The sequence below is a fragment of the Mytilus galloprovincialis genome, unplaced genomic scaffold (genome assembly GCF_965363235.1).
Source record: "Mytilus galloprovincialis unplaced genomic scaffold, xbMytGall1.hap1.1 HAP1_SCAFFOLD_87, whole genome shotgun sequence".
NCBI lineage: Eukaryota > Metazoa > Mollusca > Bivalvia > Mytilida > Mytilidae > Mytilus > Mytilus galloprovincialis.
In genome coordinates, this window is record NW_027468026.1 from 13623 (window position 1) to 85711 (window position 72089).

Consider the following 72089-nt stretch of genomic DNA (forward strand, 5'->3'; position numbering starts at 1 on the left):
CAAACAGGAGGGGGTGGGTCACCCCATGGACTCCCCTTATATTTCATTTGATTAGTTATATGTATATAGTCCCATACATGAATGTATATGGTTGAGAGGTCATCCGATTCAAAGTTATCAAACAGAAGGGGGTAGAGTGGCCCAAAGGACGCCACCTATATATCATATGATTTGCCTACATTCAGGTAGTTATTTGTGAAAATAAAGTAGGAATCTTCCAGCTACTTTAACTGATCCTTCAAAATTGAGAAAGAAAAAAAAATACCCCTTCAAAATTGCAGTAATATGTTTACACTTTAAAAGCATCTTACATGCATTATCAACATTTATCACTGATAAAGAAAATTTAAACTGTGACCAGGAACATATATATTGTTAGATATATTGTTCCCAGCTGTCACATTGTATATGATTTTGACATTAAAATTTGTCAAAAAAAAATTTGAGTTTCTGTTTAAAATATTTTCTGCTATTTCTTTCTTTTACATATATCTTTTGATTTTCAATTCTAGTGTTTATATTCATTTATCATGCATAGATGTATTTTGTCACCTGCCTGGATTCGCCAAAAACCCGGAATTACCCTTATCCGCTTCCGGAATCGGATCCGAAATTGTAGTGTAATTGTCTTTTCATGGCAGCCATTGTCACTGTGTTCCAATGTTGTTTTTGTCAGTCAGATACAATTTTACTCGTATTAACACATTTTTTGTCGGCGATTTTCTGTATATAGCTAGCGATTGAACAAAATTGACATCGCTGTCATGAATAATAATGATTAAAATAAGTTTTGAGATCGTTGATTTGGAGACTTTGGCGAAACGGTTTGCAAAGCTATTTTTTATTCTCTTTCAAGTGGAACTGAGACTAGTATAACTGTGATATAGTTGTCTCAGAGTGGAAGCCCGTCGGGCGTGTCTAGTAACCAATTCGAAAGTGGAAGGTCGCGGACCTCGGACCACCGCTAATTTGAACCCCTGCCTCCAAATTGAAAAGATACGAATTTCGTCTTCTAATTTGAAATTGCCGCCAACAGTATGAACAGTTGAACTTATTATATAATAGACTACTGACGTAGTTGTACTACGTATTGACGACAAACAATATTCCTACGACTTTTGCCATTTGGGAAATCTTAACTATTTGTCTTAAAATATTTTCGGCGATTAAATATTTCGAACAATTGTTTTTTGACATCTTAGCCAAAAGCACAGGCGATAATAAACTACATAAGAATTCCTAATGAGCACTACTTCCTATGTGCAACTTCAAAACTTTTGGGAAAATCGACGACCATTTAACGTTTTTATGGTAATATTTTGTATATTCTAGAATAAAAAGTATAAAAAAAGTGTTCAATTAGTTATATATAACATAGTAGCCAGCTAGATAATAACAATGGCAAGTATTTCAGCATTTTTTGGGTAGACCACAAATCTAGGGTGCTCGCATAATACAGATTAACTGCATAAAAATCATAATCTTTTACTACTCATGATAATTTGTTTTTCTTATATGCAATATACAACATGATAGTAGAATTTAGCATATTTAATAATGATGTGATTAACTTGTAATTGTATTATTTAAATTTGATTCTACAAGATTTTACACGGTTTTTTTTCTACACATGTAAAAAATGATGTAAAGAAGTGCATTTATATATATGTTTATCACATACTTACATACATATGGATTCTTACATTGATAACAGTGGATTATCGGATTTATCCAATCGAGTTAGTTAAATTATAAATTTAAAGTCTGAGTCTCATCGAGGACTTTAAAATTTATAATTTAACTATCGAGATTGGATAAATCCGATAATCCACGAGTAAATATGTGAGAATCTGTTTCTCTAATGATTAAAAATAAATTTTCTTTTTTTGTAAAACGAAAATCCCCTTCGTGTACCTTTCACTATCAACGAAGTTGTCAATTTCATTAACACCTGTTATCATATTTTGATTCATCCAGTTAGCTAAAAAGGTTATGACCCTTTTGAGATCACCGGCAACCACACGTTGATTACATTTTTTTATACAATGGGTTCGGTAAGGGATCAATTTCCACAGAGTTAGAGAAACATTTAAATCAATCTTTTCATACACTGATACATAATGCACATATTTTGCTTAAATAGAATGAGATGTGATGTATCAACCAAGAAGACAGCAAGCCGACAAAACAAATACCAAAAAACTATATCCAAACAGATGAGTACACAGTTTTCAAGCATTTTATTTCATAAATGCCATCATCTACATTAGGCAACAAGCTTGGAATTGTCAACTTACATTGTTAACTGACAACACGTATCACATATGCCAACATCTACATTAGGCAACAAGCTTGGAAGTGTCAACTTACAGTGTTAACTGAAAACACGTATCACATATGCCAACATCTACATTAGGCAACAAGCTTGGAAGTGTCAACTTACAGTGTTAACTGACAACACGTATCACATATGCCAACATCTACATTAGGAAACAAGCTTGGAAGTGTCAACTTACAGTGTTAACTGACAACATGTATCACATATGCCGACATCTACATTATGCAACAAGCTTGGAAGTGTCAACTTACATTGTTAACTGACAACACGTATCACAAATGCCAACATCTACATTAGGCAACAAGCTTGGAATTGTCAACTTACAGTGTTAACTGACAACACGTATCACAAATGCCAACATCTACATTAGGCAACAAGCTTGGAATTGTCAACTTACAGTGTTAACTGACAAAACATATTACATATGCCAACATCTACATTAGGCAAAAAGCTTGGAATTGTCAACTTACAGTGTTAACTGACAACATGTATCATAAAGGCCAACATCTACATTAGGCAAAAAGCTTGGAAGTGTCAATTTACAGTGTTAACTGACAACACGTATCACATATGCCAACATCTACATTAGGCAACAAGCTTGGAAGTGTCAATTTACAGTATTAACTGACAACACGTATCACTGTCATATGCTAACATCTACATTAGGCAACAAGCTTGGAAGTGTCAACTAAAAGTGTTAACTGACAACACATATCACATATGCCAACATCTACATTAGGCAACAAGCTTGGAAGTGTCAACTTACATTGTTAACTGACAACAAATACCACATAGACAACTAAAGGCAAATGTTTTATTGAAACTGCTTTGTCCAAGTCTGTTGTGACTCTAACAATCTGTGACATATTTAAGAAATAATTCATGAGGGCTTGAATATATCGTGATTTTACCACGGGTTGGCCCTTTATGACAAATATTTTACCCCTGAGCGATAGCGAGGGGTAAAATATCGGCATAAAGGGACAACCCGTGGTAAAATCTAGATATATTCAAGCCCCCATGAATTATTTCGATTCTGATAGGACACATACGGCAATTCTTTTGGATCGAAGCGCTCTAGGTGTAGGCAAATATTTGCCGTTCCCATAAATAAACGCACTAATAAACTAGCGTAAAAGAACGGAGCAAACTGCATTAGTGACATGCTTAAACTATTTAAAATAATGTATTTAGACAGTTTTGGATGAATTTGAATGATAATTTATTTATATGATGTACAATAAAGGGCTTTTGCCACATTTTAGCATCATTTGTGTATGTTTCCTTGTGATGATTTTCGGATTCACAAGCGTGTATTTTCCCGTAAAATGCTTACATTCTAACGTCATTGTTCTATGACGTCGGGTATCTCATTCATAAAAAAGCATATGACGTGGGAGTACAATCGGAACAGCACTGGCAATATATTCATATTTTACCACGGGTGTGTACTCAAAGCGTTTGAAGGACGTCATGTTAGAATTGTGAATATCTCATTTTTATTAAGAAAAAATATCTACCTTAAGGAAGTCCATCACTTCTTTCTTCTTTCTTTTCTCTTCAGAATCATCATAATTTTCCATTGTTACCGTATCATAAGGAGTCCGACCCTGAAATACAATAAAATTATCTTTCATCAATCATAAGACAAGATGGTAGGTGTGTGGGTAAAGTAAGATAAGTTGGTATGTGTGTGGGTTAGTATGACAAGATGGTAGGTGTGTAGGTTAAGTAAGACAAGATGGTACGTGTGTGGGTAAAGTAAGATAAGATGGTAGTTGTGTGGGTAAGTATGACAAGATGGTAGGTGTGTAGGTTAAGTAAGACAAGATGGTTGTTGTGTGGGTAAAGTTAGATAAGATAGTAGGTGTTTATGTAAAGTTACATAAAATGGTAGGTATGTGGGTAAAGTAAGATAGATGAGCTATTAAGTGTGTAGGTAAAGAAAGATGAGCTGTTAAGTGTGTAGGTAAAGTAAGATAAGATAGTAGGTGTGTGGGTTAAGTATGATAATATGGTAGGGGTGTGGGTAAAGAATGATAAGATGGTAATTATGTGGGTAAAGTATAATAAGATGGTAGTTATGTGGGTAAAGTAAGATAAGATAGTAGGTGTGTGGGTAAAGTAAGATAAGATGGTAGGTGTGTGGGTAAAGTAAGATAAGATGGTAGTTGTGTGGGTAAGTATGACAAGATGGTAGTCGTGTAGATTAAGTAAGACAAGATGTTAGGTGTGTTGGTAAAGTAAGATAAGATGGTAGTTGTGTGGGCAAGTATGACAAGATGGTAGGTGTGTAGGTTAAGTAAGACAAGATGGTAGGTGTGTAGGTTAAGTAAGACAAGATGTTAGGTGTGTTGGTAAAGTAAGATAAGATGGTAGGTGTGTATGTTAAGTGAGACAAGATGGTAGGTGTGTAGGTAAAGTAAGACCAGATGGTAGGTGTGTGGGTAAAGTATGACAAGATGGTAGGTGTGTGGGTAAAGTAAGACAAGATGGTAGGTGTGTGGGTAAAGTAAGACAAGATGGTAGGTGTGTGGGTAAAGTTAGATAAGATGATAGGTGTGTAGGTAAAGTATGATAAGATGGTAGTTATGTGGGTAAAGTAAGATAAGATGGTAGTTGTGTGGTAAAGTATGAAAAAATAATAGGTGCGTAGGTAAAGTAAGACAAGATGGTAGGTGTATGGGTTAAGTAAGACAAGATGGTAGGTGTGTGGGTAACGTATGATAAGATGGTATGTGTGTGGGTAAAGTAAGACAAGATGGTAGGTGTGTGGGTAAATTAAGATAAGATGGTATGTGTGTGGGTAAAGTAAGACAAGATGGTAGGTGTGTAGGTAACGTATGATAAGATGGTATGTGTGTGGGTAAAGTAAGACAAGATGGTAGGTGTGTAGGTAACGTATGATAAGATGGTATGTGTGTGGGTAAAGTAAGACAAGATGGTAGGTGTGTGGGTAAAGTAAGATAAGATGGTAGGTGTGTGGTTAAAGTATGATAAGAAGGTAGTTGTGTGGGTAAAAGAAGATAAGATGGTAGGTGTGTGGGTAAAGTATGATAAGATAGTAGGTGTGTGGGTATAGTATGATAATATTGTAGAGGTGTGGGTAAAGAATGATAAGATGGTAATTATGTGGGTAAAGTATAATAAGATGGTAGTTATGTGGGTAAAGTAAGATAAGATAGTAGGTGTGTGGGTAAAGTAAGATAAGATGGTAGGTGTGTGGGTAAAGTAAAATAAGATGTTAGGTGTGTAGGTTAAGTAAGACAAGATGGTAGGTGTGTAGGTTAAGTAAGACAAGATGTTAGGTGTGTTGGTAAAGTAAGATAAGATGGTAGGTGTGTAGGTTAAGTAAGACAAGATGGTAGGTGTGTAGGTTAAGTAAGACAAGATGGTAGGTGTGTGGGTAAAGTATGACAAGATGGTAGGTGTGTGGGTAAAGTAAGACAAGATGGTAGGTGTGTGGGTAAAGTAAGACAAGATGGTATGTGTGTGGGTAAAGTTAGATAAGATGATAATTGGTGTGGGTAAAGTATGATAAGATGGTAGTTATGTGGGTAAAGTAAGATAAGATAGTAAATGTGTGGGTAAAGTAAGATAAGATGGTAGGTGTGTGGGTAAAGTAAGATAAGATGGTAGTTGTGTGGGTAAGTATGACAAAATAGTAGGTGTGTAGGTTAAGTAAGACAAGATGTTAGGTGTGTTGGTTAAGTAAGATAAGATGGTAGTTGTGTGGGTAAGTATGACAAGATGGTAGGTGTGTAGGTTAAGTAAGACAAGATGGTAGGTGTGTGGGTAAAGTAAGACAAGATGGTAGGTGTGTGGGTAAAGTAAGATAAGATGGTAGTTGTGTGGGTAAGTATGACAAGATGGTAGTTGTGTAGGCTAAGTAAGACAAGATGTTAGGTGTGTTGGTAAAGTAAGATAAGATAGTAGTTGTGTGGGCAAGTATGACAAGATGGTAGGGGTGTAGGTTAAGTAAGACAAGATGGTAGGTGTGTAGGTTAAGTAAGACACGATGTTAGGTGTGTTGGTAAAGTGAGATAAGATGGTAGGTGTGTAGGTTAAGTAAGACAAGATGGTAGGTGTGTAGGTTAAGTAAGACAAGATGGTAGGTGTGTGGGTAAAGTAAGACAAGATGGTAGGTGTGTGGGTTAAGTAAGATAAGATGGTAGTTGTGTGGGTAAAGTATGATAAGATGGTAGTTGTGTGGGTAAAGTAAGACAAGATGGTAGGTGTGTGGGTAAAGTATGATAAGATGGTAGTTGTGTGGGTGAAGTATAATAAGATGGTAGTTGTGTGGGTAAAGTAAGACAAGATGGTAGGTGTGTGGGTAAAGTATGATAAGATGGTATGTGTGTGGGTAAAGTAAGACAAGATGGTAGGTGTGTGGGTAAAGTAAGACAAGATGGTAGGTGTGTGGGTAAAGTATGATAAGATGGTATGTGTGTGGATAAAGTAAGACAAGATGGAAGTTGTGTGGGTAAAGTATGATAAGATGGTATATATGTGGGTAAAGTAAGATAAGATAATAGGTGTGTGGGCAAAGTATAATAAGATGGTAGGTGTGTTGGTAATAAAATTAACGGTACCAATTTTCTTGCACCAGATGCGCATTTCGACAATACATGTCTCTTCAGTGATGCTCGTGGCCAAAATATTTGAAATCCAAAGCTTATATAAAAGATGTAGAGCTATAATCCATAAGGTCTAAAAAGGTGATTTAAAGTGTGGTCTGTGGGTTGGTTTGATTAATGTTTGTAAATCAAGTGACTACACCATGTTAAAAACTTTGATTATTTGTCTATGTGTTAAGATTTGATTGGTGATTTAAAGTGTGGTCTGTGGGTTGGTATGATTAATGTTTGTAAATCAAGTGACTACACCATGTTAAATACTTTGATTATTTGTCTGTGTTGATTGGTGATTTAAAGTGTGGTCTGTGGGTTGGTATGATTAATGTCTGTAAATCAAGTGACTACACCATGTTAGATACTTTGATTATTTGTCTGTGTTGATTGGTGATTTAAAGTGTGATCTGTGGGTTTGTATGATTATTGTTTGTAAATCAAGTGACTTCACCATGTTAAATACTTTGATTATTTGTCTGTGTGGTAAGATATGATTGGTGATTTAAAGTGTGGTCTGTGGGTTGGTTTGATTAATGTTTGTAAATCAAGTGACTACACCATGTTAAATACTTTGATTATTTGTCCGTGTTGATTGGTGATTTAAAGTGTGGTCTGTGGGTTGGTATGATTAATGTTTGTAAATCTAGTGACTGCACCATGTTAAATACTTTGATTATTTGTCTGTGTTGATTGGTGATTTAAAGTGTGGTTTGTGGGTTGGTATGATTAATGTTTGTAAATCAAGTGACTACACCATGTTAAATACTTTGATTATTTGTCCGTGTTGATTGGTGATTTAAAGTGTGGTCTGTGGGTTGGTATGATTAATGTTTGTAAATCAAGTGACTACACCATGTTAAAAACTTTGATTATTTGTCTATGTGTTAAGATTTGATTGGTGATTTAAAGTGTGGTCTGTGGGTTGGTTTGATTAATGTTTGTAAATCAAGTGACTACACCATGTTAAATACTATGATTATTTGTCTGTGTTGATTGGTGATTTAAAGTGTGGTCTGTGGGTTGGTATGATTAATGTTTGTAAATCAAGTGACTACACCATGTTAAATACTTTGATTATTTGTCCATGTTGATTGGTGATTTAGAGTGTGGTCTGTGGGTTGGTCTGATTAATGTTTGTAAATCAAGCGACTACACCATGTTAAATACTTAGATTATTTGTCCGTGTGTTAAGATTTGATTGGTGATTTAAAGTGTGGTCTGTGGGTTGGTTTGATTAATGTTTGTAAATCAAGTGACTACACCATGTTAAATACTTTGATTATTTGTCTGTGTTGATTGGTGATTTAAAGTGTGATCTGTGGGTTTGTATGATTATTGTTTGTAAATCAAGTGACTTCACCATGTTAAATACTTTGATTGTTTGTCTGTGTGTTAAGATATGATTGGTGATTTAAAGTGTGGTCTGTAGGTTGGTCTGATTAATGTTTGTAAATCAAGTGAATGCACCATGTTAAATACTTTGATTATTTGTCTGTGTTGATTGGTGATTTAAAGTGTGGTCTGTGGGTTGGTTTGATTAATGTTTGTAAATCAAGTGACTACACCATGTTAAATACTTTGATTATTTGTCCGTGTTGTTTGGTGATTTAAAGTGTGGTCTGTGGGTTGGTATGATTAATGTTTGTAAATCAAGTGACTGCACCATGTTAAATACTTTGATTAGTTGTCCATGTTGATTGGTGATTTAATGTGTGGTCTGTTGGTTGGTCTGCTTAATGTTTGTAAATCAAGTGACTACACCATGTTAAATACTTTGATTATTTGTCCGTGTAGATTGGTGATTGAAAGTGTGGTCTGTGGGTTTGTCTGATTAATGTTTGTAATTCTTGTGACTACACCATGTTAAATACTTTGATTATTTGTCCATGTTGATTGGTGATTGAAAGTGTGGTCTGTAGGTTGGTTTGATTAATGTTTGTAAATCAAGTGACTACACCATGTTAAATACTTTGATTATTTGTCAGTTTGTTAAGATTTGATTGGTGATTTAAAGTGTGGTCTGTGGGTTGGTATGATTAATGTTTGTAAATCAAGTGACTACACCATGTTAAATACTTTGATTATTTGTCTGTGTTGATTGGTGATTTAAAGTGTGGTCTGTGGGTTGGTATGATTAATGTTTGTAATTCAAGTGACTACACTATGTTAAATACTTTGATTATTTGTCTGTGTTGATTAGTGATTTAAAGTGTGGTCTGTGGGTATGTCTGATTAATGTTTGTAAATCACGTGACTGTACCATGTTAAATACTTTGATTATTTGTCTGTGTTGATTAGTGATTTAAAGTGTGATCTGTGGGTTGGTCTGATTAATGTTTGTAAATCAAGTGACTGTACCATGTTAAATACATTGTTCACATAATATCAAGTGAATTTTTGTTCTATATATCAATTTAAAATGTATACATTCTTTGTTAAGAAAGATAGCGAATAAAAATGAAAATTACCTGTTTTGTTTTCACCCAAGGACTGCATCCTTGGTCTATTAACCATTTTGTTACACCAATCCGTCCAAACTGAGCAGCATAATGTAAAGCGGTTTTTCCATCCTATAACAATATAAAATATAAACATGTTAATGGTGTGTGCTAATAAATCAAGAGAGGTGTCAAACAATTTATCTTAATGTAAAAAATATAACATTGGCTAAGATAATAAACAATTATACTTGTGTATAAACTGATAAATAGTAGATTAAGATATATAAACCAAAATATATATTTTCTGATTCAGTCCTAAGAAACAGGAAAAAATAATAGCAAACCCTACTTAATATAAGTCTAACAAATATTTGTTGTCCATTTAACATGTCTGATTAACAACATGATTTTATGTTGATTCTGTCATGTCTGTAGAATAATCAAAGTTGAAAAAAAAAAAATTCAAGAAACATTGAAACAAGTTATAGTTTCTGATTCAGTACGAAGAGGCAAGAAAAATAAGACCCCACTTTATATAATTCTGTCAAATATTAGGTCTCCATTAAACCTGCCTGATTAACAATGATTCAGTAGAATAATCAAAGTGAGAAAAAAAACTTTTTTCAAGACACATAAAAACGAGTTATATTTTCTGATTCAGTACGAAGAGACAAGAAAAATAAGACCCCACTTTATATAATTCTGTCAAGTATTTGTTATTTTTAAAAGATGTTTTACATTAGATCTGTAGAATTAACATTATCTGACTAAAGATGTTAACACAACTTGTTCTCATCAACTTCTCATTAAAATCAAATGTTTACAAAATAATTTTTCGTCAGGAAACAAAATAAAACCTTTACTATCTGATTCAGTTCTGTGTAACAAATAACATGAGACCCCACTTTATATAATTCTAACAAATATTTGTTGTCCATTAAATCTGTCTGATTAACAACATGATTTTGTGTAGATTCTGTATAAAGTGTTGTTTGGTAAGAGTAAGGTGATTATATCTATCATTACCCTGTCTGTGGCCTCTAATTGACTGCCCTGACTGGCGAGGTACATCACTACCTCCAGGTGTCCTCCCCCAGCCGCCCACATTAATGGTGTCCGTCCAACCTGTAATATCAACATATAACAGACATCAAAACTTGTGTCATAAACTGGACAATGTTGTGTAATAAATATAAACAAAATATATATCACATGAATCAGTGGTCAAAACTGAATAAAATGACCAGTCACACTTGTATTTATATTCTACATAAACAACAAACAAACAACATGTTTTATTGTGAGATGTCAGAACTTCCATCAAAACTGTCAGGTTAAAAAATACTTTTTTCAAGAAACATAAAAACGAGTTATATTTTCTGATTCAGTACGAAGAGACAAGAAAAATAAGACCCCACTTTATATAATTCTGTCAAGTATTTGTTATTTTTAAAAGATGTTTTACATCAGATCTGTAGAATTAACATAATCTGACTAAAGATGTTAACACAACTCGTTCTCATCAACTTCTCATTAAAATCAGATGTTAACAAAATAATTTTTCGTCAGGAAACAAAATAAAACCTTTACTATCTGATTCAGTTCTGTGTTACGAATAAAATGAGACCCCACTGTATATAATTCTGTTAAGTTTTTTTTTTTTTTTTTTTTTTTTAAATCTGTCTGATTTTAAAACAATGATGATCAAAGTTAAAAAAAATTAATTTCAATAAAAATAAAAACAAATTATATTTTCTGATTCAGAATAATGAGACAGGAAAAATGAGACCCCACTTTATATAATTCTAACAAATATTTGTTGTCCATTAAACCTGTCTGATTAACAACATGATTTTGTGTTGATTCAGATTAATGATCAAAGCTTAAAAAGTATTCAGTTGTATTACATGTAAAATGTTTGTGTGATGTATAACAGTTGCTTCATATCATATGTGCTGTTGCTTATTATGGTAATATAGCAATGGTGTATGCTGTGTTTGAGCTGGCATGTCAGTTAACTGCTAGTAGTCTGTTGTTATTTATGTATTATTGTCATTTTGTTTATTTTCTTTGGTTACATCTTCTGACATCAGACTCAGACTTCTCTTGAACTGAATTTTAATGTGCGTATTGTTATGCGTTTACTTTTCTACATTGGCTAGAGGTATAGGGGGAGGGTTGAGATCTCACAAACATGTTTAACCCTGCCGCATTTTTGCGCCTGTCCCAAGTCAGGAGCCTCTGGCCTTTGTTAGTTTTGTATCATTTTAATTTTAGTTTCTTGTGTACAATTTGGAAATTAGTATGGCGTTCATTATCACTGAACTAGTATATATTTTTTTAGGGGCCAGTTGAAGGACGCCTCCGGGTGCGGGAATTTCTCGCTACATTGAAGACCTGTAGGTGACCTTCTGCTGGTTTTTTTTTTCTATGGTCGGGTTGTTGTCTCTTTGGCACATTCCCCATTTCTATTCTCAATTTTATTGTGTTTGTATTTTTTGTTTGCATTGCCTGTAAATGTGATATGTCACTTGTTTGTGAGCATTGTAAGAGTGTCATTGCTATGTCACATGTTGGTGTTGAGTATGTGTATGTCATATTGGTGTTGAGTATAAGAGTGCCATTGCTATGTCACATGTCGGTGTTGAGTATATGAGTGTCATTGCTATGTCACATTTTGGTGTTAAGTATACAAGTGTCATTGCTATGTCACATTTTGGTGTTGAGTATAAGAGTGTCATGGCTAGGTCATATGTTTGTGTTGAGTATATGAGTGTCATGGCTAGGTCATATGTTTGTGTTGAGTATATGAGTGTCATGGCTATGTCATATGTTTGTGTTGAGTATATGAGTGTCATGGCTAGGTCATATGTTTGTGTTGAGTATATGAGTGTCATGGCTAGGTCATATGTTTATGTTGAGTATATGAGTGTCATGGCTAGGTCATATGTTTGTGTTGAGTAAAAGTCTTTCATTGCTAGGTCACATGATGATGTTGAGTATAAGATTGTTCTGCCTAAGTCACATGTTGGTGTTGAATATAAGAGAGTCATTGCTATTTCAGATGCTGGTGTTCAGTCTAAGAATATCATGGCTATGCCACATATTTGTGTTGAGTTAAAGAGTGTCACAGCTTTGCCACCTGTTTGTGGTGAGTTAAAGCATGTCATTGCAATGTCACATGTTTGGTGTTGAGTATAATAGTGTCATTGCTATGTCACATGTTGGTGCTGACTATACTAGTGTCATTGCTATGTCACATGTTGGTGTTGAGTATAATAGTGCCATTGTAATGTCACATGTTGGTGTTGAGTATAAGAGTGTCATTGCTATGTCACATTTTGGTGTTGAGTAAAAAGATTGTCAGTTATATTTGTCACATGTTGGTGTTGAGTACAAGAGTGTCATGGCTAGGTCACTTGATGGTGTCAAAGCTTTGTCATATTATTGTGTTGAGATTAAGTGTGATTGTTATGTCACATAATGGACCTGATATGGACTGTCACTGCTATGATAGAAACAATTGTTTTGAAGTGGTTACTTTACAATCATTTTAGCTACACACTTGTTTAAAGCATAGTGTTACGTCTAAACTGGGTTTTTTAATGATGATCCAGGAAATAATACTGTTTCGAAGAAATATATTCATAAAAAAGAAAATTCTCGAATAGAATTTATTGGATATAAATCCTGTGTTCCCAGAAGTCTAAATTGATGATTTCATGATCTATATTGCAATTTTACAATATCTTTTTAATTGAAAATTGATATGTCATGTATTTTGAATTACAATAGACAACACTAAGCAAACTGATTTTTATTTTGTTAAATAAAAGGAAAATTTTGATCAAAGAAGGGGAAGATGTTAGACCATTAGAAACAATATCTGTCCAGCCGTTACACTGACAGGGAATCTCTAATTGGAGTGGTAAAATGTCATGTTCAGTACAGGAATGGTAAATGAACGTTGTATAATTAGATGTCACATGTCATGTTCAGTACAAGAGTGGTAAATGCATGTTGTTTGATCATTTGTCACATCATGCTCAGTACAGGAGTGGTAAATGCATGTTGTTTGATCAGGTGTCACATGTCATGTTCAGTACAGGAGTGGTAAATGAATGTTGTACAATGTGGTGTCACATGTCATGTTCAGTAGAGGAGTGGTGAATGAATGTTGTATGATCAGGTGTCATATGTCATGTTCAGTACAGTATTGGTGAATGAATGTTGAATGATCAGGTGTCACATGTCATGTTCAGTACAAGAGTGGTGAATGAATGTTGTATGATCAGGTGTCACATGCCTGTTCAGTACAGGAGTGGTAAATGAATGTTGTATGATCAGGGGTCACATGTCATGTTCAGTACAAGAGTGGTGAATGAATGTTGAATGATCAGGTGTCACATGTCATATTCAGTATAGAAGCGGTAAATGAATGTTGTATGATCAGGTGTCACATGTCATGTTCAGTACAGGAGATGTAAATGAATGTTGTATGATCAGGTGTCACATGTCATGTTCAGTACAGGAGTGGTAAATGAATGTTGTACAATGTGGTGTCACATGTAATGTTCAGTAGAGGAGTGGTGGATGAATGTTGTATGATCAGGTGTCACATATCATGTTCAGTACAGGATTGGTGAATGAATGTTGAATGATCAGGTGTCACATGTCATGTTCAGTAGAGGAGTGGTGGATGAATGTTGTATGATCAGGTGTCACATATCATGTTCAGTACAGGATTGGTGAATGAATGTTGAATGATCAGGTGTCACATGTCATGTTCAGTATAGAAGTGGTAAATGAATGTTGTATGATCAGGTGTCACATGTCATGTTCAGTACAGGAGATGTAAATGAATGTTGTATGATCAGGTGTCACATGTCATGTTCAGTACAGGAGTGGTAAATGAATGTTGTATGATCAGGTGTCACATGTCATGTTCAGTACAGGAGTGGTGGATGAATGTTGTATGATCAGGTGTCACATGTCATGTTCAGTACAGGAGTGGTTAATGAATGTTGTATGATCAGGTATTGCATGTCATGTTCAGTAGAGGAATGGTGGATGAATGTTGTATGATCAGGTTGTCACATGTCCTGTTCAGTAGAGGAGTGGCGGATGAATGTTGTATGATGTGGTGTCACATGTCATGTTCAGTACAGGAGTGGTAACGAAATGTTGCATGATCAGGTGTCGCATGTCATGTTCAGTACAGGAGTGTTAATTGAATGTTGTATGATGTGGTGTCACATGTCATGTTCAGTACAGGAGTGGTGGATGAATGTTGTATGATCATGTGTCACATGTCATGTTCAGTACAGGAGTGGTTAATGCATGTTGTATGATCAGGTGTCACATGTCATGTTCAGTACAGGAGTGGTAAATGAATGTTGTATGATCAGGTGTCACATGTCATGTTCAGTACAGGAGTGGTGGATGAATGTTGTATGATGTGGTGTCACATGTCATGTTCAGTACAGGAGTGGTGGATGAATGTTGTATGATCAGGTGTCACATGTCATGTTCAGTACAGGAGTGGTTAATGAATGTTGTATGATCAGGTATTGCATGTCATGTTCAGTAGAGGAATGGTGGATGAATGTTGTATGATCAGGTTGTCACATGTCCTGTTCAGTAGAGGAGTGGCGGATGAATGTTGTATGATGTGGTTTCACATGTCATGTTCAGTACAGCAGTGGTAACGAAATGTTGCATGATCAGGTGTCGCATGTCATGTTCAGTACAGGAGTGTTAATTGAATGTTGTATGATGTGGTGTCACATGTCATGTTCAGTACAGGAGTGGTGGATGAATGTTGTATGATCATGTGTCAAATGTCATGTTCAGTACAGGAGTGGTTAATGAATGTTGTATGATCAGGTGTCACATGTCATGTTCAGTACAGGAGTGGTTAATGAATGTTGTATGATCAGGTGTCGCATGTCATGTTCAGTACAGGAGTGGTGGATGAATGTTGTATGATCAGGTGGAACATATCATGTTCAGTACAGGAGTGGTAATGAATGTTGTATGATCAGGTGTTGCATGTCATGTTCAGTACAGGAGTGGTAAATGAATATTGTTTGATCATATGTCAGGTCTTGAATACCATGAAAGTGTATATTAAGTGTCATAAAGTATAATAAAATAAATCACAATATTTCAGTTGTATGTCATGTTCATTAGAGGACTGGTCAAAAAATGTTGTATGATCAGGTGTCACATGTCATGTTCAGTACAGGAGTGTTAATTGAATGTTGTATGATGTAGTGTCGCATGTCATGTTCAGTACAGGAGTGGTGGATGAATGTTGTATGATCAGGTGTCACATGTCATGTTCAGTACAGGAGTGGTTAATGAATGTTGTATGATCAGTTGTCACATGTCATGTTCAGTACAGGAGTGGTTAATGAATTTTGTATGATCAGGTGTCGCATGTCATGTTCAGTACAGGAGTGGTGGATGAATGTTGTATGATCAGGTGTCACATGTCATGTTCAGTACAGGAGTGGTAACGAATGTTGTATTATCAGGTGTCGCATGTCATGTTCAGTACAGGAGTGGTAAATGAATGTTGTTTGATCATGTCATGTCTTGAATACCATGAAAGTGTATGTTAAGTGTCATAAAGTATAATAAAATAAATCACAATATTTCAGTTGTATGTCATGTTCATTAGAGGACTGGTCAAAGAATGTTGTATGATCAGGTGTCACATGTCATGTTCAGTACAGGAGTGTTAATTGAATGTTGTATGATGTGGTGTCACATGTCATGTTCAGTACAGGAGTGGTTAATGAATGTTGTATGATCAGGTGTCACATGTCATGTTCAGTACAGGAGTGGTGAATGAATGTTGTATGATCAGGTGCCACATGTCATGTTTAATACAGAATTGGTAAATGATTGTTGTATGATCATATGTCATGTCTTGTGTCATGATGATGCAAAATTTATGTAAAACCAAAGGAATTTTTTTATAGAATACCATGAAAGAGTATGTTAAGTGTCATAAAGTATAATAAAATAAATCACAATATTTCAGTTGTATGCAGTTAAGAAGTATCAGACGGCAACCCTTTTACATACAAACATGAATGGTATTCATCAGTGTAATGAATAAATCACAATGTTTCAGTTGTTTACAGTTACGAAGTATCAGACAGCAACCCTTTGACATACAAACTGAAGTGGTATTCATCAGTGTAATGAATAAATCACAACGTTTCAGTTGTTTACAGTTACGAAGTATCAGACAGCAACCCTTTGACATACAAACTGAAGTGGTATTCATCAGTGTAATGAAGTAAATCACAATATTTCAGTTGTATACAGTTATGAAGTATCAGACAGCAACCCTTTGACAAACAAACTGGAGTGGTATTCATCAGTGTAATGAAGTATTTCAAGTTTGTTTGGGGTTGTTGTTTGGCCATGGCATTCTTTTTCTACTTCATGTACTTAATGTGTTTTTCCGCTGTTTTACTTGGGTATAGGTGTTGTATACATTGGTGGTGTGTACTGATGTTTCTCACTGTTTGTGTTGAATACAGGAGTTGTATATATTGGTGTTGTGAAATAATGATTTGCACTGTTTTTGTGGAATAAAAGAGTTCTATATACATTTGGGATGTGTAATCAAGTTTCTTAATATTTTGAAGACTATTTGCAATAACCAAAAATTAACATTGAATCACTGAACACTAACAAGAGCAATGTTTAACTGATTCATATTGTGTGTACTGCATATAATAAATATATTTTACTTCACTTACAATTGCATCTCTACATTCCAAATTAGCTCTGTTCTGTACACATGATTCTACCTCTTTTATATTTCCCTCCCTTGCAGCTTTAGGAAGTTTCTGTAAGCAAAACAAAGTTTTTACATTTTCCTCTAAAATATACAAATGTATTATACATGTAATAATTGAATTTAATAAGCTATATGTTAACAGTTTCAATAGCTTATATTAAACATTTAAATACAATGACTATGACAATGTACATGTATGAAGAGGGAATGAAATTGTCTATAATTTCAGAGTTTTTTTTAGAAGAATCTTTAGACAATTTTATTAATTATGCATCAGTTTTGAGATGAGCCTTCTGAGTTTTTGTTGGGGTTAGTATTGTAGGGTCTTGTATGTAATGTTTTGAAGAATGTTGTTTATATTTTGGTTGTTTTTCATTTTTTGCCACATTTGCCATGGTGTCGACAGTTTCTCTTTGACTTGAAAAGAGATGTAAATGTCCTTTGATATCTTATTTTTCTTTGTTTGTGTCCTGGAATTTTGTATATTGACTGTAATGATATTGTTTATCTCCTATTCTAATTCTGAGAATACTACACGCCTGTATCTTTCTGTACAGTTTATTGACAACATAGGTCACATGACCATTGACTTTTAAGGAGAAAATCTTACCGGATCCCAACTTGCCATTATATCCTACAAAAGAAAAAAGAAAACATTTTATCATGTTTGTACACAGGAGGTGTAATTTGAAGAGGAATATTGTAATTGTAATCATGATGTCATATTTAGGTTTTTCTCCGAACTATGATTAGCATCCAACCTTGTCTTATTACATACAATCATATAACATATATAAAGTTGTATTAGATAATTTTAGAACAAAATCACTTTTTTTTAAATAGATGCTGTACTTTCAGATTTTGCATACATTTTAGCGTCATTGTTAAAACAATCAAGGGCCATAACTCCTGAGCAGTATAAGTGAAAATTGGCACTTTCATAATAGAATGCAAGTTATTACACAGAAATGTCATAAACAGTTATTTTTCAATCAATCAGGACAATAGCCCTTAATCAGAAAAATGAAAATGTAAAAGTCTTTGTAGCAACCATTTGTCTAAACTGGTTCAGTCATTTTTAGTCTCTGGTGGAGAGTGGTCCCATTGGCAATCATACCACATCTCGTTATTTTTATATTGTTAAAATATTATCAGTTTCAGCATGTGTTCAGCATAAATCATTCAAAAAAACTTAAAGTTAAATAAAGCCCCTATCTTAAGCTAATTATCAATTTTATTAAATACCCAAAGTGAAATCTGTAGGTCCAAGTTCTGCAAATGTCAATAAAGGTTTACAAGTGGGCCTTCGTCAAACTATAATTTCAACTTCAGCATGTTATGTAAAGTTTGTCTTCATGGCCTTAATGCCACTTTATATTACATACCCTTTCTGCCAACAGTCAATTAGCATGATAAGAAACTGCAAATAAAGTTTTATAAAAAATGTTAAATAAATACACAGATGAAAACCTGTAAACAAAAGTGCACAATCTGTTTTGTCTGCTTTACTGATAATCATTGAATGTTGACATGTGTTGAAAGTGTAAAGTGTAACTAAGGAACATTCAATTAAAGTTTGCAGGTATTTGGCCCAGTAGTTTCAGAGGAGAAGATTTTTAAATGTTAACAAACTTGATGAACAAATTGTGTAAAATTGTCTTTAAAGGGCAATAACTCCTTAAAGGGGTCAATTGACAATTTTTGTCATATAAACTTTTTGTAGATCTTAATTTGCTGAACATTATTGCTGTTAACAAGAATGAGCAGATTTTTGTCAAAGTTAACGACGTCGGACGCCGGACGCAAAGTGATGAGAAAAGCTCACTTGGCCCTTTGGGCCAGGTGAGCTAACAAGGCAAAATTTCCTTAAAATTACCAATTCAGGGACAGCAACCCAACAACAAAGGGTTGTCAGATCCATCTGAAAATTTTAGGGCAGATAGATCTTTACCTGATAAACAATTTAAGCCCGTCAGATTTTCTGTTTATGCTTCATTATTATTGAGTTATAAGCCAAAAACTGCATTTTACCCCTATGTTCTATTTTTAACCGTGGCAGCCATCTTAGTTGGATTGCCGGGTCACTGGACACATTTTTCAAACTAGATACCCCTCTGATGATTGTGGCCAAGTTTTGTTTAATTTGGCCCAGTAGTTTCAGAGGAGAAAATTTTTGTAAAAGATTACTAAAATTTACGAAAAATGATTAAAAATTGACTATAAAGGGCAATAACTCCTAAAAGGGTCAACTGATCATTTCAGTCATGTTGATTTGTTTGTAAATCTTACTTTGCTGAACATTATTGTGGCTTACAGTTTATCTTTATTTATAATGATATTAATCCCCTGGTTAAAGATTCTTTACAAAGAAACATAAATTTACATTCTGCAGGAATTTATTCTTGGTACTCATTTAAAGATAAAATTTTTAAAGATATGAAAATAAACCCGGAAAATTACTCTTATATTAATGTAACTTTTAAGCAATCAAAAACGTGTTAAAATGTAATATTAAAAAGTGTGTTTCAGGGGAATATGAAAACACTACTTTAAATAAACTTTCAAAATTGGATTCCTCATCCAAACTTTGTCTTAATGGGAAATTAAAAACTAATTGTCAGTCTGAGGAATATTTAAATTGCAATAATTTTTATACATAGACAGTTAAATTTAGACTGAGTGATCATTCTCTAGGCATTGAATTCGGAAGGTACAGAAATATTCCAAGAGCACAGATTATGTAAGCTCACATACATGACATAGAGGTGACAATATCGTCCCAAATTATATCGGCCAAAAGTTGATCCGTCACGGTAAAGGTATTATGAAAATAAATCAAGGATGTCGCAAACAAATATTTATTAATAATATGCAGTTTTTTATTAAGTATAATAAAAATAATCTTTATTTTAAACGGAACATGGTACATGCGAATGAACAAGTGCTGAAGTGGAGTCACTATCTAGGACGGTATATTTAGGGCCGAACTGTTCAGTACAATTACGAACCAGATGCTCCGCAGGGCGCAGCTATATACGACCGCAGAGGTTGAACCCTGAACAGTTGGGATAAGTATGGACACAACATTTAAGCTGGATTCAGCTCTAAATTTGGATTGTGATTAAATAGTTGACACAGCATAGGTTTCTGACACAGAATAAATATGGTCTAATGAACTTAAAATATTTTTTTTGCCTTTGAGCAATTCACTATGCTGTTGAATATTAATCCTCTCAAAACAAATTTTGAAGAAATTTTCTTTTTATTTATGAAATCTGAAATGAGAAAAATTTACCCCCCTCCCATTTTTTTTTTCACATCCCCCTTTCCCTTTTTCCAAAACTGATCTCAGTTCAAATTCCTAATGGAGTTTGTAACAATAACTACTCATTTAAATACATCACAAAATATTAAAATGTAAAATAAAGTGCTTGTTATCACTGAATGGTAAAGATTGTTTTAATTTATCAGTTGGTAGTAAAAGTGAATATACATTGTATATTGTATAAAACAATGATTTAAGTTGATTCAACTACTATTTTGGACAAAGAAAGATAACTCCAATCAATTGAAAATTTCTTGCTATTGCACAATATTGTGCAATTAGATATTTATTGCTATTGCGCAATACTGTGCAATTGAAAATATTTGCTATTGCACAACATTTTGCAATTGAAGATTTCTTGCTATTGCACAATACTGTGCAATTGAAGATTTCTTGCTATTGCTGAATACTGTGCAATTGAAAATTTCTTGCTATTGCACAATACTTGATATAATAATTTTGGATCCTGATTTGAACCAACTTGAAAACTTGGCCCATAATCAAAAATCTAAGTATATGTTTAGATTCAGTATATCAAAAAAGCCCAAGAATTCAATTTTTGTTAAAATCAAACTTAGTTTAATTTTGGACCCTTTGGACTTTAATGTAGACCAATTTGAAAACGGGACCAAAAATTAAGAATCTACATACACAGTTAGATTTGGCATATCAAAGAACCCCAATTACTTAATTTTTGGTGAAATCAAACAAAGTTTAATTTTGGACCCTGATTTGGATCAACTTGAAAACTGGGCCAATAATAAAAAAATCTAAGTACATTTTTGGATTCAGCATATCAGAGAACCCCAAGGAGTCAATTTTTGTTAAAATCAAACTAAGTTTAATTTTGGACCCTTTGGACCTTTATGTAGACCAATTTGAAAACGGGACCAAAAATTAAGAATCTACATACACAGTTAGATTCGGCATATCAATGAACCCCAATTATTCATTTTTTGATGAAATCAAACAAAGTTCAATTTTGGACCCTTTGGGCCCCTTATTCCTAAACTGTTGGGACCAAACCTCCTAAAATCAAACCCAACCTTCCTTTTATGGTCATAAACCTTGTGTTTAAATTTCATAGATTTCTATTTACTAGTACTAAAGTTATGGTGCGAAAACCAAGAATACTGCTTATTTGGGCCCCTTTTTGGCCCCTAATTCCTAAACTGTTGGGACCAAAACTCCCAAAATCAATCCCAACCTTCCTTTTGTGTTCATAAACCTTGTGTTTAAATTTCATTGATTTCTATTTACTTATACTAAAGTTATTGTACGAAAACCAAGAATAATGCTTATTTGGGCCCTTTTTTGGCCCCTTATTCCTAAACTGTTGGAACCAAAACTCCCAAAATCAATCCCAACCTTTCTTTTGTAGTCATAAACCTTGTGTCAAAATTTCATAGATTTCAATTTACTTAAACTAAAGTTTTAGTGCGAAAACCAAGAAAATGCTTATTTGGGCCCTTTTTGGCCCCTTATTCCTAAAATGTTGGGACCAAAACTCCCAAAATCAATCCCAACCTTTCTTTTGTGGTCATAAACCTTGTGTTAAAATTTCATAGATTTTTATTCACTTTTACTAAAGTTAGAGTACGAAAACTAAAAGTATTCGGACGACGACGACGACGACGACGCCAACGTGATAGCAATATACGACGAAAAAAATACAATTTTTGCGGTCGTATAAAAACCATGAGGTCAAAATTAACGTAATAATAATTTCTTCAACAAAATACTTGAATTGAACATTAGATACAGGTATCATTGATAATTTTAGCATTTTTGAAGAAATGTAGGATGCATTATTAAATTTCCCACCTGTGCACATGCGCACACGTGTTCTAGTTCATACGACATAGTTCTGACGATTTTTTTATTTAAAACCTTAAAATTTTTCATCCAAAATCATGTTGATAAATTAATTTCTAATAATTTTAATCTTTTGAACGAAATCAATTAGATACAAACCGTTGAAATGTAAGAAAATAATTGTGATTAAACTGATCAATTTATACGATGTCCGGTACTGAACATAGTTCACCTGTCACCTGAACAGGTAGATTTCAGCTGTCCAACTACTAATTAGCCTTGATTAAAATTAGAAAGTATTGAAGTAGGTGTTGTTTTGATTGTAAACTACGAAATGAATTCGGAATTACAATACGATATTTATTTACAGGAAATATTAAAAGTTTTTACTTTTTAACTTTTAAAGTAATTCTATATTATCGTTACAATACAGCAGTACTCGAGTCATTTGCGATGAAATAATAATTACTGTTTTACGTCTTATTTTGTACTTCTTAAAAAGGGGGATGCTGATTGCGTAAGTCAAAATAAAAGCACGTGTTATACTTGTTAAACTTTGTAACTGGACTATTAATTTATTTATTTAATCTGAATTATCATAAGCATTTGCGGAAACTTACTTAAATAATTCGACAAATGAATCGTCTATCTTCAGATAATATTCTCCTGTCTGCTTTGTTGATCTACCTGTACAAGCCCAGGTACAAGTAATTAGCGATCTTAATCCGGATATCCCTCAGGCGTTAGAACTGGATTACACTATAAAGAAAGCCTGAAGGTTATGCAATTACATGCATTTGATTATAATTGCTAAAAAAAATGGCGTCAGGCTATCATGCGCGTAGCTACGTTTACGTCAAAACGCCCGGGCGTACACTTGAATTTGGTAAAAAATATATATCTAAATAATAATTAAAGAATTGGTTAACAGTACATCAACCTTCTACGTCTTTCTTCAATGGCTTGTAATTGCGAATAAAAGTGACGAAAATTAGTATCATATTACATGTATATATTTGTTCATTTTCTGTCAAAGTCTCAATTCTAATTCACGTTCCTTTTTTTTTCTGGACAAATTTTTTTTTTCGCCTGTGGCGAAAAACAATCTATTTTTTTCGCGACAAGTCGAAAACAATTTATTTCTTTCAATTTTAGCATTACATATATAGTGGCAGCTGAGGGTGAAACAAACAATTTTTTTTCTCAGAATCAAAAACAAATTATTTTTTTCTCCAAAAACTGGAAACAAACTTTTTTTCCGAAAAAAACATAGCCCCCCCCCCCCCCAGAAAATCAAATGGTTGCTGCCTTATGTGCTAAGATTCTATAACTGGTTTGAATTTTTTGTCGAGTCATTGACATTTATGTCACGAAAGAGATTTCTTTTTGCATTTACAGGTTAAAGTTAAAATTTGTTACATTATCAATTACTTTTTTTAAACGTTCGTCGAATTTAATTAAACTTTCTTGAAATTTTTTTTCATGGTTAATTTCTGAAGCAACATTTTGTTCTTTCATTTTTTAGTTTTATACCATCAGGCGGTCGTATTTTTGTGCAATTTAAATCACACGATCTGGCCACCGTTTAATAAAATATTGCACAGGTAGGCAAGCTTTCGAATACTTTCTTTCTTTGAAATTAGATTACGACTTTGGCTGAGAGGGCATGGTATATTAACAACACTTTGTACACCAAAAAAATATTCTTTTTGAAAACAAAAACAGCTAGATTAACTAAACGGAAATATCTGTCACATTGATATACGAGGGTCTGGATTGGGGGCAACAGGGAGTTTGGGGGGGGTCGTCATTTCTATATTTCTTTGTTCTGTAATTCTGTCATTCTTTTGGTCATTCTTATCTATTCGGTAAGCAATATGCTTATTCTTTAAATTATGTGTCTCTTTTGAATTTACCACTGTACTACACAAATGAAACCATTAATCAAATGTTATTAATATCTGATTGAAAACACTACACGAAAAGGCAGATTTACAACAGTTTGGGCAATCATGTAAATGTTTGACAAATGTAACTACTTTTCTGCCAGATATATTTGCGGACCTACTAATGTATATGTAAATGCATTATTCCTTTGGCATTATTTAGGACGTTCTCAAAGATATGCTAAAGATAATTATTTTATTTCCATATCTTTATTCATATTCTAAAGATATGTAAAGATAGGCCTTATATTTGCATGCACTTTCCAGGATAGGAGATGTATGCAAAGTTTAAAATTTACATAAATGTTTTACAGAGGTGTGGGCAGTTTTGAGAGACCGCGGTTTATAAAACATTTACAACCAATGTAAATGCTGTCAAATGTTTATGTTATATTTGCAAACGTTTTTTGATATCGTTTATGTATGTAAAGGAGTGCATTTTATTTACTTATACTTTCCATTATCATAAATATTTTGATAAATATCGATATTTGCAACATATCTTTACAGACGTATGCAAAGTTTTGAGAGACCGCGGTTTATAAAATATTTACAGCCAAAGTAAATGCTGTCAAATGTTTGTGTTATATTTGTAAACATTTGTCGATATAGTTTATGTATGTAAAGACATGTATTTTATTTACTAATACTTTCCACTATCATAGTTATTTTGATAAATATTAATATTTGCAACATATCTTTATAGAATAAAATAGAGAAAGGAAATGGTGAATATGTCAAAGCGACAACCACCCGACCATAGAGCAAACAACAGCCGAAGGCAACCAATGGGTCCTCAATGTAGCGAGAATTCCCGCACCCGTAGGTGTCCTTCAGCTGGCCCCTAAAATATGCATAATAGTACAGTGATAATGGACGTCATACTAAACTCCGAATTATACACAAGAAACTAAAATTTAAAATCATACAAGACTAACAAAGGCCAGAGGCTCCTGACTTGGGACAGGCGCAAAATTGCGGCGGGGTTAAACATGTTTATGAGATCTCAACCCTCCCCCTATACCTCTAGCCAATGTAGAAAAGTAAAAGAATAACAATACGCACATTAAAATTCAGTTCAAGAGAAGTCCGAGTCTGATGTCAAAAGATGTAACAAAAGAAAATAAATAAAATGACAATAATACATAAATAACAACAGACTACTAGCAGTTAACTGACATGCCAGCTCCAAACCTCAATTAAACTGATTGAAAGATTATGTCTTTATCATATGAATATCAGGTACAATCCCTCCCGTTAGGGGTTTAGTATCATACTATCATAAAATATATGAGAAGAACATAACCCGTGTCATGCCAACAACTGTTTTTTTAGAAATAAATGTGTTTAGTTCCGATGCAAAGACCCTATCAGTGAATCAATGTTAAAGCCAAAATATGCAATCTTTAATGACCTGACAACAGTATCGTAACTATATCCCCTTTTAATAAGTCTATTTAAAGGTTTTGTTAGTTTCTGAGGAGAATACTGACATTTTTGTGCTTTATAAAGAATATTTCCATAAAATTTTGGATGTGAAATACCTGAACGTATAAGATGTCTGCATGTTGAGTTATAATGACGAATTATTTCCTTATACCGGTGATAAAATTTAGTAAATGTTTTGACCAGTTTGTGATATCGAAAACCCTGGTGTAATAATTTTTCAGTAATACATAAATTTCTCTCGCTAAAATCTAATACATTGTTACATACACGAGCGAATCGTACAAGTTGAGATATATAAACACCATAAGATGGTGACAAGGGAACGTCACCATCTAAAAATGGATAATTAACAATAGGAAATGAAAAATCATCTCTTATATCATAAATTTTTGTATTAAGCTTCCCGTTTATGATATAGATATCAAGATCGAGGAAAGGGAGTATGCAAAGTTTTGAGAGACCGCGGTTTATAAAACATTTACAACCAAAGTAAATGCTGACAAGTATTTGCTTATTTTTGAAAACATTTGTCGGATGTATTTATGTATGTAAAGAAATGCATTTTATTTACTTCATAGTTATTATATGAAACATCGATACTGTTAAGTTGTCTTCACACAGGTATAGCTTTGCGAGACTGCAGTTTATATCTCGCATGCACAACAAACGTAAATGAGGGTCGTGGTTAGAGCTAAAAGAAGAAAAAAAGAAAATAATTTCCCCCCAAAAAAATTAGATAAAAAGGGTCTAATATATATACAGAATAGAAAATAGAATCATATTCAAAACAGTGTGGCTGTGGCCATTGATTGATGACCGAAATTATCCCATTGACTGGGACAGATTAGGTGAACGTTTGTCTGTAACGACCACTGCTCACTACTTACTTATTATAGAATTTAAACTGTGGGGTCACCAAAGGTTCTTAAAGCCTTTAATATTAAAATAATTTGAAAAATTAATCAGGAATAACTTTATGTTTTGATTTATATTATTGATATAAATCAAAACATCGTGTTATTCTTGATTAGTTTTTCTAATTACTTTATTTAGGTGTTGAGAACCTTTTGTGACCCCACAGTTTAAGTGTCTTTAACAAGTACATAGTGAGCAGCGGTCGTTACAGACAAACGTTCACATAATCTGTCCCAGTCAATGGGATAATTTAGGTCGTCAATCAATGACCACAGCCACACTGTTTTGAATATGATTCTAATCATGACAATGGGCATAAAATATAAAACAAATAGAGAAATATGATCTAAATTATCATAGAATACAGATATGAAAGACCCCATCCAGACCCTAGTAAATGCTGTAAGATGTGTCGATTATTTCGCATTTACGGAAAAAATAAATATTTTTTTTTAAATCTTATAGCCACATAATAAATGGGTAGATGGATTGATTTGTGTAAACGTCCAGTTGCAAATACTACATGAATCTCAGGTGTAGGGAGAAATGCACTATTATAATAACACTGTTCTAAATTGTAAGCAGGTTTTCCTTTTGTACTTCAAAATATGAAAACAACGATGTCATTAAGAATGAACTCTAAACTAGAATAAATAAGATCAAATCCATAAACACGGTACGTTTTCTCAACCCAAGCTTAAGTCTACCAATCTTGATGTGGACTTGGAAAAAAGTTAGTTTAGCTTCTGCTTATTTGTGATCTTTTTTTCATTTTAAACAAGAGAAAACAAAATCATTATTTCAATATAACTTGAGCCAAGGCGTGTGTTTTGCATGATCCTATAAATTGAAAATACACGAGTATGCACATACATGTATTTTATCAGAATGTTGTCAGAATGTTTATGTTTACAATTGAAAATGTCTAATAATACAATGAAGAAAGAGATAATGATGATGGGAGTTTTTAACGACCTCGACTGGCTATACTGCGAAGAAAGAGCATGAATTACATTATGTAACTATCCCTTAAAAGGTGGTAAATTATAATTTATATAATTTTATGTGTCACTTGTATGTAAATGAAGGGATTTTCCTGACTGTGAAATGGTTCATCTTTTAACACTACAGGGTACTTTAAAAGGGAAACCGTATGTGTGAATTACCAAAATTGATCAAATACAATGTAACGCTAATTGTGTATAATTAAATCCAGACGTTGTAAACAGATTATACCAATTACACGGCCGACACTCGGCTAACCGAGAGTTTGGTCGGTTAATCTATATTGAGTATGCGGCTATATCGGCGGTTGGTCTGTTAATCGGGTTGGCTAAAGTCTGTTAATCAGGTGTTATCGAGAAAATCATTGCAAGATCAGTATGTTTCATTGTATAACTTTTTAATTATATTTATATCATAAAAACTATTCATGTCTGACAAAACGATTTGGAGTACTGAATCCAGTGGTGTAATTAATTTTTTTCTAGCTTCAATAAACGATCTATAAAATGAAAAGGCGAGTTACTCATCAGTAAATTTGTACACATTTTACACACACAAAATGTACACAAAAATGACAAGTTGGTTGAGTTTACTTGCATGCAATATTTTAAACATTGAAAAAAGACAGGCATTATGTTTGTTTACCATATTAACATCAATATGTAAAAAATCTACACATGAATAAAGGGATAGACTCAAGATTAGTGGCTAGAATATATGGAAACAACACATGAAAAATGAAACATAAGTTTAGACAATGGAATCTGAAAATTGATAGAAATGGTTTCAAAAAGTGTAATATCAAAGTAATATTAATTTCAAAAGACAATACATACCGGAAATAAACTCCTCATAGATACCAGGATTGAAATTTTATATTTACGCCTTATATTTACGCCAGACACGCGTTTCGTCTACGAAAAACTCATCAGTGACGAAAAAAATGTTTAAAAGGCCAAATAAAATACGAAGTTGAAAAGCATTGAGGAAACACAACTAATACCGGCGTCACTCATCAACGTATAGCACTGGCGTGTTTAAAATCATTTACGCTGCCAATACGCTAGTAATTTTGGATGCATTTAACCTGTCAATCATATTTGTAACGTGTGCAAAACGAGCTTTAAGCGTGTATTGGGCGTACTAGAAACGTATGTTGGCGTATGTTGTATGTTTTTTATGCTGCATAAAAATTTCCTGTGATTGTAGCGTTCATCAAGCGTATTTACTTTCCTTCATTGGCTAGAGGAATAGGGGGAGGGTTGATATCTCATAAACATGTTTATCCCCGCCGCAATTTTGCGCCTGTCCCAAGTCAGGAGCCTCTGGCCTTTGTTAGTCTTGTGTAATCTAGTATACATATCTTTTAAGGGGCCAGCTGAAGGACGCCTACGGGTGCGGGAGTTTCTCTCTACATTGAAGACCCATTGGTGGCCTTGGCCTGCTCTATGGTCGGGTTGTTGTCGCTTTGAAACATTCCCCATTTCCTTTCTCAATTTTACCTTTGTATTTCGACGTACTAAAAACTTATGCAACGCGCTTTGAACTATTGCTTAGCGTTCCTGTGGCATGCAACTAACGTATACCGACTTTGTCAATTTTCTCTGTACGTTTGGTGCACGCCGGTCTATACGCCAATGTATGACGCCGGCATAAGGTAATCTATTCCTAAGGTAGAAAAGCCTTAATATTTCAAAGAAAACGCATGGAATTTAACCAGCTGCATTGCAACACATGACAGATTCATAGATGTTACAGACTTTGAACAAACAAAAAAAATAAGGCTGATTGATAACTTGGCGTAAATAATAAATTCGTGCGAATTCGAGCGGCCAATCAGTCCATATAACGCTATATTGAAGTGACACACCCTTCAATGAAATGCAAAGAAATAAAATTAAAATAAAAGTTCTCTTTCTATAAGGATACTGTTGCACCGTATTGTAATTTTTTCGTCACAAGTACATCTCATTTTTTTCAATGTGAAAATATAAACTAAAGGTAGTAAGACTATTGTCGTGGCTAAATAACTCTTAACTGACACGATTTAAATTGTCCAACCCATTAACAGACTGTATTCCCCTAATATTCATTAAAATGTGGTATTACTCAACTTATATAACAATTATGAAATATTTATCAATGACAATTATTTTTTAGAACCAAAGTACTATTTTGCGTCTTTTAAATCATATATAAAAATGTTTTTTAGCCTTTTATCCAAAATATTGCTATGCGTACAAGCATAAAAACCACATACTTGCGAGACGCCTTTTCGTTTTACTTAAAACTGCGCAGGCTATGCATTTTTTTTACTGGTGGAAAATGTTCTATGATAGATATCATTTTGTCAGACACTTTTCTTTTTTTGATGTGGTTCTCATAATATGGCAAAAATCTGTATATTTAACAGAGTTTAACATTAAATTGTTAGTTTTACTCTTAACCCTCTTGCTGCCAAAGGGACATTTATGGCTTCTACACACAAATCTTGTTGATTGTGTAGAACGTCAAAGGTCCATGGTAACGTCACAATACTTAGGGGCACTGACAACGTCAAAAGACGGCGAAAAAAAGGACGATTTTGGCGGGAATGAAGCAAACTGAATAAATTGCTTTAAAAGTATACTTAAAACGGATGTCAAGAAATGATACATCATCATAAGCTTGTTAGTACTATAATACCAACTTTTTTAACGTGTTTACTAATTATCTAGTTCGTCATTTTCATGTAAAATGTTGCATTCTTTTGAGAAATTTGTTTTACGTTTTTTTTCGTACATCTATCAATCAGAATATCTCATATAATAATCGTATTCCTAATAAATAATCATAAAAAAAGGTAACTGTTATACTTGATTACTCGAAATATTAATATTCAGTCACAATACACGCTTTATTTAAGAGATTTGGATAATATATTTAGGACTCAATTGCCGCGATTGAAATCCCAGTTAGGATTTTTTGTTTGTAAAAGTACACACATATTAATCGATGTACTTGTATTGCTATACGATATTTCAATACATTTTAAACCCGTTTCATCATGGAAGCACTGTCTTAAAAATATTTATTTTCATTCGAAATGGGGATGTTAAATTAGTACTAGTGGACAAAATGATTTCTATTCCTATCATATATATACTCGATATCCTTTCCCAGTAGCAACGTCTTTTTTTTTGGCAATCATCACATATCTTTTTGTTTGTAGGACCCACTGAGCAATAGATTTATTGTATATTGAATTTCAGACGTCCTTAATATTGCATAAAATATTTGCCACTGAACGTTGAGAAGAGAACAATTCATCAATAAACAGATATTTCTTGATGTCAATTACAGTGTGTTCTTTATCATAGTAAATGAAAATGAATTATTACTGATTTTTAGAGAGTTTTTTCCCTCGTTTTTACTATGTTTTTTTTATTCGTATTCTCTAAAATTTTGAGCTACAAGTGGTCACCAAAATAATAATAAACATAATTAAAAAACAAGCAAATTAAATATGGATAATAATTTTTATAAAAAATATTTCCTCGCCTACCGAAACAAGGCTTGGAATGAAAATTTTAATCTGCCACGCTAGATACTTTACTACAAGAAGTAGTTCATAGAATCATAGAACAGTTGCTCGGAGATTTTATTTATTTCTATTCAGTGTACACGCTTTAATTGCTTTTATTTTTATTTTCATTAGGTGCCGTTGATTTGCCGTTTATATAATGATTTGAGAGATTTTTTACGTTATTTACCGATTTTAACAAGGTTTAAAAACCCCCCAAAAAACGAGAATATTTTATAGGTGGTTAAGAATCATTTATGCATTTCATTTGACAAAGATCGATAAAACAAAGTCGCCTTCAAAGCTAGTATAACAATTGGTAGGCCTATATTATTTTCACTTTATTTTAAGACAAGAAAGACAAAAAAATATATATTTCAAGGTTAAAAGTTGTATTTTTAAATAATGTTGTATTAAAAACATCGTTTATGACAATCTTAGAGCAACAACTTCCGTAAAATTACTTATACATCGCTTTTCATAATTACGGCTACATTGACGCGGGAAAAACTATGGACGGCGGGAAAGCGAAGTTCTACAGAGAGGCACAAGTTTTGCAACGTCACAGATAAGAAACGTCAAGATGCTTTTGGCGCGACAAAGCAAGAAAAAAACTCGGCAGCAAGAGGGTTAAAGAACCGTCATAAAATACATGTTCCCGAATATGCTTGTAATTTCATTCATAACTCTTAACAGACCAATTAACAGACCGAGTTTTATACATCCGACCCATTAACAGACCACATCTTTATTAAAAATTGATTTATGTCACCAAAATACAGTTTTTCGTGTAGATTTTTTACATATTGATGTTAATATGGTAAACAAACATAATGCCTGTCTTTTTTCAATGTTTAAAATATTGCATGCAAGTAAACTCAACCAACTTGTCATTTTTGTGTACATTTTGTGTGTGTAAAATGTGTACAAATTTACTGATGAGTAACTCGCCTTTTCATTTTATAGATCGTTTATTGAAGCTAGAAAAAAATTAATTACACCACTGGATTCAGTACTCCAAATCGTTTTGTCAGACATGAATAGTTTTTATGATATAAATATAATTAAAAAGTTATACAATGAAACATACTGATCTTGCAATGATTTTCTCGATAACACCTGATTAACAGACTTTAGCCAACCCGATTAACAGACCAACCGCCGATATAGCCGCATACTCAATATAGATTAACCGACCAAACTCTCGGTTAGCCGAGTGTCGGCCGTGTAATTGGTATAATCTGTTTACAACGTCTGGATTTAATTATACACAATTAGCGTTACATTGTATTTGATCAATTTTGGTAATTCACACATACGGTTTCCCTTTTAAAGTACCCTGTAGTGTTAAAAGATGAACCATTTCACAGTCAGGAAAATCCCTTCATTTACATACAAGTGACACATAAAATTATATAAATTATAATTTACCACCTTTTAAGGGATAGTTACATAATGTAATTCATGCTCTTTCTTCGCAGTATAGCCAGTCGAGGTCGTTAAAAACTCCCATCATCATTATCTCTTTCTTCATTGTATTATTAGACATTTTCAATTGTAAACATAAACATTCTGACAACATTCTGATAAAATACATGTATGTGCATACTCGTGTATTTTCAATTTATAGGATCATGCAAAACACACGCCTTGGCTCAAGTTATATTGAAATAATGATTTTGTTTTCTCTTGTTTAAAATGAAAAAAAGATCACAAATAAGCAGAAGCTAAACTAACTTTTTTCCAAGTCCACATCAAGATTGGTAGACTTAAGCTTGGGTTGAGAAAACGTACCGTGTTTATGGATTTGATCTTATTTATTCTAGTTTAGAGTTCATTCTTAATGACATCGTTGTTTTCATATTTTGAAGTACAAAGGGAAAACCTGCTTACAATTTAGAACAGTGTTATTATAATAGTGCATTTCTCCCTACACCTGAGATTCATGTAGTATTTGCAACTGGACGTTTACACAAATCAATCCATCTACCCATTTATTATGTGGCTATAAGATTTAAAAAAAAATATTTATTTTTTCCGTAAATGCGAAATAATCGACACATCTTACAGCATTTACTAGGGTCTGGATGGGGTCTTTCATATCTGTATTCTATGATAATTTAGATCATATTTCTCTATTTGTTTTATATTTTATGCCCATTGTCATGATTAGAATCATATTCAAAACAGTGTGGCTGTGGTCATTGATTGACGACCTAAATTATCCCATTGACTGGGACAGATTATGTGAACGTTTGTCTGTAACGACCGCTGCTCACTATGTACTTGTTAAAGACACTTAAACTGTGGGGTCACAAAAGGTTCTCAACACCTAAATAAAGTAATTAGAAAAACTAATCAAGAATAACACGATGTTTTGATTTATATCAATAATATAAATCAAAACATAAAGTTATTCCTGATTAATTTTTCAAATTATTTTAATATTAAAGGCTTTAAGAACCTTTGGTGACCCCACAGTTTAAATTCTATAATAAGTAAGTAGTGAGCAGTGGTCGTTACAGACAAACGTTCACCTAATCTGTCCCAGTCAATGGGATAATTTCGGTCATCAATCAATGGCCACAGCCACACTGTTTTGAATATGATTCTATTTTCTATTCTGTATATATATTAGACCCTTTTTATCTAATTTTTTTGGGGGGAAATTATTTTCTTTTTTTCTTCTTTTAGCTCTAACCACGACCCTCATTTACGTTTGTTGTGCATGCGAGATATAAACTGCAGTCTCGCAAAGCTATACCTGTGTGAAGACAACTTAACAGTATCGATGTTTCATATAATAACTATGAAGTAAATAAAATGCATTTCTTTACATACATAAATACATCCGACAAATGTTTTCAAAAATAAGCAAATACTTGTCAGCATTTACTTTGGTTGTAAATGTTTTATAAACCGCGGTCTCTCAAAACTTTGCATACTCCCTTTCCTCGATCTTGATATCTATATCATAAACGGGAAGCTTAATACAAAAATTTATGATATAAGAGATGATTTTTCATTTCCTATTGTTAATTATCCATTTTTAGATGGTGACGTTCCCTTGTCACCATCTTATGGTGTTTATATATCTCAACTTGTACGATTCGCTCGTGTATGTAACAATGTATTAGATTTTAGCGAGAGAAATTTATGTATTACTGAAAAATTATTACACCAGGGTTTTCGATATCACAAACTGGTCAAAACATTTACTAAATTTTATCACCGGTATAAGGAAATAATTCGTCATTATAACTCAACATGCAGACATCTTATACGTTCAGGTATTTCACATCCAAAATTTTATGGAAATATTCTTTATAAAGCACAAAAATGTCAGTATTCTCCTCAGAAACTAACAAAACCTTTAAATAGACTTATTAAAAGGGGATATAGTTACGATACTGTTGTCAGGTCATTAAAGATTGCATATTTTGGCTTTAACATTGATTCACTGATAGGGTCTTTGCATCGGAACTAAACACATTTATTTCTAAAAAAACAGTTGTTGGCATGACACGGGTTATGTTCTTCTCATATATTTTATGATAGTATGATACTAAACCCCTAACGGGAGGGATTGTACCTGATATTCATATGATAAAGACATAATCTTTCAATCAGTTTAATTGAGGTTTGGAGCTGGCATGTCAGTTAACTGCTAGTAGTCTGTTGTTATTTATGTATTATTGTCATTTTATTTATTTTCTTTTGTTACATCTTTTGACATCAGACTCGGACTTCTCTTGAACTGAATTTTAATGTGCGTATTGTTATTCTTTTACTTTTCTACATTGGCTAGAGGTATAGGGGGAGGGTTGAGATCTCATAAACATGTTTAACCCCGCCGCCTGTCCCAAGTCAGGAGCCTCTGGCCTTTGTTAGTCTTGTATGATTTTAAATTTTAGTTTCTTGTGTATAATTCGGAGTTTAGTATGACGTCCATTATCACTGTACTATTATGCATATTTTAGGGGCCAGCTGAAGGACACCTACGGGTGCGGGAATTCTCGCTACATTGAGGACCCATTGGTTGCCTTCGGCTGTTGTTTGCTCTATGGTCGGGTGGTTGTCGCTTTGACATATTCACCATTTCCTTTCTCTATTTTATTCTATAAAGATATGTTGCAAATATTAATATTTATCAAAATAACTATGATAGTGGAAAGTATTAGTAAATAAAATACATGTCTTTACATACATAAACTATATCGACAAATGTTTACAAATATAACACAAACATTTGACAGCATTTACTTTGGCTGTAAATATTTTATAAACCGCGGTCTCTCAAAACTTTGCATACGTCTGTAAAGATATGTTGCAAATATCGATATTTATCAAAATATTTATGATAATGGAAAGTATAAGTAAATAAAATGCACTCCTTTACATACATAAACGATATCAAAAAACGTTTGCAAATATAACATAAACATTTGACAGCATTTACATTGGTTGTAAATGTTTTATAAACCGCGGTCTCTCAAAACTGCCCACACCTCTGTAAAACATTTATGTAAATTTTAAACTTTGCATACATCTCCTATCCTGGAAAGTGCATGCAAATATAAGGCCTATCTTTACATATCTTTAGAATATGAATAAAGATATGGAAATAAAATAATTATCTTTAGCATATCTTTGAGAACGTCCTAAATAATGCCAAAGGAATAATGCATTTACATATACATTAGTAGGTCCGCAAATATATCTGGCAGAAAAGTAGTTACATTTGTCAAACATTTACATGATTGCCCAAACTGTTGTAAATCTGCCTTTTCGTGTAGTGTTTTCAATCAGATATTAATAACATTTGATTAATGGTTTCATTTGTGTAGTACAGTGGTAAATTCAAAAGAGACACATAATTTAAAGAATAAGCATATTGCTTACCGAATAGATAAGAATGACCAAAAGAATGACAGAATTACAGAACAAAGAAATATAGAAATGACGACCCCCCCCAAACTCCCTGTTGCCCCCAATCCAGACCCTCGTATATCAATGTGACAGATATTTCCGTTTAGTTAATCTAGCTGTTTTTGTTTTCAAAAAGAATATTTTTTTGGTGTACAAAGTGTTGTTAATATACCATGCCCTCTCAGCCAAAGTCGTAATCTAATTTCAAAGAAAGAAAGTATTCGAAAGCTTGCCTACCTGTGCAATATTTTATTAAACGGTGGCCAGATCGTGTGATTTAAATTGCACAAAAATACGACCGCCTGATGGTATAAAACTAAAAAATGAAAGAACAAAATGTTGCTTCAGAAATTAACCATGAAAAAAAATTTCAAGAAAGTTTAATTAAATTCGACGAACGTTTAAAAAAAGTAATTGATAATGTAACAAATTTTAACTTTAACCTGTAAATGCAAAAAGAAATCTCTTTCGTGACATAAATGTCAATGACTCGACAAAAAATTCAAACCAGTTATAGAATCTTAGCACATAAGGCAGCAACCATTTGATTTTCTGGGGGGGGGGGGGCTATGTTTTTTTCGGAAAAAAAGTTTGTTTCCAGTTTTTGGAGAAAAAAATAATTTGTTTTTGATTCTGAGAAAAAAAATTGTTTGTTTCACCCTCAGCTGCCACTATATATGTAATGCTAAAATTGAAAGAAATAAATTGTTTTCGACTTGTCGCGAAAAAAATAGATTGTTTTTCGCCACAGGCGAAAAAAAAAATTTGTCCAGAAAAAAAAAGGAACGTGAATTAGAATTGAGACTTTGACAGAAAATGAACAAATATATACATGTAATATGATACTAATTTTCGTCACTTTTATTCGCAATTACAAGCCATTGAAGAAAGACGTAGAAGGTTGATGTACTGTTAACCAATTCTTTAATTATTATTTAGATATATATTTTTTACCAAATTCAAGTGTACGCCCGGGCGTTTTGACGTAAACGTAGCTACGCGCATGATAGCCTGACGCCATTTTTTTTAGCAATTATAATCAAATGCATGTAATTGCATAACCTTCAGGCTTTCTTTATAGTGTAATCCAGTTCTAACGCCTGAGGGATATCCGGATTAAGATCGCTAATTACTTGTACCTGGGCTTGTACAGGTAGATCAACAAAGCAGACAGGAGAATATTATCTGAAGATAGACGATTCATTTGTCGAATTATTTAAGTAAGTTTCCGCAAATGCTTATGATAATTCAGATTAAATAAATAAATTAATAGTCCAGTTACAAAGTTTAACAAGTATAACACGTGCTTTTATTTTGACTTACGCAATCAGCATCCCCCTTTTTAAGAAGTACAAAATAAGACGTAAAACAGTAATTATTATTTCATCGCAAATGACTCGAGTACTGCTGTATTGTAACGATAATATAGAATTACTTTAAAAGTTAAAAAGTAAAAACTTTTAATATTTCCTGTAAATAAATATCGTATTGTAATTCCGAATTCATTTCGTAGTTTACAATCAAAACAACACCTACTTCAATACTTTCTAATTTTAATCAAGGCTAATTAGTAGTTGGACAGCTGAAATCTACCTGTTCAGGTGACAGGTGAACTATGTTCAGTACCGGACATCGTATAAATTGATCAGTTTAATCACAATTATTTTCTTACATTTCAACGGTTTGTATCTAATTGATTTCGTTCAAAAGATTAAAATTATTAGAAATTAATTTATCAACATGATTTTGGATGAAAAATTTTAAGGTTTTAAATAAAAAAATCGTCAGAACTATGTCGTATGAACTAGAACACGTGTGCGCATGTGCACAGGTGGGAAATTTAATAATGCATCCTACATTTCTTCAAAAATGCTAAAATTATCAATGATACCTGTATCTAATGTTCAATTCAAGTATTTTGTTGAAGAAATTATTATTACGTTAATTTTGACCTCATGGTTTTTATACGACCGCAAAAATTGTATTTTTTTCGTCGTATATTGCTATCACGTTGGCGTCGTCGTCGTCGTCGTCGTCCGAATACTTTTAGTTTTCGTACTCTAACTTTAGTAAAAGTGAATAAAAATCTATGAAATTTTAACACAAGGTTTATGACCACAAAAGAAAGGTTGGGATTGATTTTGGGAGTTTTGGTCCCAACATTTTAGGAATAAGGGGCCAAAAAGGGCCCAAATAAGCATTTTCTTGGTTTTCGCACTAAAACTTTAGTTTAAGTAAATTGAAATCTATGAAATTTTGACACAAGGTTTATGACTACAAAAGAAAGGTTGGGATTGATTTTGGGAGTTTTGGTTCCAACAGTTTAGGAATAAGGGGCCAAAAAAGGGCCCAAATAAGCATTATTCTTGGTTTTCGTACAATAACTTTAGTATAAGTAAATAGAAATCAATGAAATTTAAACACAAGGTTTATAAACACAAAAGGAAGGTTGGGATTGATTTTGGGAGTTTTGGTCCCAACAGTTTAGGAATTAGGGGCCAAAAAGGGGCCCAAATAAGCAGTATTCTTGGTTTTCGCACCATAACTTTAGTACTAGTAAATAGAAATCTATGAAATTTAAACACAAGGTTTATGACCATAAAAGGAAGGTTGGGTTTGATTTTAGGAGGTTTGGTCCCAACAGTTTAGGAATAAGGGGCCCAAAGGGTCCAAAATTGAACTTTGTTTGATTTCATCAAAAAATGAATAATTGGGGTTCATTGATATGCCGAATCTAACTGTGTATGTAGATTCTTAATTTTTGGTCCCGTTTTCAAATTGGTCTACATAAAGGTCCAAAGGGTCCAAAATTAAACTTAGTTTGATTTTAACAAAAATTGACTCCTTGGGGTTCTCTGATATGCTGAATCCAAAAATGTACTTAGATTTTTTTATTATTGGCCCAGTTTTCAAGTTGATCCAAATCAGGGTCCAAAATTAAACTTTGTTTGATTTCACCAAAAATTAAGTAATTGGGGTTCTTTGATATGCCAAATCTAACTGTGTATGTAGATTCTTAATTTTTGGTCCCGTTTTCAAATTGGTCTACATTAAAGTCCAAAGGGTCCAAAATTAAACTAAGTTTGATTTTAACAAAAATTGAATTCTTGGGCTTTTTTGATATACTGAATCTAAACATATACTTAGATTTTTGATTATGGGCCAAGTTTTCAAGTTGGTTCAAATCAGGATCCAAAATTATTATATCAAGTATTGTGCAATAGCAAGAAATTTTCAATTGCACAGTATTCAGCAATAGCAAGAAATCTTCAATTGCACAGTATTGTGCAATAGCAAGAAATCTTCAATTGCAAAATGTTGTGCAATAGCAAATATTTTCAATTGCACAGTATTGCGCAATAGCAATAAATATCTAATTGCACAATATTGTGCAATAGCAAGAAATTTTCAATTGATTGGAGTTATCTTTCTTTGTCCAAAATAGTAGTTGAATCAACTTAAATCATTGTTTTATACAATATACAATGTATATTCACTTTTACTACCAACTGATAAATTAAAACAATCTTTACCATTCAGTGATAACAAGCACTTTATTTTACATTTTAATATTTTGTGATGTATTTAAATGAGTAGTTATTGTTACAAACTCCATTAGGAATTTGAACTGAGATCAGTTTTGGAAAAAGGGAAAGGGGGATGTGAAAAAAAAAATGGGAGGGGGGTAAATTTTTCTCATTTCAGATTTCATAAATAAAAAGAAAATTTCTTCAAAATTTGTTTTGAGAGGATTAATATTCAACAGCATAGTGAATTGCTCAAAGGCAAAAAAAATATTTTAAGTTCATTAGACCATATTTATTCTGTGTCAGAAACCTATGCTGTGTCAACTATTTAATCACAATCCAAATTTAGAGCTGAATCCAGCTTAAATGTTGTGTCCATACTTATCCCAACTGTTCAGGGTTCAACCTCTGCGGTCGTATATAGCTGCGCCCTGCGGAGCATCTGGTTCGTAATTGTACTGAACAGTTCGGCCCTAAATATACCGTCCTAGATAGTGACTCCACTTCAGCACTTGTTCATTCGCATGTACCATGTTCCGTTTAAAATAAAGATTATTTTTATTATACTTAATAAAAAACTGCATATTATTAATAAATATTTGTTTGCGACATCCTTGATTTATTTTCATAATACCTTTACCGTGACGGATCAACTTTTGGCCGATATAATTTGGGACGATATTGTCACCTCTATGTCATGTATGTGAGCTTACATAATCTGTGCTCTTGGAATATTTCTGTACCTTCCGAATTCAATGCCTAGAGAATGATCACTCAGTCTAAATTTAACTGTCTATGTATAAAAATTATTGCAATTTAAATATTCCTCAGACTGACAATTAGTTTTTAATTTCCCATTAAGACAAAGTTTGGATGAGGAATCCAATTTTGAAAGTTTATTTAAAGTAGTGTTTTCATATTCCCCTGAAACACACTTTTTAATATTACATTTTAACACGTTTTTGATTGCTTAAAAGTTACATTAATATAAGAGTAATTTTCCGGGTTTATTTTCATATCTTTAAAAATTTTATCTTTAAATGAGTACCAAGAATAAATTCCTGCAGAATGTAAATTTATGTTTCTTTGTAAAGAATCTTTAACCAGGGGATTAATATCATTATAAATAAAGATAAACTGTAAGCCACAATAATGTTCAGCAAAGTAAGATTTACAAACAAATCAACATGACTGAAATGATCAGTTGACCCTTTTAGGAGTTATTGCCCTTTATAGTCAATTTTTAATCATTTTTCGTAAATTTTAGTAATCTTTTACAAAAATTTTCTCCTCTGAAACTACTGGGCCAAATTAAACAAAACTTGGCCACAATCATCAGAGGGGTATCTAGTTTGAAAAATGTGTCCAGTGACCCGGCAATCCAACTAAGATGGCTGCCACGGTTAAAAATAGAACATAGGGGTAAAATGCAGTTTTTGGCTTATAACTCAATAATAATGAAGCATAAACAGAAAATCTGACGGGCTTAAATTGTTTATCAGGTAAAGATCTATCTGCCCTAAAATTTTCAGATGGATCTGACAACCCTTTGTTGTTGGGTTGCTGTCCCTGAATTGGTAATTTTAAGGAAATTTTGCCTTGTTAGCTCACCTGGCCCAAAGGGCCAAGTGAGCTTTTCTCATCACTTTGCGTCCGGCGTCCGACGTCGTTAACTTTGACAAAAATCTGCTCATTCTTGTTAACAGCAATAATGTTCAGCAAATTAAGATCTACAAAAAGTTTATATGACAAAAATTGTCAATTGACCCCTTTAAGGAGTTATTGCCCTTTAAAGACAATTTTACACAATTTGTTCATCAAGTTTGTTAACATTTAAAAATCTTCTCCTCTGAAACTACTGGGCCAAATACCTGCAAACTTTAATTGAATGTTCCTTAGTTACACTTTACACTTTCAACACATGTCAACATTCAATGATTATCAGTAAAGCAGACAAAACAGATTGTGCACTTTTGTTTACAGGTTTTCATCTGTGTATTTATTTAACATTTTTTATAAAACTTTATTTGCAGTTTCTTATCATGCTAATTGACTGTTGGCAGAAAGGGTATGTAATATAAAGTGGCATTAAGGCCATGAAGACAAACTTTACATAACATGCTGAAGTTGAAATTATAGTTTGACGAAGGCCCACTTGTAAACCTTTATTGACATTTGCAGAACTTGGACCTACAGATTTCACTTTGGGTATTTAATAAAATTGATAATTAGCTTAAGATAGGGGCTTTATTTAACTTTAAGTTTTTTTGAATGATTTATGCTGAACACATGCTGAAACTGATAATATTTTAACAATATAAAAATAACGAGATGTGGTATGATTGCCAATGGGACCACTCTCCACCAGAGACTAAAAATGACTGAACCAGTTTAGACAAATGGTTGCTACAAAGACTTTTACATTTTCATTTTTCTGATTAAGGGCTATTGTCCTGATTGATTGAAAAATAACTGTTTATGACATTTCTGTGTAATAACTTGCATTCTATTATGAAAGTGCCAATTTTCACTTATACTGCTCAGGAGTTATGGCCCTTGATTGTTTTAACAATGACGCTAAAATGTATGCAAAATCTGAAAGTACAGCATCTATTTAAAAAAAAGTGATTTTGTTCTAAAATTATCTAATACAACTTTATATATGTTATATGATTGTATGTAATAAGACAAGGTTGGATGCTAATCATAGTTCGGAGAAAAACCTAAATATGACATCATGATTACAATTACAATATTCCTCTTCAAATTACACCTCCTGTGTACAAACATGATAAAATGTTTTCTTTTTTCTTTTGTAGGATATAATGGCAAGTTGGGATCCGGTAAGATTTTCTCCTTAAAAGTCAATGGTCATGTGACCTATGTTGTCAATAAACTGTACAGAAAGATACAGGCGTGTAGTATTCTCAGAATTAGAATAGGAGATAAACAATATCATTACAGTCAATATACAAAATTCCAGGACACAAACAAAGAAAAATAAGATATCAAAGGACATTTACATCTCTTTTCAAGTCAAAGAGAAACTGTCGACACCATGGCAAATGTGGCAAAAAATGAAAAACAACCAAAATATAAACAACATTCTTCAAAACATTACATACAAGACCCTACAATACTAACCCCAACAAAAACTCAGAAGGCTCATCTCAAAACTGATGCATAATTAATAAAATTGTCTAAAGATTCTTCTAAAAAAAACTCTGAAATTATAGACAATTTCATTCCCTCTTCATACATGTACATTGTCATAGTCATTGTATTTAAATGTTTAATATAAGCTATTGAAACTGTTAACATATAGCTTATTAAATTCAATTATTACATGTATAATACATTTGTATATTTTAGAGGAAAATGTAAAAACTTTGTTTTGCTTACAGAAACTTCCTAAAGCTGCAAGGGAGGGAAATATAAAAGAGGTAGAATCATGTGTACAGAACAGAGCTAATTTGGAATGTAGAGATGCAATTGTAAGTGAAGTAAAATATATTTATTATATGCAGTACACACAATATGAATCAGTTAAACATTGCTCTTGTTAGTGTTCAGTGATTCAATGTTAATTTTTGGTTATTGCAAATAGTCTTCAAAATATTAAGAAACTTGATTACACATCCCAAATGTATATAGAACTCTTTTATTCCACAAAAACAGTGCAAATCATTATTTCACAACACCAATATATACAACTCCTGTATTCAACACAAACAGTGAGAAACATCAGTACACACCACCAATGTATACAACACCTATACCCAAGTAAAACAGCGGAAAAACACATTAAGTACATGAAGTAGAAAAAGAATGCCATGGCCAAACAACAACCCCAAACAAACTTGAAATACTTCATTACACTGATGAATACCACTCCAGTTTGTTTGTCAAAGGGTTGCTGTCTGATACTTCATAACTGTATACAACTGAAATATTGTGATTTACTTCATTACACTGATGAATACCACTTCAGTTTGTATGTCAAAGGGTTGCTGTCTGATACTTCGTAACTGTAAACAACTGAAACGTTGTGATTTATTCATTACACTGATGAATACCACTTCAGTTTGTATGTCAAAGGGTTGCTGTCTGATACTTCGTAACTGTAAACAACTGAAACATTGTGATTTATTCATTACACTGATGAATACCATTCATGTTTGTATGTAAAAGGGTTGCCGTCTGATACTTCTTAACTGCATACAACTGAAATATTGTGATTTATTTTATTATACTTTATGACACTTAACATACTCTTTCATGGTATTCTATAAAAAAATTCCTTTGGTTTTACATAAATTTTGCATCATCATGACACAAGACATGACATATGATCATACAACAATCATTTACCAATTCTGTATTAAACATGACATGTGGCACCTGATCATACAACATTCATTCACCACTCCTGTACTGAACATGACATGTGACACCTGATCATACAACATTCATTAACCACTCCTGTACTGAACATGACATGTGACACCACATCATACAACATTCAATTAACACTCCTGTACTGAACATGACATGTGACACCTGATCATACAACATTCTTTGACCAGTCCTCTAATGAACATGACATACAACTGAAATATTGTGATTTATTTTATTATACTTTATGACACTTAACATACACTTTCATGGTATTCAAGACATGACATGATCAAACAACATTCATTTACCACTCCTGTACTGAACATGACATGCGACACCTGATAATACAACATTCGTTACCACTCCTGTACTGAACATGACATGTGACACCTGATCATACAACATTCATCCACCACTCCTGTACTGAACATGACATGCGACACCTGATCATACAAAATTCATTAACCACTCCTGTACTGAACATGACATGTGACAACTGATCATACAACATTCATTAACCACTCCTGTACTGAACATGACATGTGACACCTGATCATACAACATTCATCCACCACTCCTGTACTGAACATGACATGCGACACTACATCATACAACATTCAATTAACACTCCTGTACTGAACATGACATGTGACACCTGATCATACAACATTTTTTGACCAGTCCTCTAATGAACATGACATACAACTGAAATATTGTGATTTATTTTATTATACTTTATGACACTTAATATACACTTTCATGGTATTCAAGACCTGACATATGATCAAACAATATTCATTTACCACTCCTGTACTGAACATGACATGCAACACCTGATCATACAACATTCATTACCACTCCTGTACTGAACATGATATGTTCCACCTGATCATACAACATTCATCCACCACTCCTGTACTGAACATGACATGCGACACCTGATCATACAACATTCATTAACCACTCCTGTACTGAACATGACATGTGACACCTGATCATACAACATTCATTAACCACTCCTGTACTGAACATGACATGTGACACATGATCATACAACATTCATCCACCACTCCTGTACTGAACATGACATGTGACACCACATCATACAACATTCAATTAACACTCCTGTACTGAACATGACATGCGACACCTGATCATGCAACATTTCGTTACCACTGCTGTACTGAACATGACATGTGAAACCACATCATACAACATTCATCCGCCACTCCTCTACTGAACAGGACATGTGACAACCTGATCATACAACATTCATCCACCATTCCTCTACTGAACATGACATGCAATACCTGATCATACAACATTCATTAACCACTCCTGTACTGAACATGACATGTGACACCTGATCATACAACATTCATCCACCACTCCTGTACTGAACATGACATGTGACACCACATCATACAACATTCATCCACCACTCCTGTACTGAACATGACATGTGACACCTGATCATACAACATTCATTTACCACTCCTGTACTGAACATGACATGTGACACCTGATCATACAACATGCATTAACCACTCCTGTACTGAACATGACATGTGACACATGATCATACAACATTCATCCACCACTCCTGTACTGAACATGACATGTGACACCACATCATACAACATTCAATTAACACTCCTGTACTGAACATGACATGCGACACCTGATCATGCAACATTTCGTTACCACTCCTGTACTGAACATGACATGTGACACCACATCATACAACATTCATCCGCCACTCCTCTACTGAACAGGACATGTGACAACCTGATCATACAACATTCATCCACCATTCCTCTACTGAACATGACATGCAATACCTGATCATACAACATTCATTAACCACTCCTGTACTGAACATGACATGTGACACCTGATCATACAACATTCATCCACCACTCCTGTACTGAACATGACATGTGACACCTGATCATACAACATTCATTTACCACTCCTGTACTGAACATGACATGTGACACCTGATCATACAACATTCATTTACATCTCCTGTACTGAACATGACATGTGACACCTGATCATACAACATTCATTTACCACTTCTATACTGAACATGACATGTGACACCTGATCATTCAACATTCATTCACCAATCCTGTACTGAACATGATATGTGACACCTGATCATACAACATTCATCCACCACTCCTCTACTGAACATGACATGTGACACCTGATCATTCAACATTCATTCACCAATCCTGTACTGAACATGATATGTGACACCTGATCATACAACATTCATCCACCACTCCTCTACTGAACATTACATGTGACACCACATTGTACAACATTCATTTACCACTCCTGTACTGAACATGACATGTGACACCTGATCATACAACATTCATTTACATCTCCTGTACTGAACATGACATGTGACACCTGATCATACAACATTCATTTACCGCTTCTATACTGAATATGACATGTGACACCTGATCATTCAACATTCATTCACCACTCTTGTACTGAACATGACATGTGACCCCTGATCATACAACATTCATTTACCACTCCTGTACTGAACAGGCATGTGACACCTGATCATACAACATTCATTCACCACTCTTGTACTGAACATGACATGTGACACCTGATCATTCAACATTCATTCACCAATACTGTACTGAACATGACATATGACACCTGATCATACAACATTCATTCACCACTCCTCTACTGAACATGACATGTGACACCACATTGTACAACATTCATTTACCACTCCTGTACTGAACATGACATGTGACACCTGATCAAACAACATGCATTTACCACTCCTGTACTGAGCATGATGTGACAAATGATCAAACAACATGCATTTACCACTCTTGTACTGGACATGACATGTGACATCTAATTATACAACGTTCATTTACCATTCCTGTACTGAACATGACATTTTACCACTCCAATTAGAGATTCCCTGTCAGTGTAACGGCTGGACAGATATTGTTTCTAATGGTCTAACATCTTCCCCTTCTTTGATCAAAATTTTCCTTTTATTTAACAAAATAAAAATCAGTTTGCTTAGTGTTGTCTATTGTAATTCAAAATACATGACATATCAATTTTCAATTAAAAAGATATTGTAAAATTGCAATATAGATCATGAAATCATCAATTTAGACTTCTGGGAACACAGGATTTATATCCAATAAATTCTATTCGAGAATTTTCTTTTTTATGAATATATTTCTTCGAAACAGTATTATTTCCTGGATCATCATTAAAAAACCCAGTTTAGACGTAACACTATGCTTTAAACAAGTGTGTAGCTAAAATGATTGTAAAGTAACCACTTCAAAACAATTGTTTCTATCATAGCAGTGACAGTCCATATCAGGTCCATTATGTGACATAACAATCACACTTAATCTCAACACAATAATATGACAAAGCTTTGACACCATCAAGTGACCTAGCCATGACACTCTTGTACTCAACACCAACATGTGACAAATATAACTGACAATCTTTTTACTCAACACCAAAATGTGACATAGCAATGACACTCTTATACTCAACACCAACATGTGACATTACAATGGCACTATTATACTCAACACCAACATGTGACATAGCAATGACACTAGTATAGTCAGCACCAACATGTGACATAGCAATGACACTATTATACTCAACACCAAACATGTGACATTGCAATGACATGCTTTAACTCACCACAAACAGGTGGCAAAGCTGTGACACTCTTTAACTCAACACAAATATGTGGCATAGCCATGATATTCTTAGACTGAACACCAGCATCTGAAATAGCAATGACTCTCTTATATTCAACACCAACATGTGACTTAGGCAGAACAATCTTATACTCAACATCATCATGTGACCTAGCAATGAAAGACTTTTACTCAACACAAACATATGACCTAGCCATGACACTCATATACTCAACATAAACATATGACCTAGCCATGACACTCATATACTCAACACAAACATATGACCTAGCCATGACACTCATATACTCAACACAAACATATGACATAGCCATGACACTCATATACTCAACACAAACATATGACCTAGCCATGACACTCATATACTCAACACAAACATATGACCTAGCCATGACACTCTTATACTCAACACCAAAATGTGACATAGCAATGACACTTGTATACTTAACACCAAAATGTGACATAGCAATGACACTCATATACTCAACACCGACATGTGACATAGCAATGGCACTCTTATACTCAACACCAATATGACATACACATACTCAACACCAACATGTGACATAGCAATGACACTCTTACAATGCTCACAAACAAGTGACATATCACATTTACAGGCAATGCAAACAAAAAATACAAACACAATAAAATTGAGAATAGAAATGGGGAATGTGCCAAAGAGACAACAACCCGACCATAGAAAAAAAAAACCAGCAGAAGGTCACCTACAGGTCTTCAATGTAGCGAGAAATTCCCGCACCCGGAGGCGTCCTTCAACTGGCCCCTAAAAAAATATATACTAGTTCAGTGATAATGAACGCCATACTAATTTCCAAATTGTACACAAGAAACTAAAATTAAAATGATACAAAACTAACAAAGGCCAGAGGCTCCTGACTTGGGACAGGCGCAAAAATGCGGCAGGGTTAAACATGTTTGTGAGATCTCAACCCTCCCCCTATACCTCTAGCCAATGTAGAAAAGTAAACGCATAACAATACGCACATTAAAATTCAGTTCAAGAGAAGTCTGAGTCTGATGTCAGAAGATGTAACCAAAGAAAATAAACAAAATGACAATAATACATAAATAACAACAGACTACTAGCAGTTAACTGACATGCCAGCTCAAACACAGCATACACCATTGCTATATTACCATAATAAGCAACAGCACATATGATATGAAGCAACTGTTATACATCACACAAACATTTTACATGTAATACAACTGAATACTTTTTAAGCTTTGATCATTAATCTGAATCAACACAAAATCATGTTGTTAATCAGACAGGTTTAATGGACAACAAATATTTGTTAGAATTATATAAAGTGGGGTCTCATTTTTCCTGTCTCATTATTCTGAATCAGAAAATATAATTTGTTTTTATTTTTATTGAAATTAATTTTTTTTAACTTTGATCATCATTGTTTTAAAATCAGACAGATTTAAAAAAAAAAAAAAAAAAAAAAACTTAACAGAATTATATACAGTGGGGTCTCATTTTATTCGTAACACAGAACTGAATCAGATAGTAAAGGTTTTATTTTGTTTCCTGACGAAAAATTATTTTGTTAACATCTGATTTTAATGAGAAGTTGATGAGAACGAGTTGTGTTAACATCTTTAGTCAGATTATGTTAATTCTACAGATCTGATGTAAAACATCTTTTAAAAATAACAAATACTTGACAGAATTATATAAAGTGGGGTCTTATTTTTCTTGTCTCTTCGTACTGAATCAGAAAATATAACTCGTTTTTATGTTTCTTGAAAAAAGTATTTTTTAACCTGACAGTTCTGATGGAAGTTCTGACATTTCACAATAAAACATGTTGTTTGTTTGTTGTTTATGTAGAATATAAATACAAGTGTGACTGGTCATTTTATTCAGTTTTGACCACTGATTCATGTAATATATATTTTGTTTATATTTATTACACAACATTGTCCAGTTTATGACACAAGTTTTGATGTCTGTTATATGTTGATATTACAGGTTGGACGGACACCATTAATGTGGGCGGCTGGGGGAGGACACCTGGAGGTAGTGATGTACCTCGCCAGTCAGGGCAGTCAATTAGAGGCCACAGACAGGGTAATGATAGATATAATCACCTTACTCTTACCAAACAACACTTTATACAGAATCTACACAAAATCATGTTGTTAATCAGACAGATTTAATGGACAACAAATATTTGTTAGAATTATATAAAGTGGGGTCTCATGTTATTTGTTACACAGAACTGAATCAGATAGTAAAGGTTTTATTTTGTTTCCTGACGAAAAATTATTTTGTAAACATTTGATTTTAATGAGAAGTTGATGAGAACAAGTTGTGTTAACATCTTTAGTCAGATAATGTTAATTCTACAGATCTAATGTAAAACATCTTTTAAAAATAACAAATACTTGACAGAATTATATAAAGTGGGGTCTTATTTTTCTTGTCTCTTCGTACTGAATCAGAAAATATAACTCGTTTTTATGTGTCTTGAAAAAAGTTTTTTTTCTCACTTTGATTATTCTACTGAATCATTGTTAATCAGGCAGGTTTAATGGAGACCTAATATTTGACAGAATTATATAAAGTGGGGTCTTATTTTTCTTGCCTCTTCGTACTGAATCAGAAACTATAACTTGTTTCAATGTTTCTTGAATTTTTTTTTTTTCAACTTTGATTATTCTACAGACATGACAGAATCAACATAAAATCATGTTGTTAATCAGACATGTTAAATGGACAACAAATATTTGTTAGACTTATATTAAGTAGGGTTTGCTATTATTTTTTCCTGTTTCTTAGGACTGAATCAGAAAATATATATTTTGGTTTATATATCTTAATCTACTATTTATCAGTTTATACACAAGTATAATTGTTTATTATCTTAGCCAATGTTATATTTTTTACATTAAGATAAATTGTTTGACACCTCTCTTGATTTATTAGCACACACCATTAACATGTTTATATTTTATATTGTTATAGGATGGAAAAACCGCTTTACATTATGCTGCTCAGTTTGGACGGATTGGTGTAACAAAATGGTTAATAGACCAAGGATGCAGTCCTTGGGTGAAAACAAAACAGGTAATTTTCATTTTTATTCGCTATCTTTCTTAACAAAGAATGTATACATTTTAAATTGATATATAGAACAAAAATTCACTTGATATTATGTGAACAATGTATTTAACATGGTACAGTCACTTGATTTACAAACATTAATCAGACCAACCCACAGATCACACTTTAAATCACTAATCAACACAGACAAATAATCAAAGTATTTAACATGGTACAGTCACGTGATTTACAAACATTAATCAGACATACCCACAGACCACACTTTTAATCACTAATCAACACAGACAAATAATCAAAGTATTTAACATAGTGTAGTCACTTGAATTACAAACATTAATCATACCAACCCACAGACCACACTTTAAATCACCAATCAACACAGACAAATAATCAAAGTATTTAACATGGTGTAGTCACTTGATTTACAAACATTAATCATACCAACCCACAGACCACACTTTAAATCACCAATCAAATCTTAACAAACTGACAAATAATCAAAGTATTTAACATGGTGTAGTCACTTGATTTACAAACATTAATCAAACCAACCTACAGACCACACTTTCAATCACCAATCAACATGGACAAATAATCAAAGTATTTAACATGGTGTAGTCACAAGAATTACAAACATTAATCAGACAAACCCACAGACCACACTTTCAATCACCAATCTACACGGACAAATAATCAAAGTATTTAACATGGTGTAGTCACTTGATTTACAAACATTAAGCAGACCAACCAACAGACCACACATTAAATCACCAATCAACATGGACAACTAATCAAAGTATTTAACATGGTGCAGTCACTTGATTTACAAACATTAATCATACCAACCCACAGACCACACTTTAAATCACCAAACAACACGGACAAATAATCAAAGTATTTAACATGGTGTAGTCACTTGATTTACAAACATTAATCAAACCAACCCACAGACCACACTTTAAATCACCAATCAACACAGACAAATAATCAAAGTATTTAACATGGTGCATTCACTTGATTTACAAACATTAATCAGACCAACCTACAGACCACACTTTAAATCACCAATCATATCTTAACACACAGACAAACAATCAAAGTATTTAACATGGTGAAGTCACTTGATTTACAAACAATAATCATACAAACCCACAGATCACACTTTAAATCACCAATCAACACAGACAAATAATCAAAGTATTTAACATGGTGTAGTCACTTGATTTACAAACATTAATCAAACCAACCCACAGACCACACTTTAAATCACCAATCAAATCTTAACACACGGACAAATAATCTAAGTATTTAACATGGTGTAGTCGCTTGATTTACAAACATTAATCAGACCAACCCACAGACCACACTCTAAATCACCAATCAACATGGACAAATAATCAAAGTATTTAACATGGTGTAGTCACTTGATTTACAAACATTAATCATACCAACCCACAGACCACACTTTAAATCACCAATCAACACAGACAAATAATCATAGTATTTAACATGGTGTAGTCACTTGATTTACAAACATTAATCAAACCAACCCACAGACCACACTTTAAATCACCAATCAAATCTTAACACATAGACAAATAATCAAAGTTTTTAACATGGTGTAGTCACTTGATTTACAAACATTAATCATACCAACCCACAGACCACACTTTAAATCACCAATCAACACGGACAAATAATCAAAGTATTTAACATGGTGTAGTCACTTGATTTACAAACATTAATCATACCAACCCACAAACCACACTTTAAATCACCAATCAACACAGACAAATAATCAAAGTATTTAACATGGTGCAGTCACTAGATTTACAAACATTAATCATACCAACCCACAGACCACACTTTAAATCACCAATCAACACGGACAAATAATCAAAGTATTTAACATGGTGTAGTCACTTGATTTACAAACATTAATCAAACCAACCCACAGACCACACTTTAAATCACCAATCATATCTTACCACACAGACAAATAATCAAAGTATTTAACATGGTGAAGTCACTTGATTTACAAACAATAATCATACAAACCCACAGATCACACTTTAAATCACCAATCAACACAGACAAATAATCAAAGTATTTAACATGGTGTAGTCACTTGATTTACAGACATTAATCATACCAACCCACAGACCACACTTTAAATCACCAATCAACACAGACAAATAATCAAAGTATTTAACATGGTGTAGTCACTTGATTTACAAACATTAATCATACCAACCCACAGACCACACTTTAAATCACCAATCAAATCTTAACACATAGACAAATAATCAAAGTTTTTAACATGGTGTAGTCACTTGATTTACAAACATTAATCAAACCAACCCACAGACCACACTTTAAATCACCTTTTTAGACCTTATGGATTATAGCTCTACATCTTTTATATAAGCTTTGGATTTCAAATATTTTGGCCACGAGCATCACTGAAGAGACATGTATTGTCGAAATGCGCATCTGGTGCAAGAAAATTGGTACCGTTAATTTTATTACCAACACACCTACCATCTTATTATACTTTGCCCACACACCTATTATCTTATCTTACTTTACCCACATATATACCATCTTATCATACTTTACCCACACAACTTCCATCTTGTCTTACTTTATCCACACACATACCATCTTATCATACTTTACCCACACACCTACCATCTTGTCTTACTTTACCCACACACCTACCATCTTGTCTTACTTTACCCACACACATACCATCTTATCATACTTTACCCACACACCTACCATCTTGTCTTACTTTACCCACACAACTACCATCTTATTATACTTCACCCACACAACTACCATCTTATCATACTTTACCCACACACCTACCATCTTGTCTTACTTTACCCACACAACTACCATCTTATCATACTTTACCCACACAACTACCATCTTATCTTACTTAACCCACACACCTACCATCTTGTCTTACTTTACCCACACACCTACCATCTTGTCTTACTTAACCTACACACCTACCATCTTGTCTTACTTAACCTACACACCTACCATCTTATCTCACTTTACCAACACACCTAACATCGTGTCTTACTTAACCTACACACCTACCATCTTGTCTTACTTAACCTACACCCCTACCATCTTGTCATACTTGCCCACACAACTACTATCTTATCTTACTTTACCAACACACCTAACATCTTGTCTTACTTAGCCTACACAACTACCATCTTGTCATACTTACCCACACAACTACCATCTTATCTTACTTTACCCACAAACCTACCATCTTGTCTTACTTTACCCACACACCTACCATCTTGTCTTACTTAACCTACACACCTACCATCTTGTCATACTTACCCACACAACTACCATCTTATCTTACTTAACCAACACACCTAACATCTTGTCTTACTTAACCTACACACCTACTATTTTGTCATACTTACCCACACAACTACCATCTTATCTTACTTTACCCACACACCTACCATCTTATCTTACTTTACCCACACATTTACTATCTTATCTTACTTTACCCACATAACTACCATCTTATCATACTTTACCCACACCAATTATCATCTTATCTAACTTTACCCACACACATACCATCTTGTCTTACTTTACCCACACACCTACCATCTTGTCTTACTTTACCCACACACCTACCATCTTGTCATACTTTACCCACACACCTACCATCTTGTCTTACTTAACCTACACACCTACCATCTTGTCTTACTTAACCTACACACCTACCATCTTATCTTACTTTACCAACACACCTAACATCTTGTCTTACTTAACCTACACACCTACCATCTTGTCTTACTTAACCTACACACCTAACATCTTATTTTACTTTACCCACACACCTACCATCTTATCTTACTTTACCCACACACCTACTATCTTATCTTACTTTACCCACATAACTACCATCTTATTATACTTTACCCACATAATTACCATCTTATCATTCTTTACCCACACCTCTACAATATTATCATACTATACCCACACACCTACTATCTTATCATACTTTACCCACACACCTACCATCTTATCTTCTTTTACCCACACAACTACCTTCTTATCATACTTTAACCACACACCTACCATCTTATCTTACTTTACCCACACACCTACCATCTTGTCTTACTTTACCCACACACATACCATCTTATCATACGTTACCTACACACCTACCATCTTGTCTTACTTTACCCACACACATACCATCTTATCATACGTTACCTACACACCTACCATCTTGTCTTACTTTACCCACACACATACCATCTTATCTTAATTTACCCACACACCTACCATCTTGTCTTACTTTACCCACACACATACCATCTTATCATACGTTACCCACACACCTACCATCTTGTCTTACTTAACCCATACACCTACCATCTTGTCTTACTTTACCTACGCACCTATTATTTTTTCATACTTTACCACACAACTACCATCTTATCTTACTTTACCCACATAACTACCATCTTATCATACTTTACCTACACACCTATCATCTTATCTAACTTTACCCACACACCTACCATCTTGTCTTACTTTACCCACACACCTACCATCTTGTCTTACTTTACCCACACACCTACCATCTTGTCATACTTTACCCACACACCTACCATCTGGTCTTACTTTACCTACACACCTACCATCTTGTCTCACTTAACATACACACCTACCATCTTATCTTACTTTACCAACACACCTAACATCTTGTCTTACTTAACCTACACACCTACCATCTTGTCTTACTTAACCTACACACCTACCATCTTGTCATACTTGCCCACACAACTACCATCTTATCTTACTTTACCAACACACCTAACATCTTGTCTTACTTAATCTACACGACTACCATCTTGTCATACTTACCCACACAACTACCATCTTATCTTACTTTACCCACACACCTACCATCTTATCTTACTTTACCCACACACCTACTATCTTATCTTACTTTACCCACATAACTACCATCTTATTATACTTTACCCACATAATTACCATCTTATCATTCTTTACCCACACCCCTACCATATTATCATACTTAACCCACACACCTACTATCTTATCTTACTTTACCTACACACTTAACAGCTCATCTTTCTTTACCTACACACTTAATAGCTCATCTATCTTACTTTACCCACATACCTACCATTTTATGTAACTTTACATAAACACCTACTATCTTATCTAACTTTACCCACACAACAACCATCTTGTCTTACTTAACCTACACACCTACCATCTTGTCATACTTACCCACACAACTACCATCTTATCTTACTTTACCCACACACGTACCATCTTGTCTTACTTAACCTACACACCTACCATCTTGTCATACTAACCCACACACATACCAACTTATCTTACTTTACCCACACACCTACCATCTTGTCTTATGATTGATGAAAGATAATTTTATTGTATTTCAGGGTCGGACTCCTTATGATACGGTAACAATGGAAAATTATGATGATTCTGAAGAGAAAAGAAAGAAGAAAGAAGTGATGGACTTCCTTAAGGTAGATATTTTTTCTTAATAAAAATGAGATATTCACAATTCTAACATGACGTCCTTCAAACGCTTTGAGTACACACCCGTGGTAAAATATGAATATATTGCCAGTGCTGTTCCGATTGTACTCCCACGTCATATGCTTTTTTATGAATGAGATACCCGACGTCATAGAACAATGACGTTAGAATGTAAGCATTTTACGGGAAAATACACGCTTGTGAATCCGAAAATCATCACAAGGAAACATACACAAATGATGCTAAAATGTGGCAAAAGCCCTTTATTGTACATCATATAAATAAATTATCATTCAAATTCATCCAAAACTGTCTAAATACATTATTTTAAATAGTTTAAGCATGTCACTAATGCAGTTTGCTCCGTTCTTTTACGCTAGTTTATTAGTGCGTTTATTTATGGGAACGGCAAATATTTGCCTACACCTAGAGCGCTTCGATCCAAAAGAATTGCCGTATGTGTCCTATCAGAATCGAAATAATTCATGGGGGCTTGAATATATCTAGATTTTACCACGGGTTGTCCCTTTATGCCGATATTTTACCCCTCGCTATCGCTCAGGGGTAAAATATTTGTCATAAAGGGCCAACCCGTGGTAAAATCACGATATATTCAAGCCCTCATGAATTATTTCTTAAATATGTCACAGATTGTTAGAGTCACAACAGACTTGGACAAAGCAGTTTCAATAAAACATTTGCCTTTAGTTGTCTATGTGGTATTTGTTGTCAGTTAACAATGTAAGTTGACACTTCCAAGCTTGTTGCCTAATGTAGATGTTGGCATATGTGATATGTGTTGTCAGTTAACACTTTTAGTTGACACTTCCAAGCTTGTTGCCTAATGTAGATGTTAGCATATGACAGTGATACGTGTTGTCAGTTAATACTGTAAATTGACACTTCCAAGCTTGTTGCCTAATGTAGATGTTGGCATATGTGATACGTGTTGTCAGTTAACACTGTAAATTGACACTTCCAAGCTTTTTGCCTAATGTAGATGTTGGCCTTTATGATACATGTTGTCAGTTAACACTGTAAGTTGACAATTCCAAGCTTTTTGCCTAATGTAGATGTTGGCATATGTAATATGTTTTGTCAGTTAACACTGTAAGTTGACAATTCCAAGCTTGTTGCCTAATGTAGATGTTGGCATTTGTGATACGTGTTGTCAGTTAACACTGTAAGTTGACAATTCCAAGCTTGTTGCCTAATGTAGATGTTGGCATTTGTGATACGTGTTGTCAGTTAACAATGTAAGTTGACACTTCCAAGCTTGTTGCATAATGTAGATGTCGGCATATGTGATACATGTTGTCAGTTAACACTGTAAGTTGACACTTCCAAGCTTGTTTCCTAATGTAGATGTTGGCATATGTGATACGTGTTGTCAGTTAACACTGTAAGTTGACACTTCCAAGCTTGTTGCCTAATGTAGATGTTGGCATATGTGATACGTGTTTTCAGTTAACACTGTAAGTTGACACTTCCAAGCTTGTTGCCTAATGTAGATGTTGGCATATGTGATACGTGTTGTCAGTTAACAATGTAAGTTGACAATTCCAAGCTTGTTGCCTAATGTAGATGATGGCATTTATGAAATAAAATGCTTGAAAACTGTGTACTCATCTGTTTGGATATAGTTTTTTGGTATTTGTTTTGTCGGCTTGCTGTCTTCTTGGTTGATACATCACATCTCATTCTATTTAAGCAAAATATGTGCATTATGTATCAGTGTATGAAAAGATTGATTTAAATGTTTCTCTAACTCTGTGGAAATTGATCCCTTACCGAACCCATTGTATAAAAAAATGTAATCAACGTGTGGTTGCCGGTGATCTCAAAAGGGTCATAACCTTTTTAGCTAACTGGATGAATCAAAATATGATAACAGGTGTTAATGAAATTGACAACTTCGTTGATAGTGAAAGGTACACGAAGGGGATTTTCGTTTTACAAAAAAAGAAAATTTATTTTTAATCATTAGAGAAACAGATTCTCACATATTTACTCGTGGATTATCGGATTTATCCAATCTCGATAGTTAAATTATAAATTTTAAAGTCCTCGATGAGACTCAGACTTTAAATTTATAATTTAACTAACTCGATTGGATAAATCCGATAATCCACTGTTATCAATGTAAGAATCCATATGTATGTAAGTATGTGATAAACATATATATAAATGCACTTCTTTACATCATTTTTTACATGTGTAGAAAAAAAACCGTGTAAAATCTTGTAGAATCAAATTTAAATAATACAATTACAAGTTAATCACATCATTATTAAATATGCTAAATTCTACTATCATGTTGTATATTGCATATAAGAAAAACAAATTATCATGAGTAGTAAAAGATTATGATTTTTATGCAGTTAATCTGTATTATGCGAGCACCCTAGATTTGTGGTCTACCCAAAAAATGCTGAAATACTTGCCATTGTTATTATCTAGCTGGCTACTATGTTATATATAACTAATTGAACACTTTTTTTATACTTTTTATTCTAGAATATACAAAATATTACCATAAAAACGTTAAATGGTCGTCGATTTTCCCAAAAGTTTTGAAGTTGCACATAGGAAGTAGTGCTCATTAGGAATTCTTATGTAGTTTATTATCGCCTGTGCTTTTGGCTAAGATGTCAAAAAACAATTGTTCGAAATATTTAATCGCCGAAAATATTTTAAGACAAATAGTTAAGATTTCCCAAATGGCAAAAGTCGTAGGAATATTGTTTGTCGTCAATACGTAGTACAACTACGTCAGTAGTCTATTATATAATAAGTTCAACTGTTCATACTGTTGGCGGCAATTTCAAATTAGAAGACGAAATTCGTATCTTTTCAATTTGGAGGCAGGGGTTCAAATTAGCGGTGGTCCGAGGTCCGCGACCTTCCACTTTCGAATTGGTTACTAGACACGCCCGACGGGCTTCCACTCTGAGACAACTATATCACAGTTATACTAGTCTCAGTTCCACTTGAAAGAGAATAAAAAATAGCTTTGCAAACCGTTTCGCCAAAGTCTCCAAATCAACGATCTCAAAACTTATTTTAATCATTATTATTCATGACAGCGATGTCAATTTTGTTCAATCGCTAGCTATATACAGAAAATCGCCGACAAAAAATGTGTTAATACGAGTAAAATTGTATCTGACTGACAAAAACAACATTGGAACACAGTGACAATGGCTGCCATGAAAAGACAATTACACTACAATTTCGGATCCGATTCCGGAAGCGGATAAGGGTAATTCCGGGTTTTTGGCGAATCCAGGCAGGTGACAAAATACATCTATGCATGATAAATGAATATAAACACTAGAATTGAAAATCAAAAGATATATGTAAAAGAAAGAAATAGCAGAAAATATTTTAAACAGAAACTCAAATTTTTTTTTGACAAATTTTAATGTCAAAATCATATACAATGTGACAGCTGGGAACAATATATCTAACAATATATATGTTCCTGGTCACAGTTTAAATTTTCTTTATCAGTGATAAATGTTGATAATGCATGTAAGATGCTTTTAAAGTGTAAACATATTACTGCAATTTTGAAGGGGTATTTTTTTTTCTTTCTCAATTTTGAAGGATCAGTTAAAGTAGCTGGAAGATTCCTACTTTATTTTCACAAATAACTACCTGAATGTAGGCAAATCATATGATATATAGGTGGCGTCCTTTGGGCCACTCTACCCCCTTCTGTTTGATAACTTTGAATCGGATGACCTCTCAACCATATACATTCATGTATGGGACTATATACATATAACTAATCAAATGAAATATAAGGGGAGTCCATGGGGTGACCCACCCCCTCCTGTTTGGGAACTTACGAAACGGTCGAGATCCCCACTCCTAAACAATATATATTCATGTATGGGTCAATATAACTAATTAAATGAAATATAGGGGGAGTCCCCCTACCCCCTCCTGTTTGAGAACTTGAAACCGATGAGATCACCACCCCTAAACCATATAGATTCATGTATGGGACAATATAACAAATCAAATGAAATATAGGGGAAGTCCCTGGGGTCATCCTATCCCTTCCTGTTTGAGAACTTGAAAACCCTCGAGATCCCCACCCCTAAACCATATATATTCATGTATGGAACAATATAACAAATCAAATGAAATATAGGGGAAGTCCCTGGGGTCACCCTACCCCTTCCTGTTTGAGAACTTGAAAACCCTTGAGATCCCCACCCCTAAACCATATATATTCATGTATGGGACAATATAACAAATCATTTACATTTACTATGGGCAGGTCAGTCAGACCTCACCTTTGATCCTTGTAGTAGTGAACATTTGTCTGATTTGTGTCGCATAACTATTGTACTATAGAACACATACTCAGTTTTCTTTACAGGGAAACCAGTCTATTCATACTATTACATGTTCGTACTAAGTCAACACGTACTACTAACAGTCAACTAAAACTAACGTTAACTACCAACTAGAACAACTACAATCATTGCGAACTTGTACCACTGCAGACTCACCATAAAAAATATACATTTATATATTCATTGCTATTGAAACCTTGATAACATATAAATTATTTGCCTTTATAATTAATTCATTAGATAAACATAAATGTACAATATATGAATGTTTAATGCCACATCAGAGGCGGATTTAGAGGGTTTTTCAGTGGCCCCCCTTTCCATTTTTGAGAAAAAATTGGGTCCCCTGTTAAGCAGGCAGTGGGCCCCCAAATTTCTGGATCCACCACTGCACATAATTACGTTTGCTTGGTTTTTGGTTAACTGCCTTCAGCGCTTACAGCGCTTTGATTTTTTCAGTGCATGCAAATACAAATATTTGAGACATTACTTGTAGCTATAGTAACGATGCTCTCAAAGTTTTTGTTAGTTATAAATGTAACCTCAATTTTGATATTTTGATTAATTTTTCCACGTTTAATTAAAAAAAAAGTAAACCTGTGTACAGTAGTTTATATACATATGCAGATACAGTGAGGTATTGTCAGTTTGAACCTGGTACACAAATAAAGCAAGTAAAAGTTTGTAAAAGATTTTAAAGATGTTGTTTTGAATGTTTTTATGCCCCAGCAACGCAATGACGGGGGGCATATTAATTTACCCGTCTGTCCGTCCGTCCGTCCGTCTGTTTGTCGTTCGTCCTTCCAGATTAGGATACATTGTTCGTCCGGCTATCTCCTCCTACAGTTTTGGAGGTACAACTTTAATATTTTGAAGGATGTTCATAAACATAATAAAGGTGTGCATGGCCATAGGATTTTGATTTTTTTCAAATATTCTGAAAATTACAGGTAGTTGGACTTAGTCATTTTTTTTTTTGGTACTAACTGCACAAAGAGATCATGGTTTGTCCGGCTATCTCTTCCTACAGTTACATCATCACACATAGTGTTAAATTTATAATTTCCTATGGTCAGGTGGAGGCATCATTTGTGTCTTACAGACAGTGTAACAATTTCAAGTTGTATGCCAACATTACTGTTTGTCAAATCTAAAATATGTGGAACTATACTCGTGCATATGGCAGAGCAGAAAAGGAGGTGGGGGCATTGTCCATATCTAGTATTGTGCATAGTCATGTTTACATTTTTTCATGGTTTTTTGCTCACCTGTCCTGAAGGGCCAAAACAGTGTTTGTCATCACTTTTTGTCCATTTCAAACTGATACGTCAGATATTTTCAAACTGATATGTTATTGTGATGTGTTGTTGCACCATTGTCTCAAGTTAAGGGGGAGTGATCACTCACAGACCTGTCTAACCACCACATTCTTTATGTGCATTTTCCAAGTATGAAGTCTGTACTTCACCGTTTGTTTTTGGTTGCTGTCTGATATATTTGTATTTCTATTATTGATTGCTCGATATCAGACTATTGATTTTCTCGTCTTAATTTTACCGTGGACACACCAAGTTTATGACTTGTTATGTGATATCAGATTGTTTATTCTTTTGTAGACTGTCATGTTAGAGACTCCAGAAGGTAAGTCTAGTTATGATCTGCCAGTATTCTTGTCTATTATACCGTTATTTCCTTTCACGGATTTGTCTATACTTTTTGGACCTTTTGGATTATAGCTCTTCGTCTTTTCTATAAGATTTGGATTTCAAATATTTTGGCCACGAGCATCACTGAAGAGACATGTATTGTCGAAATGCGCATCTGGTGCAAGAAAATTGGTACCGTTAATTTTATTACTACCACTTGGTCGATGCCTCTGCTGGTGGACTATTACTTTTTTTTTTTTTTTAATTTCAGATTTTAAGTTTTGGATTTATGGGGCTTTATTCATAAAAAAGGGGGGATTTTCAACACTTCGGACAATAACTCAAAAAGGCTTTCACCAATGTCCATGAAACTTTGGTGAATTGTTTATATCTATTGATGTAAGCTCCCTTTTATTTTTTATAAATTTCAGATTTTAAGTTTTGGATTTATGGGGCTTTATTCATAAAAAAGGGGGATTTTTAACACTTCGGACAATAACTCAAAAAAGCATTCACCAATGTCCATGAAACTTTGGTGAATTGTTTATATCTATTGATGTAAGCCTCCTTTCAATTTTTATAAATTTCAGATTTTAAGTTTTGGATTTATGGGGCTTTATTCATACAAAAAGGAGGATTTTTAACACTTCAGACAATAACTCAAAAAGGCTTTCACCAATGTCCATGAAACTTTGGTGAATTGTTTATATCTATTGATGTAACAAATAATACTTAATAAAATCTGATGAAAACATAAAATTTGTAAAATCTTTAGTTCAATTTAAAACATTAAACTTCTTGTAAAAAATAGGTTCCATGAATGTCATACGTTTGTACTATTATTGAATGGTTGCAAGGATGAAAGCTTATCAGCAGTCCCTGAGATACTAACTGTTCCCTGAGGCATATATCATTTTATGATAACATTTTTACTATCTAATTAAGCTATGGATAAAAATCAAATACTGTTTTTGCATATAGGATGTCTTACTCTTGTAAAAATTGGTTGCAATTGAAATCACAAATGATACCTTAGCATTGCAGCTTTTTTATAGAGTTCGGTTTCGGTGGAAGGGTTGAGCGCAATAATTTTTTTTATAAAACATAACTAGTCTACAATAGCACATAATAAGTGAACAAGTGACAACATGAAAATCCTAACATGTGACTAAATATTCCTTAAATGTTAAAGGGTGTCATTTTTTGAAAAAAATAAGGAAATCAAGTCTCCTAAACATTTATCAATATGATAATCTTGTAAATATTCTAAACAATAAAAAGGTAACAATCATTATCCACCATATTACGCACCATTTGAACAACTTTTGCATACATCTTTGTATAATTTAGTATAGATTCCTTACTGTGTTCAACAGAATCTAACTATGAGCAATATACCCCAAGAAAATTACCTTCTTTCAAACTACTATAAAATTTGGAAATCAGCCATAGAATTACTAAAACCCATAATCATATATCACTTTCCTTATATTGCATTGAAGACTTCTATGTTATATGCCAATGTTAATGATATATGTTTTTTATGCTAAATATTGAAAAGCTGAACTAGGTTTAATCATCAGTGTCTTCTTCACTGTAATCACTGTCCTCATCATCAGAAAAATCCTCATTTTCATTCTCAGAAGAGGTCTCCTCATCATCAATGAAATCTTTATCTTCATCATCAATGCAATTCTTACTTTCATCACCTACTTCCTCATTTAGATCATAACTTTCAGTAGAGTCACTTTCATCATCTTCACTTTCACCATTTTCACTTTCCCTGTTATCTTCTTGCTGCTCCTCATTGTCATTGTAGTTTTTTTTTGCCATTTTTATACGCCCGTCGTCATGCATAATCCTTACTTTCATCACCTACTTCCTCATTTAGATCATAACTTTCAGTAGAGTCACTTTCACCATCTTCACTTTCCCTGTTATCTTCTTGCTGCTCCTCATTGTCATTGTAGTCTTTTTTGCCATTTATATACGCCCGTCGTCTTTCAAACAACCGTCGTATCATGCGCTAAAGCGCAGCCCTTTATTATGGATTTACCTTCATCAGGAACAATCGGAGCATTATAATGGAAATATTCTGAAGAGCTATATAACTTGTGAAAAAGGACCTAAAAATAGCGAAATCTATCTGAGGTCAACTTTGCCTGAGGGAGTTTTTAGTTTCTTACAATCTCTAAATTCATTAACAGAACATTTTAGAAAGGTATGTTATAAATCTTGTCTTTACCGGAATACTGACTACTGACCTAATGATATCCTTGCCTTGGGGACTGATAGTCCAAGTGAAGAGGTATCGACCCAGTGCTGTAAAAATGAAAACAATACGTTATATAGTTCGTGCAACCTAAGCACTTTCCTGTAAACATTGTTTACTCACCTTACTGAAAAGCTAAGTGAGATTCTCTCATGTAAACTATGATAGATATAAAAGAACTGGAAATAGCAAAACATTATTAGCTTTACTAGATTTTATTATAAGTCAATATAGCAAAATCGTCAGATATTTCCTTATAAGAGTTAATATCCTGAAATAGCAATTGTTTACCCATATTTAAATTAACCTCGAAGACAAATTATGGTAAAACATTGTGTGTTCGTTTATCTAAATCCATCTGTCAATAAATACTTCATATGATAACTCAAATTTAGTTTTATCAATCATCATGTTATTTTAACACACCATTGTGACACAGAAGAAAGCTCCTTTTCGAATTTAAAATTTGATGGATTTGAGGTTTCAAATTTACATGACTTTCTCTATTTTTTTCACTGTTTTCTCATTTCCCGATCGATTGTGAAAACATTTGTTCTTCTCGCTAGTTAAATAACTGTTCTTTGCAAAATTTGATTGGTCAACATTTAATTATGACGTCAAATTTACTTGATTTCTTCTAAATCTCATATTGTGACGTCATGAAAAATGCAACCATGACTGATGACGTCGCATATAAGGAACACAACTTTCTGAAAACCTTTGAAAATGAAGTATAAAAAATAAAAAAGATTCTTCAGTATGGTTGGATTGATCTTTTCAAAACTTTATATTATTTTTGGGATTGATAAATGGAAGCTTCTCTTCAATTTGTTCTTATTTTCTGATTCGTTGTTCCATGAACATGATAAACAAAATTTAATTTGTCAGATTTAATTAAAATTGAGAAAGGAAATGGGGAATGTGTCAAAGCGACAACAATCCGATCATAGAGCAGACAACAGCCGAAGGCCACCAATGGGTCTTCAATGTAGCGAGAATTCCCGCACCCGTAGGTGTCCTTCAGCTGGTCCCTAAAAATATGTATACTAGTACAGTGATAAATGACGTCATACTAAACTCAGAATTATACACAAGAAACTAAAATTAAAAATCATACAAGACTAACAAAGGCCAGAGGCTCCTGAGTTGGGATAGGCGCAAAATTGCGGCGGGGTTAAACATGTTTATGAGATATCAGCCCTCTCCTATACCAATGTAGAAAAGTAAACACATAACAATACGCACATTAAAATTCAGTTCAAGAGAAGTCTGAGTCCGATGTCAAAAGATGTAACAAAAGAAAATAAATAAAATACCAATAATACATAAATAAATGTTTCCCATGTTGAACCAAAGCTTGAGTTTGTTTTAATTGATGTATTGTAAACTTTGTATAAATGTTGGAATAAGTGACCATAAAACAATGTTTAATTAAAAAACGTCATTCGAAAGTTTTGGGACTTTGATTATTATATATATATACATAAAAGGCACTTTTTTAAAATGCATGCTTGGATCAAATGACTACATTTATGCTGGTAAGAATGGTGGATGCAGACTCTCTTTGATTTTTGAATTTTCTAGTTTGTCATTACAGACTTTTTACAGTCATATTTTTGCAATACTTATAATCCTGGTACCTTTGATAACTATTTTATGCCTAAGAGTATTGTTATGCATTTTTTCGACAGAGCCATTTTGTGTGTTTCTGATGAAATGCTGTTTAAATATTCGTATTTAATTTTGAAAAAATTCTAATACGCACAATAACAGTGAAGCATTACAGTACAAGTTGCTTCAAAAAAAAATTGCAATCGTTAACCTGAATGCCTGTTTGGAATGGAAGATCATATATTTGTTTACGAGGCATGCTTTTACCTTATTTCTTTATGTAGATAAACTGACATGTATTCTTAATGAAACTAGTGGTCTATGTTGTACATTTTTTTCTTGTTAAGAAATATATTCTCTCTCTCTCATACCTCAGTCGAGTCCGAATGATAACATTACATATGATAAATAATAAGCAACCACTGTATGCTAATTCCTTTCAGAGGTGCTATTCTGAGGTCGAAACGTAACAATGAAAACAGTCTTTGTTATAAAAGAATTTAATGAAATGAATAATGATTATTAGTTTTTGTAGACAGTTCCAAGTGTCCACAAATTAATAGTTTTGTATCTAAAACAAAGTTTTCAGATTGCCAGTTAAAGTTATTGAATAAGGTCTTTCTACATAATTTGTATTTTTGACAAACGAAGAAGTAATGGTAGACATCATCAATATCGGACCCACAATGGCAAGAAGGAACATTCATAATATTTGCTCTAAATAGGTCCTTGTTTAAAGATGAAGCGGAACATTGCAATTGCGTTAAGATAATATTTAATTTTCTTGGGCCGTACAAACAAAACGTTTCACTTTTACATAATAGACTATCGTTTTTTAATTCTTTCTTAAATTTAGAAATAGAGTCCACATTGCGAATTTCTGGATCAAGTTTATTCCATTTACGTATTGTAGAGGGAATACACGATTCAGCAGTAAGGGAAAGTCTACAAAATTGAACAATAATATCACGACCTTTTCGCAACGGATAGCTGGTTGTACTTTGTACACAAATATTTCATCGGTACTCTGGTGCATGCTTTTGGTTCATGTTATAAAACAATTTTCTTCTCCTTCTTTTTTCAAAAAGAGATTCCAAGCCAACCTCAGAATATAAAGTTTCAGTTTTTGTAAATATTGGTAGACCTGTTACTATTCTTGCGGCTTCTAACTGCAAATTTTCAAATTTATATGAGTAGCCTATTCCACAACTATCCCACACTTCCGTGGCATATTCAAAAAAGGGTCGAATACAAACTAAGTAGTTTTTTTTTAAATTGTTTGGAGATAACCGGTATTTAAGTTTATGTAAAACATTTAAGTGTTTCTTTACACTTGTAATTATACTTCCAATAATTATGATTGATCCATTTTGCGTCACTACTGAAATTTAAACTCCCAGATGTACTTAAAGGTATATTTTTACTATTTAAGGAAAAACTAAGGGTTGGAGTCTCAATATTTGAAAAAATCATAATTTTGGTTTTATCTGAATTAAATGACTTTTGCCATTTAGAAGACCAAACATCCAGCTCTTTCAGGTCGCGAACGATACCAGAATAATTGAAGGATGTGTCGTCAGCAAATAGCCGACACTGTGAAGTAAGCTTATCAGCAATATCATTAATATAAAAAACAAAGAGAAGTTGGCCAAGATCTGATCCCTTGGGAACACCAGCTGAAACATTACAGAAGGAAGAAAACGAGTTATGTAATGCTACTCTCTGTTTTCTGTCGTGTAGATATTCCTGAAACCAATTCAATACGTTTCCGTCAATACCATAAGCTTTCATTTTACATATAAGGCCCCTTTGCCAAACTTTGTTGAAAGCTTTAGAGAAGTCGCAGAATACAAAACAATTTTTTATATTTTTTTTCGAAGGAGTTTAATATGCAGTTATATATTTCTAAGAGTTGATGGACAGTTGCATTTTTAGGGAGAAATCCTGATTGATACTCATAAATTAGTTTGTTAGCTTTTAAATGATTGTATAAGTGCTTAAACACATATTTCCATAACTTTTCCGACACAACTAATCAAGGATATTAGATTTGCTATATTCTAGATACTAGTAGTTGGGTATATCCCCTCTCTTAAGGATTTATTAAATATAATTTGGAGCGGAACTGCTACCTGTGTTACATGTTTTTCAACAGACTGTCGGCATTCCAATTGGAACAAACTGTGCCCCTCTTTTTGCCGAATTGTTTATTATTATGAGGCTGACTTCATGCAGGAACTTCTTAGGAAGAAAGATAAGAAGTTATCAATATCCTTTAACTCTACTTTCCGCTATATAGATGGTGTTCTTTCACTAAATAATTAAAAATTTGTTGACTATGTGGAACGCATCTATCCCATCGAACTAGAGATAAAGGATACTACAGAAACAGTTAAGTCGGCCTCATATCTTGACTTACATCTAGAAATTGACAATGGGGGTAGGTTGAAAACAAAACTTAACGACAAAAGAGATGATTTCAGCTTTCCAATTGTGAACTTTTCATTTCTAAGTAGCAACATTCCAGCAGCACCTGCATACGGGGTATATATCTCCCAATTGATACGATATTCCCTTGCTTGCATTTCCTATCACGATTTTCTTGATAGAGGGTTGCTGCTCACAAGGAAGCTATGAAACCAAGAGTTCCAAATGGTGAAGTTGAAATCATCCCTTCGTAAATTTTACGGACGCCATCACGAGTTGGTTGACCTTTATGGAATAACCGTTTCACAAATGATATCGGATATGTTCCTTACGTCGTAACTATCATCCCCTTCCCTTTCATGAATGTGACCTACCGAATTAGACTATTTACTGGATTTGTTATCACATAAGCAACACGACGGGTACCACATGTGGAGCAGGATCTGCTTACCCTTCCGGAGCACCTGAGATCACCCTAAATTTGGGGTTCGTGTTGTTTATTCTTTAGTTTTCTATGTTGTTTCATGTGTGCTATTGTTTGTCTGTTTGTCTTTTTCATTTTTAGCCATGGCGTTGTCAATTTATTTTCGATTTATGAGTTTGACTGTCCCTTTGGTATCTTTCGTCCATCTTTTCTGGACACAGCTTGAGCATCTTATGACTGATTACATAAGGACCAGATGTTTTGTTTGGATTTAATATCTGAATAATATCTATTTTTTCTTTTATATTTACTTGGATATCTGAAAACTTACTATTAGTTTTTGTATCAAATTCGTTCTTCATCTAATTTTGAAAGAGAGAGTAGTGGACATACATGCTTTGGAAAACTCAAACATTATCCTATAATCTCCATCAGAGACAATATGACGTAGATATTAACAACAATTGTCACCGTACAGCCTTTAACAATGAACAAAACAAATATCGCATAGTAAGCTATCAAAAGCCCCGAAATGACATATGTAGTACAATTCATTTGATAAAACTGACTGCCACATTCCCTTATTTTCATATAGCAGTACCTTGTTGATTGATTGATGTTGGTATTTAACATCCCTTTCAGCACACCTAGCTATATCATGGTAGTCATGTTTTATTGATGGAGGAATAACAATAGATAGGAAAACTGTCAGTAATATGTATTTACTATGGTTGCTTATCAAAATCGAATAACCAAGTAGATTATTGTAATAAATCTATTTTAATTCATAATGATAAGAACTAATTTGCGATAGAATATAATGTTTTTGATCCATCTGTCAGTCATATTCTTGTCTTTACAACGCCTCTGAAACTTTGTTTATAAGAAGGTCATACTATATAGGTTTGCATTTTGACCAGAAATAATGATTTAACTTGTTTTAAGACGATATGACCCTTTGACAAAACAATGTGGCCACCATATACTGCTGCAACAATGTATTATCACTACTCTTATCTTATTTCTGATGAACTGATGAGTCTTATGTAGACGAAACGCGCGTCTGGCGTACTAAATTATACCTTTGATAACTATATTAACCATACTTAAGATTCAAGTCAGGGCGCCTGACCTTTGTTAGTCTTGTATGCTGTTTAATTTTAGTTTCTTTTATATATTTCGGAGTTTAGTAGGTGTAATACCACCATTGATTTTTCCCTATTAGTCTTTGTTAAATTGGCACTTTTAAAAAAATTGTATAGTATTTACCTTTATTTCAACCAAAGAAATACTTTGCATGTATAAAGTTTAATCCTTTCCAGTGATACAGTGAAAATGTCACACTACATTTCATTGCATATAAGAAAGTAACCAGCACCGGAAGTAAACAACCCGGTTTTTACACTGTTATTTACTGGTTACCTGCTTTGGTAACTATGTAACCTTAAAGCTCCAAAATATTTTATAAGACCATCAAATAAAAAAAGAATGCTGCTTTCAGACATCCAACATACATATTTACGACTCAGAAAAATTTAAGTGCACTGAAATGCAGGGTTAATTTTCTACAACTGTCAAATTCAAGGGAATATTTTTTTAGGCCTACTTTCGTATGCAACCGGATGTGACGTACCATGATTTGGTGGTATTACACCTAGTATGACGTCCGTTATCACTGAACTATTATACATTTTTTGTGTAGGGGCCATCCGATCCACGCCTCTGGTAGCGGGGTTTTCTCGTTGCATTGAAGACCCATTGTTGGCCTTCGGATGTTATCTGTCTCTTTGACACATTTCCTATTTCCATTCATAATTTTATAAGAATTTCATCAAACGTTTTCGAAAATACGGACATACTTTCTAGATGTGCTTATTGACAGGAAACTATTATTCAATGTTTTTTGTAGAAGTTGCCCCTATGCACGTAGATTTAGCCATTGTATACTGCTGTTACAGTTCCTGTCAGATTCGTATGAAACTTATATCATTGATTTCTAGCCGCCATGACTTTAAAGAATTCGAAAAAAACAGGGTCGTTCACTTATTAATGAAAAGTTATGCCCCTTAAAAACATCGATTATATGGATAATTGCATCGTTAGCACTCTCTTGTGTACAATTCTTGCAAGATTAGTAAAGAAACTTATACTATTGGTTTTAGTAGCAGTACAAATCAATTATTTTTTAGAGTAATACCCTTTGGAAATATTAATTTATGTGGCCAATTGCAATGTTTTACCATGTAATCATGTGGGATTTTGTGTTCACAGACAATTAAGCGGTATGGAGTGAGTGAGCATGCTCACAAAGTTAATTTTATTTTTCTTGGCTTGATCTGCAATGGTGAAGACATATGATATTCTTTATGTGGAAATTAGCAACATAAATGAAAAAAGAAACATTGATCGATCAAGCAATGGGCATTTCTTAAATGAGTTATTTATCTTAATATACATGAAGTTTTTTTCTTTTTAAAGATGATGAATTTACTATAATATCAAAAGAGGCATTGACTACATAATTGTTTTATACATTTTATTATTTTATTATATTCAAATTGAGAGATGTAAACAAATGAATAGTTACTTTCAACCCACCATTGTTTTTAAATGTATTGTACCAAGTCTGGAATATGGCAGTTGTTCGTTTCTATGTTTGTTGGCGTTTGTTTTTGTTGCACTTTAGTTGTTCCTTTGTTTTCCCTTGGTTTCAGTTTTTAACCTGGATTTGTTTTCGCTCAATCGATTTATGACTTTGAACAGCGATATACTACTGTTGTCTCTATTTATATTCT

General features: G+C 33.5%; 2 long non-coding RNA genes across 2 annotated transcripts; one reads left to right on the top strand and one right to left on the bottom strand.

The window, feature by feature from the left end:
- Positions 1–17191: 17191 nt before the first annotated feature.
- LOC143060211 (uncharacterized) lies at positions 17192–18543 on the bottom strand. Its single transcript, XR_012973936.1, has 3 exons — positions 18478–18543; positions 17843–17866; positions 17192–17281 (listed from the first exon to the last, which is right to left on the bottom strand). It is a non-coding gene; the product is annotated as an uncharacterized LOC143060211 (long non-coding RNA).
- Positions 18544–41847: 23304 nt separating this feature from the next.
- LOC143060210 (uncharacterized) lies at positions 41848–43199 on the top strand. The gene is made up of 3 exons (XR_012973935.1): positions 41848–41913; positions 42525–42548; positions 43110–43199. It is a non-coding gene; the product is annotated as an uncharacterized LOC143060210 (long non-coding RNA).
- Positions 43200–72089: the final 28890 nt, after the last annotated feature.